Source organism: Rhinolophus sinicus, linkage group LG02 (genome assembly GCF_036562045.2).
Source record: "Rhinolophus sinicus isolate RSC01 linkage group LG02, ASM3656204v1, whole genome shotgun sequence".
NCBI classification, from domain to species: Eukaryota; Metazoa; Chordata; class Mammalia; order Chiroptera; family Rhinolophidae; genus Rhinolophus; species Rhinolophus sinicus.
In genome coordinates, this window is record NC_133752.1 from 33,932,429 (window position 1) to 33,988,831 (window position 56,403).

At 36.3% G+C, this 56,403-nt stretch overlaps 1 protein-coding gene across 8 annotated transcripts; it reads left to right on the forward strand.

Moving 5' to 3' along the window:
• Positions 1-17,697: 17,697 nt before the first annotated feature.
• UBE2D3 (ubiquitin conjugating enzyme E2 D3) lies at positions 17,698-47,394 on the forward strand. 8 transcript variants are annotated; one of them, XM_019738913.2, is made up of 9 exons: positions 17,698-17,827; positions 19,099-19,253; positions 33,297-33,360; positions 33,445-33,476; positions 40,226-40,303; positions 41,485-41,590; positions 43,824-43,917; positions 44,349-44,398; positions 45,918-47,394. In XM_019738913.2, exons 2-8 carry the CDS (start codon positions 19,230-19,232, stop codon positions 44,395-44,397), a joined length of 447 nt encoding a protein of 148 aa, XP_019594472.1. In that variant the 5' UTR covers positions 17,698-17,827; positions 19,099-19,229; the 3' UTR covers position 44,398; positions 45,918-47,394. The 8 variants fall into 8 exon arrangements, with proteins under 8 accessions (XP_019594472.1, XP_019594475.1, XP_019594474.1 ...); XM_074322966.1 differs by lacking the exon at positions 17,698-17,827 and adding an exon at positions 17,932-18,174; XM_019738911.2 differs by lacking the exon at positions 17,698-17,827 and adding an exon at positions 18,182-18,340.
• The last annotated feature ends 9,009 nt before the right edge of the window (positions 47,395-56,403 follow it).

Here is a 56,403-nt window from a genome sequence, read left to right on the forward strand (position 1 = left end):
TTTCTGATCCATTTTCAGTTCACTCTGATTCCTAGGGTATAGCCCTTCAGGATCTCAGCTGAAAGACTGAGGTGTTTATCTCTATTTTTTTTTTTTTTTTTAATCTCTTCCTTGATGAGCCCTAAGCTCCAGTTTCTCTCCCTTCCCACCCCCACCTAGGCCTGTGAGCTTGCAGAAAGCTCTTCACCTCAGTTGCTTTTGGAAGAGACGACGCCTCCAGCAGAAACGGGGCCCCAAAGGCTGTGAGCATTACTTCAGCCTGTCTCTTCTCTCCTAGCCTTGGCCCTGCAGTCCTCACCGATTTAGTAGTTTTCCAGTGGCTTTAAAGAGATGTGTTTTGCTTAGGTCCAGATTTTCTAGTTGTTCTCAGCAGAAGCATGATCAAAACCACCTACTTCTTCATTATGAGAAGCATAACTGCAGAGGACTCATTTTTAATGTCAAAAAATTTACTAGAGGGGCCGGCCCGGTGGCTCAGGTGGTTAGAGCTCCATGCTCCTAACTCTGAAGGCTGCCAGTTCGATTCCCACATGGGCCAGTGGGCTCTCAACCACAAGGTTGCGGGTTTGACTCCTGCAACTAGCAGCGGCAACTGGACCTGGAGCTGAGCGGCGCCCTCCACAACTAAGACTGAAAGGACAACTTGACTTGGAAATAAGTCCTGGAAGTACACATTGTTCCCCAATAAAGCCCCGTTCCCCTTCCCCAATAAAAATCTAGAAAAAAAATTTTTTTTTTAATTTACTAGATGCTCCCTGCATCCTCTCCATCAAAACACATAAGGTAACAGTTGTACATATGTTTAGTCTGTAGATAAACTATAAATAAATATATAACATATGTATATGTTTTATATACATTATTTCTATATAATATGTAGTAAGTGTCCAGGTCCCCTGCAATAACTCCTCAGGGATTTGTAACTCAAAGAAGGGAAATACAGCTGAAAGCAAAAGAATAGTCTCAGGAAAGTTAGAAGTATGTTTGAAGGAACATGAGCCCAGTTTCATTAGAGATTTCATGTATAAAAGCAGAGATAAAGTTCTGATTTTTATTTTTATACAATAGGAAACCACTGAAAACTTCTTGTTGTGGTACCTTTTAATAAAAGCTGTGTTTTGTCTGATAGTGATATGTAAGGTAGGCCAGAGAAGTAAGAGTAGCTACAAAGAGTAGCTACTAGGAATCTACAGTAATGGACCAAGTATGAGTTGATGAGAAGCCTCATAGTGTAATGAAAAGAATGCTGACATTAAGAATCACAGGACTTGTAGTCACTGGTCCTGTCAATTTGGCAAGTAATTTAACCTGTCTGATTCTGCTTCCTATTCGCATGCCAGTCACCATGTAGGCCTTCAATAGAATGATGAAATGTTAATAAGTTTTGCTTAACTCACAGAGTGGTTATGCAAATGTAATGATGACTATCTTTTAATGCACGTTATAAAACTTAAGGTGTAATATGTATTTGAAGGCTCAAAGAAGTAAAAATGGAGACTGATAAGAGAAGAGTGAAAGAAAAGATTACTCCAATATATTGAATCTTGGTGACTAGAAAATATATTCGCCTAATTAGGTCAGTCAGAAGAGGAACTGATTTTGTAAATCAGGACAAGGTGAGGGAGAAAATAGTGATTTATTTAATTTTAATTGTGGAAATGTTCAGCAGGAAATTCTCTGTTACATTTATTAGTTTCATGTATACCTAGATATTTTTCATGTGAGATTATTCAATCTCCTTCATAAAATTTTAAGTCCCTAGAGAGAGGAAGAAGTTAACTCCTTGGGAATTTGTATTCCTTTATTTTTAATTTTTAATAAAAGCCTGTACCTGCTAACTGATGAATTTTATAAAGTTCCATCTACTTTTTCCAATTTATTGGGAAAGTGATTATATAGGGCATTGATTAAAGATTGTTTGGTCCCTTAAACTTAATACCAAACTGCTATTCTTTATGTACATCACTCTAAATAGTTGTCACTACTAGTACTTTAAGGTACTAGTACCTTACTATAATCCAGGCAAACATTTTCTTTACCTTCTGTTTGAATTCCATGTAAGACATAACAGATGTCTTACTGAATGTCCCGTGTATGTTTCTTTTATATTTTAAATATATATGCCTTTCATTTAGACCTTGAAATTTAAGATGGTTTCTAGTCCTTTGAAATCCTTAGTTTCTCCCAGTACTTTTAAAAGTTACATTGTAAGGGACATTCAACCATAGCAGTAGCTCTGTTTTTTTGCACTAAGAATTTGTCCCCCCCAGTTTGATTATCTCTGGACTGCTATATAGTATGTTACTGAATCTGTAACGTTAAATTCCCAATAACACCCAATGTCTTTTGTAAATTTGGATTTCAAAAGTCTTTCATCCACCTTTTAAAAAGCTGATTGGGTGTTTAGAATAAACTTTCCTCTTGTATCATTGTTTGCTCCCTCTCATTTTAGTCTAGTTTGCTCCTATCTTATGTGAATAGAAATTTGGTTATACAGAGCTGTTTGCCTTTCCTATATTTTCGTCCATTACAATTTTTTGTATTTAACAGCCCTTCTAGTTCTATTTGAAATAAAATATTTTACGTATTTTGTACTTGGAACCACAAAAATAATGTGCCAGCATCCTCCTTTATCCATTAGACTTTGGCATTCTCAACCTGAGGGAACTTAGAAGTAAGAAAAAAAACTGAGCAGCAAGGAAAATAGGTGTTGTAAGCTTTATTCTGTAGCAAAAATATTGATCTGTTCTTGAGGAATTAAATGTTTCACAAAGGTGAATTCTCCATGTAAGTCAGTGCAGTTTGAATGGCACTGTCATTTCTGGTATGCTGGTAAATGTCTTCAACTAATTCTCCATGGGAAAAAAAAGCTCTGATTGTGGTCTTTGCAAATTTCTCTGGGGTAAATACTCCCTTTGTGCCCCATATCAAGCAACCACAGGACATCACTGAATGTAGAATTGCAAAGAGGTGTATACTATCTAACTATAATACTCCCACCCTGTGGATACAATAGACATAACCATAAAAACACAGATAATAGTAAAATGTTATACAATGATTAGGAAGTGAATTTTGAGTATTTATTATTAGGTCTTACATATTGGATTTTAATATAATTGTAAGATTATACAATTATTTTTTAATAATGGTTGTTTTAAGCAGTCAGCCTGCAAACTTCCTAAAAAATTTAAAATCGGCACTCATAAGTCAGCATAAGCCAGCTCTAGAATATTACTGCCTATACTCTTAGTTTTGGAAGTGACATAGGGACTAGCCAGTATGAATTGATGTGGTTGTGCTAGCTAATTATAGAAAAACAAACTTAATACTCAGATTTATAAAGTCAACCCTTCAATGCTACCATCTCACAAAGTCCTTCATGCCTTTTTCATGTTCCTCTATGTATATGTTACCTTGTTATGACTTTATTACTTTTTTAAATCTTTTAAGGCTCCTGTGAATATTTAATATGTGTTGCCTGTAAATAAGTATTGACAAAATAAACCCAATAAACAATGGGCAAAAAATATAGAGAAAGAGATTTCTTCAAAAAGGTATACGGACAGCAAAGCAGCGCATGAAAAGATGCTCAACATCATTAGTCACTAAGGAAATGCAAACTGAAATGACAACGAGCTACCACTACATACCTATTAGAATGGCTAAGACTCAAAAGACTGATCATAACAAGTCAGGAGGAATTGGAACTCTCTTACACAGCTGGTGGGAATGTAAATTGATACAACCACTTGGGAAAATAGTTTGGCACTGTCTTAAAAAAAATAAACATATACCTACCATATGATCCAGCCATTCCACTCCTAGCCATTTATCCAAAAGAAATTAAAGCATATGTCCATACAAACACTTATACAAGAATATTTACAGAAGCTGTATTTGTTATAGACAAAAGCTGGACACAACCCAAATGTCCACTGACAGGTGAATGGATAAATAAATAGTGGCATATCCATACAAGGAATACTACTTAGCAATAAAAAAAAATGAACTATTGAGACACACGACATTGATAAATCTCAAAATAATTATACTAAGTGAAAAAAGCCAGGCAAGAAAAGAGGGCTTACTGTATGATTCTATTTAAATAAAATTCTAGAAATGCAAACTAATCTATAGTGACAGAAAACAGATCAGTGATTTCCGGTGGATGAGGGGAATGAAGGGTGGGAAGAACAAGAAACGGTTTACAAAGGAGCACAGGGACATTTGTGGTTATGCATATGTTCATTATTCTGATTTTGGTGATAGTTTCATGGGTGTGTATACATGTCAGCTTACCAAGGACTGACTATATAAATCTGAGTACATTTTAAGTATGTGCAATTTATTGTATGTCAATTATATTTCTATAAAGCTGTTAAAAAAAACACATAATCACCATGGTCTGCCCAGTGAGATAAGGAAAAGGCAACTGCTTTGTTCTGGATAGCACGTTTCCACCTTTCAGGATAAAACCGTATTTAGAGGTTCTTCAGGCAGCCCTAAGCACATTTCTGGTTTATACTGAGATGTCAGGCAACTGAAATTCTCATGTCTTTATCCCATTTCTGCTGTTTACCAGATTCTCTGCCTCCCTTTACATTTGTCTCTAATATATTTCATATTATTTGTTTTACACATGACTATTATTTATAATGAGGCTTCAGTATTGACAATCACTAGACCGTTTTTTAGACTGTTTTGTGAACACTGGACAGCCACCGAACCACCTGAGGCATCCTGAGTGGGCATGGGGACTGGAGATGGAGGCAAAGTGATAAAGAACCTGAGAAGGCAAGGCTTCTGCCTCCAACCCAAGCAGCTTCTGAGTTTTTCAGACTTAAGGGCTCCTCAGGGAAAAAACAAAGTATGAAAATCATCCAAGCCAAGCTCAGAGCCTGATGCATAGTAGGTGCTCGATAAATATCTGCTGAGTGAATCTTGACTAAATTCAAAATGCCTCTCTCATTTCTTTCTGCACTCCCTCTATAACTGGCATATAAACTTTTATTCTGTCATTTGAATTTCTTGAGATGGAAACATTAATTTTTGAGAAGGGTTGTTGATTTTACATTTAAAAAAGCACCAATAAATATAATGTAGTAAAGTGTACCATTTTCAAAAAGCACTGATTTTCAAATATTAACACATTGATTAGCAATGCAAGCCCCTATTAACAGATCATATGGGTATTAAACACACACACATGCACACACACGGGTTCTAAAAGCCGAGGGGGGAAAAAATCATACAACCACATGGAAAATTGCCCCTACAAATTCATGATATCCTACCTTAGGCCCTTAACAAGGCCTTTTATCTTTTCTTTAGTTAGTTCTTCAGTTTTCCTCCTCAGAGATTCCAAACTTACCTACTTTTCTCATGCCCAGCTCATTGCGATTACATAGCCTTCCTTCCTCTTTTACTAAGTTGAGAACACTAAGTAATAATGGTCAACTTCCTGCCTCCTCCCACCTAAAATTTATCTTCATTTTTACCCATTCTAATCTTATTCCCTCTAGTGTCAGATAGGTTTACCTTGTTCAAAGTCAAATACAGTTGACCCTTGAATAACAGATTTGAACTGTGCAGGCCCACTTACATGCATTCTTTTTAAAAAAAATAAATACCTGTATTGTTTTCTATCTGCTGTTGGGATCTGCAGGCCAGATGTACTCACTGATCTATGCCATTTTTTATAGAGGACTTGAATATCTGGATTTTGGTATTCATGGGGTCCTGGAACCTGTCCCCTGAAGATACCAAGGAACAACTAAGTTTGGGGGGAGTCAAAAGTTCTTTGTGTATTTTCAACAGTGTGTGGGGGGCTCAGCACCCCAACCCCCATGTTGTTCAGTGTCTATTGTACTCTATTTTTTTACCTACAGTCACATAAAGAAACTGGCTCCATCCATTAATTTCTCTGTTCTTTATCTCATCTCTCTCGATTCGTTTAGATTATAAATATACTCAAATCTCTCCCATTTAAAAAAAAAAAAAAATCCTCCTTTGACCCTGAGTTCCTTTAAGCTAATACCCTATCTTGTAGCTTCCTATCGTGGCCAGGCTCTCCAGTTTTTCACTTTCTAACCTACTTAAAATATGTCAACATGACCCCACTAAAATTCTGGGTCATCTGTGACAAAATTTGACAAATTCCTAATCCTTAGTATATCTGAATTTTCTGTACCATTTGTCATTTGGTATTTGGAATAGGTAGTCAAATATTTTTTGGGTGAATAAAGTGGGAATCAATGGAGGGAAGAAGTTGCTCTTAAACTCAAGGGTACCCAATGAGTTATAAATAGCTGTAATAGCCAGAATGATGTAACCCCTCCCCGATCCCCAACAAAAATGGCCACATTCCAGTCTCTGGAACCTGTAAATTTGTTACATAGCACGGGTGAATTAAGGTTGTGGATGGAATTAAAGCTGCTAATCACCTGGCCTTCAAGTGAGGAGATTATCCCAGAATAGTCATGTAGGCCCGATAGAATCACAAAGGTCCTCATAAATGAAAGGAGGCAGAAGAGTGTGCCCGAGTGATATGATGTGAGGAAGACAAGCCATGGTTGGCTTGGCAGATGGAAGGGGGTCATGAGCCAAGGAATGTTGGTGGCCTCGAAAAGCTGGAACGGGCAATAAAACAGATTCTGCCCTACAACCTTCAGAAAGGAATTAACCCTGTTTATATCTTGAGTTTAGACCAGTGAGACCCATTTCAGACTTTTGAGCTCCAAATCTGTAACTGTGCTGTTTTAAGCCAACTTTTATTAGTGTGTTACATCAAGGAAACTATAACAATAACCATTCCTAACTTTCCTTTAAAATATAATTGAATGTTATGATTTTTTTCTATTGAGTCTAATTTATTTAGTGGGCACTTGGGGGTGGTGATAGAAAGGAAACCAGGATCAAATGAAAGTTCTTTAACTCTTCATCACTTATGCTACTCTCTTACTAACCTTCATACTCTCAACTGCTTACTCATAATCATATATAAGTACTAAAGTCCTATTACCATAAATAAAAACCTTTATGAAAACTTAGGGTGCTTTAAGAACAAAAGTATAAGGAAAAAAGAATCCTGTGAGATTGTACTTTTCCATACTGAGCAGGATAGAAAGAAAACTTGCTAGTTCCTGTCAGGAAGCAATTGATAATGGCAGTTGAGAGGAATGTGGATGAACCAATTGGCATTGAAAAAGAAGGGGGTCGCAGAGCCAATCTAAACCACACGGTGACACCTAAGGTTAAATGTAGATTCCTTGGCCACCAATCTCCAACTTTCTAAAGCTTTCATCCTACAACTCAGTATGACTTTACTGTAAATCCAATCCTTCCTGCTTTGCTTGAGTACTTGCCCTAAGGCACAGTAAGTCATTACTGTTGCTTGAAGCTAGAATTTCTCACTAACAAAATAGAAAGGTAAGATACCTCATTCTGATGGGCAGAGGGGTAAATCCATTCCTGCTGTATCAGTTTGAAACTGTGGAGCATTTTCTCATAGGAACATAACACAGAGAGTGGTTGGCCTGGAGACATAACTACTTTTCTATTAGAAATTATGTTCTGAGTTCCAGAACAGGAATGAACCTTAAAATGTTATCTAAGCCTTTCCTTTCTTTACTTTCACTTTATAATCCCGTTTATTTATCTGTCCTCCCTGCCTAGGATTTCTTGAGCTTGACTCTTCTCAAGAGTCATCAGATCAGACAACAAATTTGACTTTAGGTATGTGACAAAAGGATTTTTATAACCTCTACATCAGTGTTTCTCAAACTAGAATCTTTGAATTCTTTACCCAATTTTTTCCATTTTGTAATTTATTTCATTAATCTATATAAGCATAGTCCAGATCACCTTGATCCCCGCTTATAACTAAGTACTGCCGTGTGATTCCAGAACCTGTGTTGTGTTTAGATATTATGATCTTGTTGGCACCATGTAATAGTACTCTGTCTTAGGCAAATGAGAACAGAAATAGATAATAAATGCTTCATTCTGGCAATGTGGAAGCCAAATGACATCAATAAAGAATGAACAAAAGTCTTCTAAAGGTTCTAGTAGAGAAAACTGGTCATATATAGAACACAGCATAGTACAGACATGCCGAATTAAAAAACCTAAATTATGGCAGCTAGTTTTTTGTTTCCACAGGCAATTTAATTTGTAAAAAATAAAATACTGGGGCTGGCCCAGTGGCTCAGGCGGTTAGAGCTCCATGCTCCTAACTCCGAAGGCTGCCGGTTCGATTCCCACATGGGCCAGTGGGCTCTCAACCACAAGGTTGCCGGTTCAACTCCTCGACTCTCGCAAGGGATGGTGGGCAGCGCCCCCTACAACTAGCAACGGCAACTGGACCTGGAGCTGAGCTGTGCCCTCCACAACTAAGACTGAAAGAACAACAACTTGAAGCTGAACGGCACCCTCCACAACTAAATATTGAAAGGACAACAACTTGACTTGGAAAAAAGTCCTGGAAGTACACACTGTTCCCCAATAAAGTCCCGTTCCCCTTCCCCAATCAAATCTTTTAAAATAAATCAAAATCAAGTAGCAGATACTAATTTTATTACATTTTTCCACATTAACATATAAACATTAGTTTTAATTTAAATTTAAATTACCTCCTGTACCATTACTGCAACTGTTTTAGGTCTTTCTCACAATCACACCTCATCTGGATTGTTTCAGTGGCGTCCCAACTGGTGTCTTTGCCTCTAGCCTCCACACCAACAATATTTTCATTACATCTTCCACATTGCTATCACAGTTATTTTTGTGATTAAAATCTGATTAAAAAAACACTTTTTTATGCTAAAAATTCAATACCCCATCCCATACCCTTCAGAATGAAATCTGAACTCATTAACATGGCAAGTCAAGGCCCTAAGGATATCGAGCCTTGTCTTTCAACTGTTGTCTCATTTCATTTCATTCTTTCCGCCACTAACACCCCCTAACCCCTATATAGCCCCCTCTCTCTCTTTCTGTCTCTCTCTCACACACACACACAACACACACACACACACACACACACACACACACACACACACATTGAGGCCAAAGTACTTTGGAAACTTACCAGGTCAAGTTCTCTGTCACTTTACCGTTGTTCCCTCTGCCTAGGAGCCTTCCTCCCTTTTCTTTTTCCAGCTATACCTCTTTTTTCTTCATTTGTTTCAAGACAGTTCTTTTCCACAGTGAAGCTTTCCCTTACCACCCCCAGCTGAATTAGGCACGTTGATATTACTCTATGCATGCATTTGTCATCAAACACACTCTGTGGTAATCATCTGGTCCCTAACGGTCTCCCCAATTACAAATCTTTCTGAAAGGTGACATCTGGGTCTTTATGTATCTTCAGCATCTAGCTTAGTGTCTGGCACATAACAGGCATTCTAATTTTTTTTTTAATGAACATTTAGGAGGATGGGAGTGATTCTGTCAATAAATCTCTATTACCTTAACATTCTTCAGCCTAAACCTGAAAGACCTCCTCTTACCCTAGTCAGACCTAAAGATTGCTGATTGACACACTGTATGAATCTCTTGGTCTTGCCTCAACCTGCATCAAAAGCAGACCCATATTATAAATGGATGTTTTTTAAAACTCTTTGTAAATAAGGCAGCTTTTTGGAAGGCAGAATGTACTATTGTATGTGAACAATGTTATGATGACTAGATATCAAGCCGGCAAGTACAAAAAAAGCAATTAAGTTACATAAAATGGAACCATCACAATGGTGGTAGCGTGAATTCTGTTTTCTAGGGTGGGAAACCTTGTAGTGCTTGAGCAAAGAGGAGGAAGAAGCAAACAAGGTTTTCTCATTCCCAGTTCCCCCAAGAACAGTTTGTTTGCCTTTGACATTTTCCTTCACACTTCTTTCTGAACACTTCTCCATGAAGTCTCCAATTCCCTTACCTTGCCTTCTGTCCCTAATTATAGCTCTAGCCAAGCCCGGGTAGGATAGCCCTATCCTAAAATGCTAGTTATTTTCCCCTTCACTCCATTAGTGAGAATAGGAAAGAAAACAAGGAAAGCTAAATTCACACAAATCTGTGAATACTAATTATATCTTAACTTGCCTGGTCTTTGTGTGTGTCTAAATTAGTCTTGGAGTTAAATTTTAATCATTGTAGCACCCAACGTTTTTTTTTTCGTTCTTTTTTTTGGGGGTATGGGTCTTTTTGTAAGACGGGGAATCTGTATCATTACTGTTCTCTTACCAAGTATATATTGTAAAACCCAATCTCATTATTTAATCATTAACTTGGAGATTTACTATGTTTTGATGATGGGGTATCTGAAATTGTCACACTTCTTCAATACAAAATGAGCCAAATTCTTTAAGTTTTGGGGTTTTTTTTTCAGATGTAGTGGAATGTTTCTTAGTAAGTTTCATTCTTTTAGTGTTATATGCAAAGAAAAAAATCAAGTACTAAATAGGATGTATTAAAAACTAAAAGCCTCACAGTGGCTCCATTAAATCACTTAGATACTATGTAGATCTGATCCTTCAGAACCACTATGTACAACATTCCTATTCACTAACTTAAAATCTTTAATAGAATTTTAAATGTATCATTACTGCCTTTCTAAAGAATTCTCATATATATTTAAACAATCAAATCCAATATTGGTAAAAAATGATCATTTCTGGTCTAAATCACACCCTATCTGTGTACTTTAGATTTTTTGTATTGTTATTGAAGCAAGGTTATAATTAATGTTGGGAAATAATTTTAATTTTAATTCCCTATTTTTAGTTAAGTACTAATAAAGTTAATTCATATATTGGGACCCACAATAAGGCCATCCCAGTGGCCTGACCTGTCATAAATTTAAACCTAAGTCAGCCTGCACTTAAGGAAACATTTGTCAGGAAAACCTAACCTACACCAATCACAATCCTCCAACTCAGGTATATAGATAGCTCACCTTACCCTAGGAAATAGGACCTGCTAGCTTACCGGGAAAGCCCCAACCTCCTAGCCCACCATGCCATTTCCTGCCGTGCTGCTGCTTCTAATGCTCTGTAAAACTCAGCTCCTGCCCCAAACCCCTCAGGAGCAGTGCTCCTTGTGAGGCACTGCGCTCCTCTAGTCCACGGATTGTTTTCCTTCAGTAAAGGGTATCAAACTCGTTACTAAACTTTTTGTGTTTTCTCATTTGACAAGTACCTCTCCCTCAAAATCCTTATCTAGATTTGCCCAATTTTTCAACCTACTTAATTTTGTTTGACATTTTAAAAGAAATTTTTCTATATTTAAGAGTATGCTAAAAGTGGTGTAGTCTCCTATTTCTGACCATAATTATGAACTTTTCAATGAAATATAATGCTATTTACAATTAATTTTTAATCAGTTTTATTAAGCCAGTAGTATTGATGAAAATATCTCCAAATTTATAACTGAGAGCAAATGCTTATTAAAACCAAATCTAAATTGCATTGTTGGTTTGTACTGAAGGGGAAAACCTCTTGCTTGCTGTAAATTTTTCACATTTTACAAAGATGCTGTATCTCATTTATCATCAGTAACCTGAATAGTATTATGAGATATTGAAAATATTTAGTAACAAGTTTCCATGCCAGTTTCACATTTTAGTTCTAATTAATATTTTTAACGTACATTGAGATAATTCACATACTATAGCATTCACTTTTAAAGTGTATTAACACAATTCAGTGGGTTTCAGTATATTGATATACTAAACCATTACGATTATCTAATTTTAGAACATTTCATCACCTCCACCAAAAAGACCCTATACTCATTAGCAGTCATTCCCCATTTCCCCTACCCCTAGTCCCTGGCAATCAATAGTCTATTTTCTGCCTCTATGGGTTTCCCTATTCCAGTCATGTCATATATAAATTGAATCATACAATATGTGGCCTTTTGTGTCTAGCTTTTTCACTCTGCAGAGTATTTTCAAGCTTTAAGATACATGTTATAGCATGTATAGTATTGTGTTCCTTCCTATTAACGAATACGATTCCATTATATGGATATACCACATTTTATCCATTTATCAGCTGATATTTGGTTACTTCTACTTTTTTGGCTATTATGAATAATGCTACTCTGAACATTCATGTATACAAGTTTTTATGTTGAAAATATTCAACTTTATTTTTAGCTCATTTTTGCATGTTTATTATATGCCAAAACCCATCTTAATTTAAGGTTAATTGATGTGCTTAGCATGAAAGTTTCCCAAAACTACATTACCTTGTATTGATCATAAAAATGAGATTATGAACTGGTAAGATAGAAACTCATTTGATTTTTATGCAAACCATATGAAATAACCTTTCATTGACTTGGGCTCTAATTTACCTATTCCAAGCAGAATATGTCAACCTGCATTCTGGATATAAAATCTGGACCATAGCATTTACAATGTAACCAATAAAATGGCATACACTGTGTTAGAGACAGTGTCCTTAGCAAGTTATAAAATTCTGAGAAAGTTACAAAGATCTGAAAACATAGCTACATTAAATATTACTAATCTATATTAACTATATTCACAAATATATCTTTATTAACCCTTGTACTCAAGTTATTATAATAATGTGGCTACACGGATGCGTTCACATATTAAGACTTTGGCACACCTTCATTATTTGGATTAGTTTTATCATTGCCACTTTTATATTAATTTTCTTGATCCTTTATATGTTTCTCAAGTTTTATGCCAATTCATGTAAGATAATCTGATCTACCATAATTAAGAAGTTTTGAGATTTCAATATAATATTCATTAAGGATGAAATTGTTTTTAGGGCATCTTTTCAACATTTTATACCTGCATTAATTTTTAAATGTAATTGTTTATTTCAATACATAAAACCATAATCTTTTTAGTACATTGCAAACTGCAATTTTTTTATTTTTTTTTTAAAGATTTTATCCAGGAAGGGCGGAACAGGACTTTATTGGGGAACAGTGTGTACTTCCAGGATTTTTTCCAAGTCGTCGTCCTTTCAATCGTAGTTGTGGAGGGCACAGTTCAGCTCCAGGTCCAGTTGCCGCTGTTAGTTGCAGGGGGCGCAGCCCACCATCCCTTGCAGGCATCGAACCAGCAACCTTGTGGTTGAGAGCCCACTGGCCCACGTGGGAATTGAACCGGCAGCCTTTGGCATTAGGAGCACTGAGCTCCAACCGCCTGAGCCACCAGTTTGCCCACGAACTGCAATATTTTTAAAAATGGTTATTCTCCTTTCCTTTTTCAGATGGAAACATTTCAGTACCAGTATTAGTCAAATAAGTCAAGTGAATAAAGTCAGCTTTATTTGAAATTAAAAGTGGGCTCTCTCTAACACTACAAATGCAAATAGTATTTTAAGATTTGAGCGAATACTAGACTACCTCAAGCATCAAAATGCTTTCAAGCCATGTTTAGTTTTAACCTTAGCAAAACTGAGTAGAAACGTTAAGTTTGCTAGTATAAATACAAACAAACGGCATAATCAACCAATGAATTTATTTCAGTGCCAAATAAATTTGGGATTACACAATGGATAATCTAGAACTTCATATATTAGGATTTATTCATGTCATCATTTGTTGTGTGAGATCTTGATAGTGGTCAATATAAAAAAAACATAGTGGCACCATCATAAAACAAAGAATTAATTTCAGATGCATGCTTATAGGGTAGGGAAGGGCATAAGTGGATATCTTCATCTTCTAAGCAAAACTCCATTACAACAAAACTTCCTGTGGAACAATTTTCGAGCCCCAACTGGTAGCCCACTTATTTAAAGGTGGTGTTGAAGATAAGCAGTAACTCTGCAAAGGGAGAATTTAGAACATTCCTTTTAGTCACTGGATGGAATTTGACTTGGAATACTAAGAAATGCATAAATTTATGAGGTTGCTAATATGTATTTGTTGTACTAGTGGGCAAATTAATGTTGGCTAATAGTCGAAAGGCTAAAAAATAATCAAACAGCTTAGTGGTTAAGAGTGTGAATCTTGGGGCCGGCCTGGTGGCTCAGGCGGTTAGAGCTCCATGCTACTAACTCCGAAGGCTGCTGGTTCAATTCCCACATGGGCCAGTGGGCTCTCAACCACAAGGTTACCAGTTCAATTCCTCGACTCCCGCAAGGGATGGTGGGCTGCGCCCCCTACAACTAGAAAACGGCAACTGGACCTGGAGCTGAGCTGCGCCCTCCACAACTAATACTGAAAAGGACCACAACTTGAAGCTGAACGGCACCCTCCACAACTAAGATTGAAAGGACAACAACTTGACTTGGAAAAAAGGCCTGGAAGTACACACTGTTCCCCCAATAAAGTCCTGTTCCCCTTCCCCAATAAAATCTTAAAAAAAAAAAAAAAAAGTGTGAATCTTGAGGTCACGCTGCCTAGATTTAAATCCTGGCTCTACTTAATAATTATATGACGCTTGAATATTTCATCTGTATAATGGGGATTTGATGAGATGATGAATTAAAGGACTCAGCATATAGTACTTCAAATAATAATCATTAACAGTTATTTTTAAGACTTTTTTAATATATAGTATTTTAATTTGTTTCATCCTTGGTTATTTTCATTTTGCAATTCTTCCACCACATCTTATTTGTAAAGATGAGTAATAAATAAGAGTGATATAGTAAAACCTAAGTTATCCAGAATGCATAGAAAATGAATCATTCTGGATAGTAAATTTTTCACAGGGTAACTTCATAGGCATCAAAAAAACAAAAAATCAACAAAGAGGATAAAACTATTTCCTAAACTATTACACACTTCCGTGCCTTCTTAAAGAGAGTATATGGTGGTAAACTTTTTCTTGATGAATCACGATTGCTATGAATATCAATTACAATTCTATGTTAAAATTTCACAATCCTTTCGAGGCTTTCCAACAGGAATAAGCCTTAGGATTGACTCTACCTAAGGTTTTTTAAATATGTAGTTCATTGATAGAAATCAGGGTGTGAACTTGGATGTGAAAAAATAAATTAAATTTTTCAGTTTTACTAATGTCTAAAAATTAGCATTTCCTTCCATTTTGAATGTAAGCAACAAACAGTTGTACCTATGTCTCTGTCACCAACAGAACTCATAGATACTTTATATCACAACTTTTTCAAACTCTAGAAATGTTTATGTTCATCACTATTTCAAAAATTTGGTCTTTACTAGACCCATCATTTGATCTTACTGTGTTAATAAATCACATATATTCCTGTATCAAAAATTTGTTTTTCTTTAATATTTTGAGACTCTATTTCCAAATGTTTTCTTTTATAATGGGTATGAATTTTACATTATACATTTAAAAACATTATTTTGAGAAGAGTCCATGGCTCTACCAGACTGCCAAAGTAGTTTATGGCACCAAAAAAATTAAGAATTCTCACTTAAAATCTGTCCCAGTCTGCTATGCTCTTAATTCAGTGCCTTAACACGTACCATTAAACTTTCATACTGAAGCTTATTTAAATTAGGGTAATACGAATTGGCTTCTCCAGGACTTTCATGGGCCTCTCAGATATTGTGAGTTCCCTTTGGGTAGGTAGGAATGTTTCCTACCACCCTTGAACCTTGGCTTCTGAAAGAACAAAACTCTTACAAAGGGAGAAATTAGTCAAAATTAGATTAAGATGGCATTGAAAGTAGAAACATAAAACATCCTACTTTCTAAATTAAGAGACAATATGAAACTCCATTCAATACATACTCTGAAGTTAATTACTTGGTTTCAAATTCTACTTCTGCCATTTATTAGCTGTGTGGCCTTGGGACAGTAACTTAATCTCACCATGCATCAATTTCTTTATTTGTAAAGGGGGTTAACAAGCACAGTACCTGGTACATGACAAGTGTTCCATAAATATTACCTATATTAATATCCTTACAGATTTGTTTCACAGTATGGCCAGTTAACGTCTGACTGATTAGTTTAATAACTTACATTTATACAGCACTTTATTCTACAGTGCCCTTTCACATACATTATGACATCTGAACCACATAATAACCCTGTGAGAAAGGACAGCTATTATTATGCTTTAGTGTTGAAGAAACTAAGAAGTACCATATCACACAGCTGGGAATTGAGCTAGAAGTCAAACCTGGATTTCTCTCTCCACTCCAGTCACCTAACCTGTGTTGCTACTATATTAGACCAGTTAAAAGAACAAAGCAAAGATGGTGGGGTGGGGGGCAGTGGGCAGCGGTGTCCTGTACACCATGAAGTGAGCACTTTAGTGCTTTGCTACTCTCACACAGGTCTTCTGTATAATCTGTATCACCTGGGAGTTTATTAGAAATGTTTATTAGAGTCTCAGGCTCTACCCCAGACTACTAAATCAAAATCCACATTTTGAACAAAATCCCTAGGTGATTCGTAGATACTAGTTTGAGAAGCACTGTTTTAGTAATTGCTCTAGTGACACTAGTATGGTAGAACCATATACAGGGGGTACCAAAAAAATGTATGCAAATAGACTTCGGTCAATGATGCTCAAGCAGTAGTTCGCTGTAACCAGAAGTGTCTGCTCACTGATGGTAACCATTTTGAGCACCTCTTGTAATTGCAGAAGTCAAATGTGACTTGTATTCATCTTTTGTAATCGGTATATATTGAGTATTACAATTTTAATAGTTTTCCTTTCTTTAAATGCGTTTACATTTTTTTGGTACCCTCTGTATATTAGCTCATTTATCACAACCTATGATGTTTTAATTAGGTAATATTTCTTGTAACAGGAAATAACTTGCTGCTTTTCTATTTTAAAGTGTGTTTTTAAAAGAAGTTTGTATTTCATTTAATTCTTAGAGATCTCCACTTCGGTAAGTAGGGTCATTAAGTAATATTAGAAAACTTTAAGCAGGCCAGTGCTTACCTTTAACTTCCTTTTAAAAATTAATGTCTTGCTAACCTTTGCCCGAAGAAAACTCTAGAGAGCAAAACCATCCTCTCCCATACTTCACACCAGGCAGATCAAAAAAGGCCAATCCTATCCTTGTATTTCTTCCCCTGGATGTTTTCAGAATTAAGTTTTTCTGACCCAAAACTTTGATTTATTGTTTGAGTTTCGCAATGTTGTGGCTCTAGGAATGGAAACATATCAACAGGAAGAAAAAGGTATTAAGTTTATTCCCATATTTAAATCATGGCGGATGGTGGAGTTGATTACAGGGACCAGTGAACAGCCCGCCCCTATCTCCCTCTCCTCCATTCTAATCAATTTAGTTGATCTGGATTCCTAAACTGCTCTAATTCTGGGAACCGGTCTATGGGCCCGCTCTTCTCAGCATTTATCCTGTAGGGGCAACAATACACTAGATTCGGCAGGTAGGGACGCTGATCAGCTGTCCGCTAGATTCGATATTAAATTACTGTTCCCATTTTGAGGGGCGTCCCCCCCCCCCCTCTGGTTAACCAGCACAGACCAGTAAGCGAGTAAAAGTCGCTCACCTGCTCCACCGGAAACTTCAAAAGCCCGGGTCAACCCGGACTAAAGGTATCTAGTAATTAATCCATGGTACCTCCCACCGCACATTCCTGATTGGGTGCGTGAGAGAGGGATGTGTCGGCGCGCGCTCTTACCAGTCCGGGGAATTCCATTTCCTCTCCCTCCCACCAGCATAAGCATTCAGGGGCGGTGCTTCCCCGGCGACCGACCGCCCCAGCCCCAGCCGGTGCCTCATTGCATCTCGCGAGAACTTGTGGTTTGGGGGCGGGCCCCCATCAGGAAAAGCGCACAAAACTGTCCTTAAATCATTGCAGACCTACAGCTCCTGTGAGCCAGCCAGGAGGTTCTCGCGAGATCCGCCTCCTCAATACCAAGTGAGGAAATTGGGGGATGCTGCTGGGAGGGGCGTGGGGTCGACCGCGCAGCTGCCGTTTCCATTACCTTCCTCCCATGGTCTCCTTCCGGTTCTCGATGCTTCTCTGAGTCTAAGGGTTTCCGCCGCTCGTCTACCCTTCCCCCAGCCTATGACCCGCCTCCGGCCCCCGCCCTCCCTGTCCAACCTCCGATCTGTTTAGTAAGAAGGTGCTGTTCTGAAAAGAAGAAAAAGGGGGTAGCACACACTCAGTTCTGGACTTCGGAAGTAAACCGTCCCCCTGCATCCTTAGATTCGTCCTGTGCTCGCGACGGCGGCGTTGGCGGACTGATACGCGGCGGTGAAGAGGCAGGAGGAGGGGGGAGGGGCGGAGCGTGGCAGCTGGCAGTAGTTCCGTCAGAGCGGACATCTTGTGGCTGTGTCGTGCGCGTGAGCCCCGTAGGGCCGGGGAGGCACCAGCTGCCGCGCGGGGAGGAGGCCGAGGCCGCAGCTTGAGGGAGGCCCCGGCCCCTCAGTACGCGTGGGTGTGGAAGGGAAGGGTGGCTGGCCCAGTGGCCGGCCGGGTAAGAGGGGAAACACAGGCCCTGGGTGGCTTGAGTGACCAGCCTGTTGGGTGGGGTAGGGTGGGAAGGCTGGAGAAGCCGGGGCCTCTTTTGCTTAAGGGGGAGGGGGAATGGGCGCGTCCTCGCGCCTAAGTCGGAGCCTCAGGGGCTGCCGCACGGGCGCGTGGTGGCGGTGGCTGGGCGGGCGCGCGCGGGAGCGCGCTGGAAGGCGGAGTGTACAGTGGCGTCAGGGGCGACACAGAATAGCTTTAGCTGCGGGGACAGCGACAAACATCCAGCTTCTCTTTATTTCCTTTCCCTCCCTGGCCGCACCTTTGAGTAGAAACCGAAAGAAGCCTGGCGTCAGTCCGGAGCCTCCTGCTTCCCCCTCCCCCTAGCCTTTCTTTGCCCTAGTGACGCGGGCATAGCGCCGACTAGGCCCCGGCTCCTCCTCTGCTGGGCTCCGGACCCTGCCCCGCACCCACCCCTTTCTCCTACGCCTCTTCCTCTCCCACCCGGGTCTCTTCCTTTCGAGAGGCCGGGAAGTCAAACTTGTAGCCACCCCTCCGCTCTTCCTGTCACTCGCCCCCTCTTCGGGCCGAAGCTCGGCATAGAGGCTGTTGCCACGCCACCCCACCCACCCCGGATCGCGGCCGTTTTAAGGGACCTGGATTCATCGGGGTCTCTCCGGGGCCTGTTCGAGTGCTGATCTGCTCCGTTTTTGCAAAAGGCGCCTGTGTCTGGCAGAGCCGGTGTGAGACGAAGAGACAATCCTTCCCTCCCGCCGGGATAATCAAGAGTTTTGGCCGGACCTTTGAGCACACACCGAGATAGTGAGGAGCCAGACGCAAAGCACAGACTATGGCGCTGAAACGGATTAATAAGGTAACCTATGGAGCTGGAGGGGACGGGGTCGTGGGAGGAAAGCAAGGCTCAGGCCCGGAGGAAGCATGAGGTGGAGGAAGTATAATTATGAAAATATTCTTCCTTGCGTCGTTTCTTCCATTGGGGGATGGGGAACGGGGTTATAGTTTATGAAGGTTTATGAGGTTTAAAGGTAGGGAACAGAACAGTCGTGGCAAGTGGGGTGTTATCTTCAGTATGTTTCAGCGGAATCGGCAAATTCGGGATTGGGGAGAGTGAGTTCAGGCGCTTGGATTCTGCTTCTAAAGGAAGAGTTAGTCCTCTGTTGGGGGGTCAGAATTGAGGAGAGACGCACCAGCAGATGTCATGGCGTTTCCTATTCTCGGTACCTGAAAACTTATTTTAGTTGTAAGATCAAGGCTCTAGGCCTTGTAGGGGGAATAAAGTAGGAAGCTCCGCGGAGAAAAAGGATCAGAAATCCAGCGGGTCCCCAACTTGATTAGGGGTTGGGGTAGAAGTCTTTTGCCAGCGGAAGAGTAGTGAATGAGTCTAATTAGAAACTCTTTATCACTCTGCGCGGGTTACACAAGAATAAGTGTGGTTGGGAGGAGATGGGCTGACACAATGTTACTACTTCCTACGGGTCAGGCTTTTCACCCGAAACTATTAGAAGCACACCGGGAACTGATGTAAAAAGCTTTCTGGAAGCTCCCTTTCTCTTTTGGCTTGTGGGGGGTGGGGGGAGGGTGCGATGGCAGTAAGCTGTGGCTAGGTGTACCTATTTATGCCTCAGCCCATTTAATAACACCCTCCGGGAAGATTGTTTCACTACTTAAAACGTGGTTTGATGCTAAACTATCGATCTAAGTTGGGGGGAGAGGAGGATTTTTCGAGTAGGGGTGAGCGGAACCTCCACCTCCGGTGGTTTAGTCTCATTTTCTTGCTCTTAACTTCTATCCCGCATTTTAAGATGGCGGCTGCTTTAACTGGTTCAGGCTCTTTCCGGCATCTCCTTCCGTAATAATGAAATAATATTCTTTGTTAAATGTTAACTTTTACATTAGGTCATACACTGCTCTAAGACCTTCTGCTCAAGACTTAACTATATTCAAACTCTCAGACCATATTTCCCCTTTTTTGTAACTTGTGTATGTGTGGTGTGTTCGGTTCTTGCACAATCGAGGAGGGTGGAGTATTTACAGCTAACTTGAAAAAAATGTCATGGAATAAATTCGGCCTTACTAAAACTAGGAGACGGGAGGTTGTGGGTTAGAATCTTTCGTTTTGAGAGGTTACTTTTTTAAAGAGTTCTGCATCGAAGGAATGGCAAGGACTTGGCTTTACTAAAATAGATCTGATGGCTTAATTTTCTATTTAATACGTGTGACTTTGGTGTTTATTTGGCAAAACTGGTCTTTTATGAAAGATGAATGTTTAGATCTTTACTCAATGTATTGATGCTGAAATCTTAGATTTTTGTTTTAGACCATCATTGCATTGTCATTGTGAGTTTATGTGAAATACAAATTTAAATCTTTGTACATTTGAGGAGATGGAAAAGGAGGGGAAGTTAAACTTTTTAGGAGTTAAGACTTAAAGGAAAAGGATTATTTATAAACACCCCGTTTCTTTGACCACTTTGAAGGCCAGAAACACATTGGAGAAGCATAGTTATGTTTCACAGCATAGGTAATACAAAGAAAGTAATATTTAGTACAAATCAAAACCTTTTTATGGGAATTTAGGCCACTAAGGTGTGGAATAATTTCAAGTCCTTAGTTTTTATGCATGTGGAGCAGAACACTTTAAAGGGAAGTCTCACTGATTTTTTTTCTTTTACAGGTGATAACCAGCTGCTGTGACACCACTTTAATGATTTAAAAGCTCTAAAAGGGCAATATAATGGTTAAGAGTGTGAACTTTAGAGTAAAAATGTTCCAGTTAGAATTCTTGGACTGGGCAAGCTATCTGTGTGCTTCTATAAAATGAATATTTGTTTTATCTGAACAGTAAATAGTTGAATGCCTAGTATATACCGGTCGCTATTTTAGACACTAGGGATGCAGCAGTGAGCAAAACAAATTTTAGATTTTTTTTTATTTTAAGGGTTAAATTGGTTAAAATGTGGCTTTGAACAGGTCTCTGGCACACAGATTATTATTACTAAATGCCACTTTCTAATTTTCAAAAACTTACTAAAGAACTTTTTTAGTCTAGTGTTCTTTGTTAATACTGGATTACTTTCTGCTGTAAATATTTTGAAGATTTGTATAATAAGAATCTTAACATAATGACTTTCCAACATTAGGACTTTATTGATTTAACCTATAGAAAAGTTTTGGCATGCATGTAGTTTGGTTTTAAACAGTTACTGTCATAATCACAGTGAAACTTTAAAAAAAAAAAAAAAAAAATCCCAGATCCAAACAATTTTAGCAAGTGGACAACTGATGAGAGATGCTCTTTATTTTAGGCACCTCTGTTCTAGAAATATGAGGTCGAGTAGGCATTGATGTTAGTATGGTATTTCTTGTGTCATGTACCGGTTTATTTTAATTCTCACCTGAAGTCCTCAAATTCCAACTATTAAGATGTATCTGTATTTCTCACTTAATGAAATGCTTATTGTTGGGATATCTAACCATTGGTAGTTCATTTGATCAAGCCTTTGAATTTGCCTTTTTCCAAAGCTTAAGTTCTTATTTCTTGTTTGTTTGAATATTTCTTAGACCAAGCAACCTTATCAAACAACCTTATTTTTTGTTTTTTTTTGCTGTATTCTTTATTTGGGACAAGCTGTACTATGGTCTTATAGGGCTATTTATTAAACAACTATAATCAAAAAGGGGAACTCCAAGTTGATTGGTGGTGTTTGGGAGTCAGACAGTTTTACTACTCGCATTAAAATAACTACAGTGCATGTGTTTTGGGGAAGTTTAAAGAGAACTTTACATAAAATATAATGTGAACCAAGCCTAAAAGGATAACAGCTCATGCTTTGAGTGTTTGCAATGTGTCAGAAATGTTTGAAACACTTGCATTAAGTCATTTAATCTTAACCCAAGGAAGTAGATACAGTTTATTGTCCTCATTTTGAGATTAGAAACTTTGAGACAGAAGTTAAAACCACCCAGCATCGTACTCTGGCAGAGTTGGGATTAGAACCTAGGCAGTCTGGCTCCACAGTGTGTGCTCTTAACCACTACCCTGTCATATCATGCTTAGGTTTTTGGTATTCAGAAAAGGTTTTTTTCCACGTATCATTTTGCTATTAATAATAGCTACGCCTTAGCATCTATTATGTCCTAAACACTGCTTCTGAACTCTTCGAGTATAAACTCCATTCCCACAACAATCTTGGGATAGATGCTCTTACCATTACATTGTATGCAAGAGGAAACACACAAGGAGATTAAGTTACTTGTCTATAATCACAGAGCTAATAAAGGACTGGGATTCAAATGAGATAGTCTACCTCAAGAACTCAAGCTTTTAAACTCCATGCTGTACTGCTATTTTGAACCATTTAAATTCTTATTTTCTAGTTAGATGAATGAGTGTCATATTACTCTTGGCTACCTGAAGTAAGCGCTCCTCTCCCACTTCACATGTAAATGGGATTTAACTTTACTTTTAGGTTATAGCTAATTTGTGAATTAAGATTTTAGCTGACGTAAGTTTTGAAAGTAGGAGTGAATTTTTCTTTGGGTTGCCTCTTCGAGGACTATGAGAGCTATCATGTGCCAACTGATCGCTAGGGGTATCTTAAACTTGTCCCCAGTGAGCCTGTAGGCTGGATACACTCTGTCTTACGTGTGTTTCTTTTAAGATCCTCAAGACTTGTCTATAGCCAGCTAACTTAATTTGTAGGACAATTTGTGTGACAGGGATGCTGATCATACAATGACCTCAATATTTAATTTGAATAAGGATGACTTACTGTGACACCGTGTGCTTTGGTTTCATCATACTTATCTGCATTGTTAAATCTAATTTTTGTTATTTGTACAAATGTACAGGTGAATTACCTCCTAGCCCCTGGGGGTGAGGGGGTCTGCTTATTAGATATGCCTGACACTAGATTATATGCTAATTCATGGATTCAGTTGCTACTAGTTATTCAAGATACAGTTAGTTAATTCTTAAGAATTTTCTAAAGCATTTCACTGAATGATGCCTTTCTATTAAGACAGTAGGTTCCTAGTACTGAGATAAAAATACTTCAGATTAAATTCTCAAATTCTAGACTGGCTTCTGCATCTGTTATATATGTTACTGTGTGGGGGGGTTTTGATATGAATTACACGTATGTATCAGAATGTTTAGCAGAGTTTTTAAAGAGTATAGGTACATGGGATCTTACAAGATTTACTGGGTTATTTTCTCTGGGAATAGGCATAATTTTGAAATGTCCCCAAGGGACATTTCTAAAGCCTCCCTCTGGTTAAGAACCACAGACATAGGGGATAATCATTTAATCAATACTTACTGAGGTTTTGCTCTGTTTGGCACAGTAGTCTAGTTCCAGGGGATAAAAAAAACAAGGAAGGCTGTCATTACCCATGAGAATCTCTGCTTTGAGTGGAGGAAACAAGCATGTAAACACATGAATAAGTGTTTGTGCCTTATATAGCTTACCTTTCAAGAATATTATAAACCAAGTAGGGGAAACATTTATTTAAAAGAAATTAAGGGAAAAAAAAAAGAAATTAAGGGCACTCTATTGACATACCCGATATACCCATAAAGATGTTAGGTTTATCTAAATACCTTTCCTGCACTACATTTTGTCATCGTTATAGTGTGGTTTTACATTTATAACTATACTTTGCTAAAACAGACCAGCATTTTTGAAAGCAAAATTAAATGTCACTATTTTACTGGAAGTTCTGTGTTCTTGATTTGGTTTTGCCACCAGAGCATGATCTTATTTCAAAATTTAACAGTGTGATTAAGAATGGATGTATTTAGGGAGTCTCTTATTAGCTATTTTGGCTTGTTAGATAAGATTTGTTCTCAAAACTGTGTCCTTGACTTGTCCGGGGAGGACAGAAATTCAATGAAGTACTTTACCCTTTCCCAAAACGTCTGATTTTTATCTTCAACTATACTTTCAACAAAATCTGGTATCATTCAGAGCCCTCCAACCAACTTTTCGTAGTAGAATTTGTTGTATTTCACCTTTTAGGTCTTAGCTGTGATTCACTGCTTCTTGGTCACTTGTTCATTTTCAGGATGGAATACTTGTTCACATTATTCCTAGCCTTGTTATAATTTCATGGTTAATGTATAATTGGATATTTTCAACCACTGGACTGCTCTTAGATTTTATTTATACATATCTATGAAATGCCTTATTTGTGTTCATGGATCAAAGCTTAGAACCTAAATTTGGCTTTCTATCTTTGCTCATTTAAATAATGCTTACAAAAGAACAGCTTTGAATAATCTTAAATGACTTATCTTTAATGGCGATCGAAAGAAAGAAAATGGCAGTATTATTCAAGCCATTCTTTGTATCTTGTCTAATGAAGAAGCAGACTCGTCTGACCTATAATTACAACTAAACAGGAAGTTAATGTCTTGTTAGTGATGTAATGAGAGATGTTGTGCAGCACCTCTTAATCCTTAAGATAAACTTTCAGGGTTTCTCACAAATTACAAATTACAAAGTAAAATGGTTTTAAGGGAATTACTCCTTCCCATTCTTAAGTCTACAGCTTTATGAAATTGTTCAGATCCTGGATCATTTTGCCAAGCTTCCTTCTTTTGAAATACATTTCTGAGATGTTTCTTCCTTGCCATTTGTTTCTACATATGGTATATAGAAATTTCACAACATGAAAGTTAATAAAAATTTTTGTTTACTTCGTAGTAAACCTGATCTTCATAAGAATAGAGTGTAGTTGCCTGATTGGACAATTAATTATACTACCGTGTTTCCCCAAATAGGACCTAGCCGGACAGTCAGCTCTAATGTGTCATTTGGAGCAAAACTTAATATAAGACCCGGTCTTATTTTAGTATAAGACCGGGTATAATATAATATTCGGATCGTACTTTTTGCTCCAAAGGATGCATTAGAGCTGATTGTCCAGATAGGTCTTATTTTCGGGGAAATGGTACATTTTGGCCTGTCATTGGTTTGAAACTATACCTTTATGTTACTAGGTTGTAAAGGGCCCTGGAGAGTGACTCTTACCTTAAAATTTCTTACAAAGGCATTTCTCTTGGCTTCGCACCTCATGCCCTCATCTCATTCACTCGAGTAGTATTTTATGTTGTTCAGTATAGGTTTAAGAGGCAAGGGTTGTCTATAGTCATACAAATCTTGTCTTTAAATCAAGTAGAAGTTTGGAGGGGAGTGGACTCTTGAATAAAATATAAGAAATTGCCTTTCACTAACGGCATGAGCTTTACATTTTCCAAAAGCGATGGTAGGGAATGTATCTATTGTACTGCTATCATGGCCTTTGTGTGAGGATGTGCAAGATGGGTGGCAGAGATTGGGGTAAGAAATGATTTTGGAACACAGTGGTGATAATTATTGTACTTAAGGATGGAATCCATAAACTTGGCCTTACTACAGTGATCAGCTAAGGTAAACTTTGACAATTCTTTGGAAGAATGCTGTAACTTGGACAAGCTAGAATGTTATTTATGGAGTTATACTTTAATTGCAGCATCAAAACTGGACACTTTGTTTTCAGAATGCTGACTTTGGTTGGTTGTTGATCTAATATATAAGTAGTGGCAGTGGTACGAAAGTTTACCAAAATGCTTAAATGTTATTGGAGGCATTAAATTTTACAAGAGGCTGATGTAACATGGGTGCTCTACAGCTTTATTATTCATGAATAGTTCTTGTATTTTCCGATTTATAAGCTCTTTGGAGGCAAGGAATGGTCCTTGCTTATACTTCCCTATTCCTTTAGGCCTTTAATGTGTTCAATACTTTGGCTTCCTGTTCTTTGTAGTCTTTGGTTAGTCACTTCATCTCATTGAGGAAGATGTAGAGAATAGAGAAGCAAAAAACTATTTAGCAGTGTGTTTAGACTTCTAGACCAGTGTCTCAGTCTTTTCATGTTTTACCTCCAACAATCAACTGCCAAAGAAGACCATTTCCCATAAAGCAAATGTTTTCCTCAAAATAAGCTATAGGTTTTCTCTTAGGAGACCCCATTCCAAAAGGAATGGTCAGACTCATTACTGTTTATTCATGTATCTCCACATGAGAACTCACTGGCTTAAGCTTTATCTCTGTTGGTTGCCTTTTAGAGAGATTTACTTGACTCCTTTTTCCTGTGTGTCTTTAAGCTTTTTCTCCCCTTTTTTTAAAGGGAAAGGGGAAGCATACTTCACAGCATGGGAAGGCCTAGAGTCTCACTAGCCAGGTATGCAGGAGATTTAGGAGAAGCAATTCAGAGGAAGGTGATCCCAAAAGAAGAAAATTTCCCCCAAAACACACCATGGCAAGGAAACGTCTAACTTCAGTGGTTTTTTGTTTTAGTGGGCAGTATAGTGTTTAGCATTGCTCTCTTAATTGTATGTCCTTGATCCATCTTAGTGTCCTGTCAAGGTGAGTGGAGCCTATAACAGTTACTAAAAAAATGTGTGCCAATCTCCCCTGCCAACTATTTTCCTATTTCTTAATAGTTGACCAAGAGCTCGTCTGAGTAATGCTGTTCTCAGAGGAGGAATGGTCAACAGAGTATGAAGACTTTACAGGTCTTATATATGTGCTGTTCTTTCAGATCCTTGCCACTGCTCCTCTCTACTGGGAAGCCAAAGAATTACTTTTCAGTTCTTCATACAATTTTATAAATTGTTTTTTTTTCCCCAAAGCCTATGAAACTTGTAGGTTCTAAAGTCATAAGGCAAAAACCAAAGACAAAATTACTTTTGTAAAATTATTTGAGTAGGTGCCTCACTGGAAATTGATTTCGAGTCCAGTAAATACAGTTTCCTTTTGTAGCGGAACAGATAATTGTTTTCTCATTTGGCTTTCATTTAAAGGCCACGCAACTTGAAAAATAGGTAACACTAGACTTGCACTGAGTGTGGTGAGATGCAAACTAACAGTGAATAGTTATGGAGGAACTGATCCTAAGAAAACATCGGTTTTCCGTATCTTGTTCAATCTGGGGCATTTATTTCTTCAGTAGAATGGAAAGTTGGGTTGGTGCAATTGAACTTTTTTTCTCCAGTTTGCCAAATGCCATATCAAATTATTTAAATACATCTTTGATGCAAGGACACCCTTTTGACAAAGAAGCCTTTTTTGTAACCTATCCCTAGACCTATTTTTCAAGTTGTCTGGTAGATAACACTGCTTTGCTCTTCTACCTATCCTGAAGCTTTGTATGTCTTACACTTGAACTCAGTCTTTCCCTTCTACTAAGAGGCTCTAATGGAAAGTGGCAATGAGGCCTATTTCCATAAGGTGGTCTAAGGGGGAAATGCTTGGTGTTTCGGATTATTTTTCATCCCCAGTGACTTAGTTCGTGTTCTTCTCAACTGAATTACTGCTATAGCTTCTAAATGTGATTACTCATCTGTAGGGATTCCTACAACATGGAGGTGAAGGGAGGGTCTGATACCCCACAAATTAAAGTTTTGTGTGGGCTTATGTGTATTTTAGGAGATAGAGGGTCAACAGCTCATCAGATTCCTAGAAGTCCTTGTCACAAATAGCGTTAATAGCAAATGTGCTGAAAGATAATGTAGTTTTGTATTATTTAAAATTTTAAAACCTGCAAAACAATGCTATATAGTCTTTAAGAGAGATACACATCTAATAGTGTATGAAAAGGTAGAGAAATGGAAGAAACCAAATTTGGAATTAGTCTGTTACCTCTTGGGAAAAGGGAAGAGAACCTGGGAAGTACATGAGAGATCTTCTATTATTTGCAACATTTCTTAAACCTGAAGGAGGTTTAATAAAAATGTTCAGTTTTACTTAACAAACTGGATATAAAGATAAATGGGTACTTTTAGGATATGACTTAATGTTAAAAAATTAAAAGAATCACTTTTGCTGTACTATGGCTAGTACATTAAAAACCAAACTCTGACTTGTCTTATTCTTGCTTAAAAAATATCAGTGACTTCTTGTTGCCTTTCAGATAATCTTTGGCATAATATTCAAGGCTCTCGAAAGATCAAGTCCTGATTAATTGTTCTGGCCACATCCGTTACTCCCTTACCTGTACCCTGTTGTGTCTCTGGTAAACCAAACTACAAGCACATCTTTACAACTTGTGTTCTTTCACACCCCTAACTTTGAATGAATTTGTCTATTTAAAATGCTTATCCCTCTATCAAGACCCAGCTCAAATGTCACTGTCTTAAACCCAAGCAAGGTTCATGGTTACCTTTTCAGGATTCACAAAGCATTTGAATACCTTTATTTTAAGCACTTAGGTTGTTAAAATGTAATTTTTTATTTTTGAACTGTGCCTACATTTTATTAGCTCAGTCTGTTGGAGGAGACATTTCATGTTTTATCTTCGTATTTTCAGAACTAACATCCTTGACACCAAAAAGGCAGTCTAAAACTAGTCGATAGCTGCTGATACTACACTTTTCATTTTAGAAATGGATTTATTCCAGTGGAAGTAACCTCTAGTTTCTGTGATTAGATGGAAAGTTAACTCTTTACTAGATACATGATTTCTCCCGGCTCCCTCTACTTTAATTTTGAGACTTCACTTAGTTTTCCTACATGTTTTTCAGCCAGAGTTGAACATTACATTGTGTTTTAGTGAGATAAAAATCTGTATAATTGGTCATGGGTCCCAGTAGCACTCTGCTTAAAATAAGTCTCCTGTTTTTATTTTTTTGCTGTTTTCTTTCTCTTGGATTTATTAGAAGGAAACTGGAGTAGTTAACGATTAAGGGAATGGAATAGTTATAGGAACCAGAGCAAACTGCAACCTCAGGGACTGAAATTGCATATCTATATGCCAAGTCAGCTCTTTGCTATCTCTGCCACCCAGTGTGATTTCTTTTTTTTCCTTTGTTTTCAGCATGTAATTTCAGGGCACATGCCTCCCTAAAGCTCTGGGTCACATATTTACAGCTCCTAATTAGAGAAAGAAGTGTCCCTTCCAGCTTCATTTTGAAAAATCTTGGGCAGACATGAATGGACAGACCAATAAGTTCAAGTCCTGTCACAGGTTACTTTCAAACTCTTTGAGCTAATCACGGAGAATGAAAGAAAAAGATTCTGTGATTATCCCTGACTAATTGGGTTTTTTGGGGGGCTGACACTACAATCACATGTTTGGGTTGGAAGTATTTCTATGAAAGTAGGGTATGATGGTTTGTTGAGTAGACAAAATCTCTGCTACATAGAAGAGAGATATCTAAGATGACTCCTTACTATGCTTTTTCTGGTATTTTTTGACTTGCAAAGATATTCTTACATCTCCCATTTGGTTATGCTATGAGCACAATAGTGTCATGACAATTATTTGGTATCTTAGAGGAAAATGCTGGTACCTGATCTAAAAAGACGTGTTTTGATTCTTAAAGTTACTTAGGTCCTTTTTCAATGCTAAATTTAGGTTTTAGTACATAAGTTAATTGGCCTGGTTTGAAATCATTATTTCAGAGGTGTCTTGGTCATGGAGAATTGGAAAATTAGGCATTTAGAAATTACCTGAGAGATATAAGTCCTGTAGTTATGGAGTAAAGAGCTAAAATTCAGTGCTAACTTCCTGAAATTATACCTTTACTCTAAAAGAGTGATAATGCCAACATAATCTTGGTGATTTATAAATATCATTGTGCAGAAAAATTTATTCCATAAGAAATAATTTATTGCATTCTTCATTATTTAAAAAATGTAACGTTAAGAAAGGATGATATATTCTAGGTCAACTATAGATTCCTGAACTTTTATTTGTAATGTAGTTGTTTCACTATATTGGGTGTTTTGTAAGACCAACTATCATTAAATTGGTTTATATTTAAAAATAACTGCTAGTTTTCAGGCATTTTAACAAATATATTCAAAACAATATTCAGTACATAATTTGGGGTAGATCAATGTACAAAACTTATTCTGGTAATACTTGAATTCAAATGCTTACCATTTTTATGTATAACCACATGAAATTGCAGTTTTTATAGTTCAAAAATGGCCAAATATTAGTAATTTCATATGACTCAAACTAATAATATGAGTTCTTTAAAACTCCACAAATATTTTTTGAATTGCTGGCCTTGGGTTATTAATGTATAACATGTTATGGTAGAATAATTGCTAGATGTCTATGTGATAGACAGCTAAGCATAAAGATTCATCAGATTGGCAAAAGATTTAAATGGGATGAGGCTATAATATGTAGTCTATTTATGAAGCAGTTTTGCTTTTGTTTAATAAATGATTTGAGTGCCTACCGAGGAAATCTTCCTGCCTTCAGGATGGATGGTCTACGTGGTCAGCTTGTTGAGTACCTAGTACGTTATGTGCCAGGTTCTATGTCAAAGTGCTTTAACTCTCATTCATCTCCTCAAAACTTCCATACAAATAGACATTGCAGTTTTAGAGATGAGGAAATAAGCCTAGGAAATAATGGGTCCTAAGTTGGATTAAAAGTGAAACTCCGAAATGAAACAATACCAACGGAGATACATACTCAAGGTCTTTATTTCATGGTGCTATGTTTGAGCATTTGACTTGCATATGTAAGTTTATATTTGGATTTTAATAGCATTTGTGAAAATCCAGATCTTGATCATTTGTGGGAAAGGAAAGGAGGTGGTTTTGAAATAGACTTTTTGGATCCTTACCTTCCTTAAAGAAAGGGACTTAGCCTAAGTTAGCTTCTGGTTTCTTCTGGTGGGCCAGTTACACAATAGAACTTCTTGTATAAGTTTTGGAATGTGAGAAAATTCTCTGTTCTTATTAGACTGCTTGATTCTTACCTACAATAAAGTATTTACACCTTGAGATGGTATTATGTAGATTGCCATTATAATAAATAAAAGTGGCTGATTATGGAATACAAATAATTGCTGTAGGAGATTTTATCTAGCCTATGAAAAATTCATTTGCTCAGTAATGGATAGTTCATTAAGTTGCTGATGTATTTCTTTTTTTACTCAAAAAACTTAGTTTTTAAATAATTGTTTTAGAATTGATTTTTTGGTAAGGTTTTGTTTGTTTGTTTTTTAAGCTAAAACCATAGTTTCTTTTAACCAATTGTGTAACTCTGAGATAAGAGTTCCTGTAATTTCTACTGATCAGAATCAAAAATATTTGGAATGAATTTTCTCCAATTCTTAAATATGTTGAACATATGAGGGCAGATATACATAGGCAAGCATGAAGATCTCATCGAATTTTACATTATCCTAACATTGTAAATCCTGGGATCTCTTGCTGTCTTGATAACCTTATAAACAGTTGTGATCATTTCAGAAGCAAATTGGCAATGTATCAGGACAATTTTTTCCCCAGTTTTATTGAGATATACTTGACATACTAGTTTTAAATATACAAATAATTTTATGTATGTATTGCAAAATGATTACCACAAGAACGGTTCTTCACTAATATTTTTTAAATGGAGTGTGTCTAGACTGATCATTCTTGAACAATCGGCCATTTTCTGAAATGTATTTTCACCATATGATGGCGGTAAATACTTGCTCTAGTTGTCTTCTTAAAGACATGTATATTCCCTGCATTTTCTTAGAATCCCATTATCTCATGGGTCTATAAATTTCTACAGGCATGTATGAGGTGTGATCGAAAAATACGATGTTTAAATAAAAAAATTTATTACAGTAAAAGACATGTTGCCATTAATCCCCCTCGGTTCGAACACATCCCATCCTTGCCACTGTCTGAAGCAGTTCTGGAAGTCCTCTTTCCTGAGTGTCTTTACTTCATCCTCCATCATGACAACGTTCTATGTCACACATTGCTTCTGATACAGCAAATTCTAGCAAATAAAAACATTCCAGTGTGTCCTCATTTACCGTATTCACCGGATTTGGCACCATGCAACTTCTGGCTCTTACAGAAGTCAAAATGACCATGAAAGGAAAACGTTTTGAATCAATTCAGGATATCAAGGCAGCCACGACAGTATAACTAAAGACACTCAAGAAAGGACTTTCAGAACTGCTTCAGAAAGTGACAAGAACGATGGGATAAGGGTGTTCGAAGCGAGAGGAGTATTTTGAGGAGGATTAATAGCAGTGTGTCTTTTACTGTAATGTTTTTTTAATTTAGATCACTATTTTTTATCATACCTCATATACATAGTATATATAGATATAACTACATCACAAATTTTTTAAAAACTAGTAAAGAAACGACTTTATTTTCTTATTAGACTATCCAGATTTGTTATTCACAAGTCATGGCAGGTCTGAGTACATATTTGTTGTAAATATAAGGTCAGGTGGAATTGTAGAAACTGCATGTTTTGCTAGGAGCAGACTTCTTTTCTACCATGTGAGAACCTACTCTCTGAGTTGTAATTTTAGTCAGTATTGAGTAAAGGTTAAATGGAGGGAATAAGGAGATCAAACCAAAAAGGGTAACTACCTAGCCCCATGAGAGATTTTTCAAGTGGAAAACAAGGTCAGTGGGTAGTTTGGTTCAGAACGAGGATTTAAGACAGTAAAAACAAGAGCCTCTGAGATGGTCTGAAAGTTCAGCAAGTAACATGAATGTTTGAGAGCTTCATTAGCTAGGTTCTTCAGCTATGACATTATCTGGTAACTTTTTTAGTTTGTAAGAGGACAGCTGTTCATGTAGTTAAAAATTTCATATTGATGTACATGTACATATACACTTTTGTGAGCCCTAGCCAAGGTGATTGTTTTGGGTGTGTCCATTAAAGAACTACGCCTACCATGCCCCAAGGAACCGTGCTAGGGTTACTTACATTTTCCCTGTTCTAATAGAGTTATTTTTAATGTAAATGGTGGTTGTATGTCCCTTAAAGAATGGGGTGAAAATAAAACGAAGCAGTTGAATCTCTTTGCTTAGTTATTTTTTCTATTATGGTTATATGACCCATCATTTCTCTCTTGATATAGGAACTTAGTGATTTGGCCCGTGACCCTCCAGCACAATGTTCTGCAGGTCCAGTTGGGGATGATAGTAAGTAACTTTTAAGTTGATTTGTATAATTAATTTCAAAACTTGTTTACTTTTAGATAATAAGGTTTTATTTTTTTTCCCTAGTGTTTCATTGGCAAGCCACAATTATGGGACCTGTAAGTATTAAGAATTTAAAATTTTTTGCTTTTAATTGAAACTCTGCATTGATCTAGTTGTAATTTTTACCTTAAGCTTTAGACTTCTTTTTATTACATTTTAATTCTGTTTTGGATATTCCATACTTAACTTTTGAAAAAAAAATTTAAGTAGTCGTTTGTTACGTATACTATATGTGTCTGTTCCTGTGTTCAGGTTCTAGAGTATAGCATCTCTGACCTATCAAATATCCACCTCAATCTAGTTTTCCTTCGTAGCAATATAAAGCGTTGTCATAGAGCTTCCTGTTATTTGTGGAGCTAATTAATTTACTGTTTCTACCGTGGTGTTACTAAAAGTCTTACCTGCCCAAATGGAGTAAATCTAGCTTTAATTGTATTACTTTGATATTTGATTCTTTATAGAACTTTAGTTTTATACAAAATTTGAATATTTTTAGGTAGAAAGTGATATTTTGAATACAGCAAAATTCCTTTCTATCCTGGGTAGATAAGAAACTGTATATGCTGGATAATTGAATATTCAGAATTATGGATACCATCTAAGAATTTCACAGAATTAGAGCGCAGTAAAACATCTTGGGGTAAGACTATATCTTGCACAATACTTAACATTTTTTTTGACTTGGAAGGTACTTTAGGATTTCTCTTCTGAGTTATATGTGTGTCTTACTGAATTTGCTGCTTTCTTTCCCTTTTTGATGTTTTAATCTCAACATAAATGGCAGTAATGTACTAGGTAAGGTAATGGCCAATAAGTAGATATTTATAAGCTTTAAAGAAGAAGTGCCCTTGGAACAGTTAGCCAGCAGATGGATTGGATTAGCATGTGTTTGTTTAGCAGTTCTGATTTTCATAACTTCAATGTTTTTTCTGTCTATGAGCCCCTACTGTGTGCCAGTCATTAAGGATACAAGTGAACATAATAGACATGATCCCTCTCCATCTTTAGGGAGCTTACAATCTCCTGGGAGAAACAGGCAATTAAAACAAGTGTGATAAGATGGCACATAAGAGATAGGTGAATTAAGTGTGCTTACTAGTAGAAATTTGAAGGAAATCATAGCAAGGATGATTGAGTGAAATGTTATGACCTAGAGGTAGGGACATTGTGAATCAAATTAAGTCAAACTTGGGGGAGAGGATGGTGTATTTACTTTAATCATTTGAAATATATCTGGATAATCCTAATAAAATCTACAGTCAGAATTATTTATTTCCAGTTATCTTAAGGACTATTTTTACTGCTTTAAATTTCATTTTGCTTTAAAAGTGCTTGCTTTTGTCTAATTTTACAACAAAATGGTGATTTTTTTTTTTTTTTTTTTTTTTAATACACATAGGTAACCTAGTGGTTTACCCAGTTTGGTCCACAAAGTTTTTTAAAAGTTTGCAATCTTTGCATAAAAATCCTCTGATTAGGCCCTCATTCCCACAAGCAGTAATGGCTTCAGAGACAGTAGCAGCTGCCTCCCTTTTAGATGCAATTTGTGTCTGCCACAGTTCCTACCACGATCACTTTATTTTGCCTACCTAGATTGTGTAGGCAGGTGAAATTGCAACTGGAAGACTTTTCCCATTGTAGATCACCAATTTTCAAAGCTAAGAATCAAATGCTTTACCATATCTGTACAAAATAAAGCTCATACTTGATGCAGAGGGTACTTGAAGGTAGTCTCATTCTAAAAATTAGTTGTCAGTACTAAATTAGGCATGAAAGAGTTGGTAATCAAGACTTCTGATTGGACAATGTGCATAATAAACCAACTCTTAAAACCAGTGTTATATTTCTGTGCTTGACTTTTGAGACTTCACTTTTTTATTGAAAAAATATTTTTTTCCTTTCCTGTTCTTTTCCAAAAGATAAGGAAATACCTATCATAAAATCAAAGTGAAACATAAATGAGTAGTTTATGCTAGTAATTTTGTAGATAATAGAAGGTAGACGATTGCTTATCCTGACAAATTTCTTAGCTGTTTAATTTGCTTTTATTTTCAGAAAATATTTTTCATTTATTTTATATATATTTCATATTATGGCTCTTCCTTGCTAAATTTTTTTCAGTAACCTTTTATTACATATTAATGACTAGCAGTTTCCTGCTTTTAAGAGCAGAAATACTCGATTTTTAGAACTATTTAAATATTTCCTGATTAACAAAAGCAAAAAATATATTTATACCACAGCTGCAGTTTTGCTTTGGTTAAGCATTATTCCCTGAAATATACTTGTTTTCTAGGAAGGTTAATTCTCACTATTTAGATAATTTCAGGAAGGAGTTAAAAGGTTATAAAAACTCACCCAAAATACAGATCTTATTGTGCTCTTCATAAGTAAGCATCTAAGCTTAGATCCCAGCTTGTAAATAGTTAATGATTATCCTCACTATGTAGTCATTAATAACTCATGTAATTTTGGCTTTTGATTGCATCTTTGTGCCAAAACATCACCATTTCATTAGATAAAATACTACCTTATTTTGTTAGTATGCCTGTTCTGTGAGATGCAAATGTGACCCACAACAGGGTCAATGGTGACATAACCCATAATTGCAGATTTGCTAGAAGAGCAAATGGTAACAAAATTACTTTTGCTTTGGATTACTTCTTAGGTCAGTTAAAGTAATGGCAATGCCGCAGAATTAAAGATTCCTGACTTTCTAAGGAATGGAGCATCTAATTTAAGTTTCAGTACAGAGTAACTTGAATTTTAGTGGCTTGTAGTAGCTTGATCATTCAAGTTACGAGGCAGAAATGCTTGGTTCAAATAATCGTGTGTGCTGGCTTATTTCTGAATTTGAGATAACTTTGGATGCACAAATACTCAAAAACTAAACCTTTGAAAGAACTGACATTGCTAGTTTTGTGGTTTTTAAACTTGGGTTGTTTTTTCTCTACTACATTAAGGGCAATTCCCATTAAGAGTTAATGCATTGAGGAGAAATTCATTGAGGAGAAATTAACTTCCTTACCTATTGTTTCTGATGTTTACATGCTTGATTTTTCTTTAATTGGAAATGGAGCTGGTAGAAAGATACTTTGAAATTATTTGGAGAACGACTCTAACTCCCACCTAATCTGTGATATAGCCATAGAAAAAGTACAGGCGTACCTTGGAGATATTACGGATTCAGTTCCATATCACAGCAGTAAAGCGAGTATCACAATAGAGCGAGTTATAATCTTTTTGCTGGTGGGGGGTCTTGGCTTCAATTTATTTAAGAAAGAAAATGCAACATCTGTGAGATGCAGTAAAACTAGGTGTGCCTGTACCATAACTGAATAATGTAACCTTTGGCAGCCTAGGCAGAATCAGCTACAAAGACCATGTGAAATAAAATAATTGGTTCATTGGTATTTTATTGGGCCATAAGGGTTATTTCTTCTATTTATGTTAAGTGTGTGTGTCATTTCCTGCAAAGTCTAATGATGCATAAAATCTCTTTCCTTCTGTACCTTACTCTTTAGGAAGCTTTGTAGTTTAGTGGAAGAGGGAAATATAAGTAAATAAGTTGTAAGTATGTTGGGTAATAGTAATTGTACAGAAGGAGGTAGTAATAAAAGAAGAGCAGCCAGCAGATTGGACTAAAAGGAAAGCTGTATTTAGATACAGTCCTGCAGATAAGGAGGAATGTTTCAAGTAGGGGAAAGAAATATAGTAGGAAAAATGTGAAACAACATATTTTATAGGCAGTAAAGAGAGCGTATTATGGTGGGAGATGAGATTAACTAGATTGGTGGGAACCAGATCATAAAGCACCTTGTGTGCTTAGGAATTTGAACTCTTCTTGAAAACTGTGCTAGATTTCAAGCAGGGCAGTGACCTTTATCTTCCGCAACAGGGTGAGGGATAAATTGGAGGTAAAAGCCAGAGTGAAGGCAGGCATACCAGTAGTAAGCCATTGCCAAAACAGAGAAAAGGTACCAGTAGTCCACCCTTATCCTTAAGGGATGCCTGAAGCTATGGATAGTACTGAATCTGTGTGTGTGTGTGTGTATATATGTATATATATAATGTTTTTTTCCTCTACATACATACCTATGATAAAGTTTGATTTATAAACTAGGCACAGTAAGAGATTAACAATAATAGAACAATTATAACAGCATACTGTAATAAAAGATACATGAATGTGGGCTGTCTGAAAATCATATTGTACTCACCTTTTCACTTAAAAGAAAGTACTTCATGGCTTCGCTTTGGCTTATCTCATTTGCCAGCATCACTACTTTTGCCCTTTGGGGTCATTATTAAGTAAAATAAGGGTACTTGAAGATAAGCACTACAATACTGTGACAGTATCTGATAATCAAAATGGCTACTAAGTGACTAACAGGGAGCTTATACAGCCTGGGTATGCTGGACGATTCACATCCCAGGTGGCATGGCATGCTACTCAGAACGGCATTCAATTTTAAACTTATAAATTGGTTCTTTCTTGAATTTTCCATTTAATATTTTCTGACTGCAGGTAACTGAAACTGAAAAGTGAAACCACAAATAAGGGGCAGACTACTGTATTAAGATCTTGAGCTAAGGTAGTGGCAGTGGACATAAAGGAGACCAGGCTAGTTCAGGGATTTCTACGATTTGAGTCAATGATCAAAGTATTCCTTCTTATTCTTTTTCTTGTATTTTCTGTTCACTGTCAATCTATGGTAAATTTGATAGCCTCGATTTTTTAGCTGGCATAGTTTGTTACCTCTAGATCTGTGGTTTTTCCAGTTTTTCCTCTTTGACTTGGAATTTTAGTACTAAATTGTAACATCGAAATATTTTTATTTCAAGCTTTTTTTTGAACAAGTGAAATGCATTGAAATTTGGCTTTGTCTAAATCTCATCAATTGATTGCCTTTGTTCAAAAGCAGTCAGATCAACACTTGACTATGAAACTTGAAATGAAAGCTTAAACAGAACTTTTTTGGAATTGGGTTTTATAAAAATATTTTAGGATTACTTTTAACTTGTTGATTGTATGCAGTATAAACATATTTCCAGTATTAGCTTATTTTATAAAAGTGTATGCTATTTGAAGGATCTATTGCTAATTAACGTAGCCGTATTACTTAACAAAGATATGTTAATCTGATAAATTCACTTCACATTCTGGTGCTTTGCCTTGACTTGTTTTTTTCTACATTTCTCAGGTGCTGCTTTGCAGTCTTAGTTTTTTTTAATTAAAATTTTGTAGACTGAAAAATAGGGAGTTCAGAATAGGAAGGACTCAAATTGTATCTCTTCCATTTCCTAGTTGTGTGTTTCTTTTAACTTAATTCATCAATAAATTGACCTTTCTCCTTTAAACCCCAGGTACACCCTGTTTGTTTTCCATAATATCTGTTAATATTTCATTGCATGTCTCTACCAGACCGTAAGTCACCAAGATAAAAAATTGTTCTATATATCCCTTATACATCTAGCGTATATATAGAAGGGAGTTAGATTAATTCAACTAGTCTTTATTTTATAGAGGGCTGGGGATTAAATTGGCTATATTAAAGTGTCAGACCTGTAAAAATTTTTACTTGCCTGATAGCCACAATGGGCATAACGAAAGGCTTGTTTTGGTGCTATATGCATACTGTAATGGAGTGGGATGGATGTTGGTAATAATAGCTCAATTACTGTACATTTTTAAATATCTTGGTTCTTTCCCTGTCCGGGGACAGTTAAGCAATCTCATATTTTTTTAACTAGGTCACTAACTTTTTTCATTGATTATTAGTCTGATTGGTGTTAATCTGTGGTTTTTTATATGATCTGTGTTTGAATGGTGGTTCAGTTGTACACCATTTGTACGCTTGACTAAGTTACTTCTTTAAGTTAAAATGGGAACAATATCTTTTACCTGGTATTGGTTAAATTAAATGTAAAATCCTAGTAAGTAGTTTTCACCCAAATGTCGCTTCATGCTAGCGTTGTATAATATTTAGTTGCTATAAGGGAGTTCTTCATACTCAAATTATAATGAGGAAAACAGCAAAGAAGAAACAGTACTGCTGTAGCTTGAAATGTATGTTTTCTGTCGAAATGGAAAAACAAATATTCCACATTGTTTACTAGATTACAAATCTAGTAATCCTGTATATTGATTTGTTGTGGAGAATTCAGTATGCTTTTGAAGAAAAAACTTGCAAGGTTGTAAATGAGAATTTTGAGGAGCCAGTTGAGAATTAAACAGTCTTTAAAAACCTATGTTGTCTCTGTTCGGCTTCTTTTGAAAATAGTTGTATGTTACTTACAAAAGCTAACATTTTGGTTTCACAGTGGCCAGAATGACTTGTTGAAAGGTACAAAGTCAGTTGTGTATAATATATATACATACACAAACATATATATGTATATTATATATATATATATATATATATATGGCTGTCATTTTACAAAGGTAAAAATTTACTTTCAAATTACAGTTTGATAGATAATACTGTATGTAGACTTTATTGCTCAGTATGCTTTTCCTTTGTGAGAATCAGGATCTAGAATACTTTTGTTTCTGGATAATTTTTTAAGGTCTTCGGTGACTTAATATAAAATGGTATCTAAGTAAATTTTCATTATTCTGTAGTAAATTCTGATTGTTTTTCCCATTAATAACTGAATTTTGGAATAATTTAGGCTCTTGATTGCAGTGCAAATAGTAGGTAATTTTGGTTCATATTAGAGAAATGTTTCGAAAATAGAAGTGTTATAGATTGTTTAGCAATAATATTTTAAGTATTAGTCAAGCATATTTTTCTTTTCACAGAATGACAGCCCATATCAAGGCGGTGTATTCTTTTTGACAATTCATTTTCCTACAGACTACCCCTTCAAACCACCTAAGGCAAGTATTTTCTCCCATAATCTGTTGTATAGATTTATACTTTATTTCAGAGGAATATTGCGTTCTTAGAGATTAGGCTTCTGCATAATGAAAATTAAATTGGTGTGTGTGTAATGAATAATAATAACTGAGGCTGATTATATATATTTGAGTCACTGATAATAGAATGCTGACTCTTAACCTTTAGTTAGAAGAGCAGCTAGACCTGGATTTGAACTTTGTAAATGGAGATAAGAATTACCTTTTCCTTAATGTTGCAAGACTGAAATACACTATGTGAAATCCCCCCCCCCATTACTGTGTTTATACAGACTTGGATTATTAACCCTAGTGTTCTGTAATAGGCTTCAAATGTTCAATTTGAGTATGCGTTTGCACATATTACTGCAACTTAATATTTGTGTTGTGATTTAGACTAATCATTTTGGGAGTTGACTTTGCATACATAACTGAATAAATCTATCAAAACTTAGAATTGCTTAATGCACTGAGGTAAACTGGTTTACAAGTATTAAGAGCTGTGTGTGTGTGTGTGTGTGTCTATGTATGTATATATTTTTTTTCCCTTGAAGTTTCAGAGCTGTTTACAAAAATTCAACTTATAGAATAACTATGGAAGATAATACACATAGAACATTGCTGCTTCACTATAACCTTCATCATCATGTTATGGGTGTGATATGAGTTACTTTAGATGAAACACCTTTGTGATACTCAAATTTATATTCTATTTACAGTGGAAATGCAGGCTCAAATACATAGCTTTGTAACGTAATAACCTTAAATGAGCTGGTCTATAAATTTTGGTTTACATTCAGCAGTTTCTTAGCTTTTAGTGAATGTTAAAATAAAAATACCCTTCATATTGCTCTTTGATACTTCTGATATCATAGGGCCAAAGTTATCCTTAAGAACATCCCACCATATCGATGAGAATAACATTTTGCCCCAGAGTTGTATTTTCCATTTTAATTAAGAAGTGGGAGCACCTAGGAGCTCTTTGGTCAGAATGTAAAAACTGGTTTCTGTAATTTATTCTTTTATGTATATAAGTTAAGATTGTAGCCATTTGATTTTTTAAAAATTGTGACATTTTAAGCCTTGCTAGAAGTCTTCTACTTGCCTTTAAGATGCTTGTTTCTATTTGGGAAAAATATCTAAAGGTTTTTTATTTATTTTAGGTTGCATTTACAACAAGAATTTATCATCCAAATATTAACAGTAATGGCAGCATTTGTCTCGATATTCTAAGGTCACAATGGTCTCCTGCTTTAACTATTTCTAAAGGTAAAATACTTTTAGAAAACTAGCTACTCTGATTTTCTAATAGTTAAAGGAGTTTCATTTTGGGGCCTGCTTATCTGAGTCTTCCTTACGTTAACTTTTTGGGTAAGAGGTGGGGAAGGAATAAAGTTATATCATCTTTGCTCTTTTAGCAGTATTGATTAAATATTTTGTGGGAAGAAGTTAAAATTCAAATTAGGGTATTGGGGCATTACTTGAAAATATCAAATAATAAAAGCAAAGTTTATTGATTTCTGTAGTATTTTTCGATTCCTAAAGTTAAAAGAGCTTTTAAATCTTGAGGTTTCCATTGAAGGAAATTTTGATTTTTGCTTTTTTGTGTTTATTATTTTTTAAATAAAAAACTTTAAAAAAAGGAATTTTTTAGTTAGGTGTTATGTGAACATTCTAATAGTAGTCTAAAATTAGAGTCTTGGGAATGTCTCTAGAATGGTTCTACTCTTCTCCTTTTAATAGGAATCCATTATGTGACATCTCTAATAGGTCGTCCAGTTTCCTCCACATAAATATCCAGATGGAGATAGAGTATCTCTCCATCTCTCCCTCCTTTGTGAATGATTGGTGGCTTTTATGACACGTTTACCCCACAAATAAAATCACCTACCACAAAACTACTTAAAGAGGAGGTCTGCCTTCAAGTAATTTTTGGTATTGGCTTGGCATTCCTTAGGTACACAAAATTGGTTTTTTACTGTTGCTAGTTATGACAATGTTTCAGATATTTGAGAATATCAGCAAACTTTAGCATCCTCACATTGTTTCTTGGAATAGTTAATGGTATAACATTTTACAAAAAAACTTCTATGATTTTTATGAGTATGGTAAATGTAAAGTGATAATGGGATTTAAGGCAGGATTTCATAAATCCTTTCATATGGTTACACAGTGCATTTGAATCTCACTTAAGGGGCAATGTAGCATTTCCCAAACTTTTGTTTAACTGGAGTCACTTTTTAGGGGGAGAAAAACAATTTGGTTTAATGCTGCCATGATTTTTTTCAAGTGTAATATAATTTTAGACCTGTTTTTCACCCTCTTGGGTATATTTCAGTTTCCTTTCAAATCAGGCTCTCTTAACACATTCTCTTTAAGAATACTTGACTACTAGGTTCCATTTTTTTTTTCACCATTCCTGGGAATGCACTATAATAATGAAACACCATATTTCTGTATTTGCAGATTGAGTTTTATATCTGTCCCCTTGCACTTGGAATTAAAATTTGATTTACTGTTACATTAATGTCTCTTTATGGTATTTTTTTTTTGTCTTCATCTCAAGATTATCATACCCATTTCATGCTTTTATATCTTAAAATGTTATAACACCTTGCACAATGTCTGGCACGCAACAGGCACTCAAAATTAGATATGTGCTCCGTTAGAATTAGATGCTTGGCATCTTCTATGTTGAACCAGGTTAGGGGAAGAGACAGTTGAAGGCTCACTTGGTAATATATCTTGACATTGCTTCACTTAGTCACTACTCTTGAGAATGTGGCCTCTACCTTATAAATTCAAACAGACAAAACATGCAGTCAGTGGAGCATTTGGAAGTTTTTGTGAAAACTGAGAAAAGGGCAGAAAAAGTACCATGAAACTTTCCATACCAAGAAACTCCACTTAATTATTTTTTTAAAAAGCGATAAACTATGACATTACTTGACAATGTCAGAACTGCTGAGTTGGGCAGTATTTTTACAGCAAGTCAGTACTAAACTTGATCCCAACAAAGCTCTATTTGCAGCATTTCTTATTTACCAGGAGCTTGTCTCCAAACAAACAAAAATCTCTGCAAAGCTTTGTCTCATTGAGATTAAAATACAAACTAATAAAAATCTTTCGATAATTGAGGTTTATAAATATGTTTTTAATTGATTTCTAGTTTCATACTGTTGTATTTAGAAGAGCTGCCTGATAAAATTTTAGTCTTGAATTTATTGAGATTTGTTTTGTGGGCCTAAAGTGTAATCTATCTTGGAGAATGTTCCATATGCACTTGAAAAGAATGTGTATTCTGTAGTTTTTGGATGAAATGTTATGTAAATACCAAGTTCATCTGGTTTAATGTGATATTTCAGGCCATTGTTTCCTTATTGATTTTTTTCTGTCTGTATGATCTATCCATTGATGAAAGTGGGTATAATATGTGTTGTTAAATACACTTTTCTTTATCCAAATTCCCGATGCTGGGTAATAGATGTTTGTTTTCTTGCAGTTCTTTTATCCATTTGTTCACTGCTATGTGATCCAAACCCAGATGACCCCCTAGTGCCAGAGATTGCACGGATCTATAAAACAGACAGAGATAAGTAAGTATAGTAATTTAAGGAAATAATATTAAAAAGTCGTTTTTCTCAATGAGTTAGGCTTATACTCTGCTGCAAGTGGTGGTAATGCCAAGAAGATTTGATGCTTATTTCTGGTAAGATAATAGTTGAAGTAATGAAGAAACCTAGTTATTCAAAAGGGATTATTTTAAAAAATTACTGGGTTTTAGTTTATGTGACGGTGAATAATCCCTCTAAAATGTGTTATATTTCTAACACTTTGTCACTTTAATTATTAAGTTTTGGAGAAGGAAGCAAATTATTCACCCCAATTATGTTTTTGAAAAAAATATTGGTACTGTTGTAAAAATTCGTTCTAAATTTCTCGAATATTTGAATTACCTTTGTGTACAGTTTCACCATTATAACTTTTGTATTCTTATAATTAATGCTAAGTGTACTTGTTCAATTAGGTACAATAGGTTAGCAAGAGAGTGGACAGAGAAATACGCTATGTTGTAGGGTAAGAGGATCTGCACTCTGGTGCGCTTATTCATGGTCCTGCCAGCACTTGAGTGCTGCATGCTGTAAGGCACTGTTTTCACTAACAAGGTAACTGATGTGGCAGTTTTCTGAAAACTGTACATTTAACTGCTTGATCTTTGTTTAGCGTGAAAGTATACCCAGTAGTCATTATTGCTTGAAGAGTATTTTTGCATGACAAAGCAGTTATATAGCACTGGTAGAAATAGAAATTTAAGTATTATCTTTTAAATCACCAGTATTTAAATTTAAATTGGTATGTTTTAGACTTTATACCAATACTATGGTGGAATGTGGTGATTTAGTTCAAATTTTGCTGAGAGACGTAAGGGAAAAACACTTTCAATTAAGCCTAAGCATCTAACCTAAATGTTCATTACTGACATGCATGCACTATTGTCAGCTCTAATTTGTGGCTCCCTGTATGCTAAACGAAGCCTTTGTTTTAAAGTGCTGGCTTTTTGAGAGGTATCCTTAAATGAGGTAACCATGAATTGGTAGAAAGAACTTCTCTGTATTCAAGTTTAGAAAAGTGCTTGAACCATGTTTAGTTTTTGGTTTGAAATGAAGCTAGTTAATATTTTATAAAGTTCAAACTGTAAATAAATATCTAAAAGTTTTCCTGTGCCCTTTGATGTATATTCATTTCTTAAGGTTATCAACTATATTTTTTGTTGGTAAGTAGACCAAGGCATGGGTGTAACAGGGAAAAGTTGATAGCATTTATTGTTAGTGTTCTTCCTCAGTAATAAATAACCTCGCTTGTATGTGAATTACCTGTTGATCTTTTTAGCAAGATGCCACCAGTTGTACTAGAGATTCCCATTTATCAGGCCTCAAGTGGGACTTGTTTAGTTCCACTCACCACACTATTTAAAAATAACATATGTGGTTCTAATTAACACATACCACTCACACTCACCTCCTCTAGAAAACTGCTCTTTTATCATCCTCCCCAATATCTTAATCATCTGCTTGTGCCTAAGTCTCAAAGGCGTTTTCTCTTCTGGTATTACCCAGGGTCATGTAACTTCTCAAAGTCTAGGATTCAGATAAAATTGTTTAGTTAACTATTTGGTTCTGGCTTTGATGGAAATTTTTGTAGCTGTACAGAATGTGTGTGCTGTTCTGACATAAGTCCATGATGAACTGTAAAATAATTTTTTAAATGTTAAAATTTGTTGGAACAGATACTAATTGTAGATTTTCTAATAGAACATTATTAGCTCAGTGGTAGGGGAGAGAAGAGGTCTTTGATTTTTGTTACACCCCAATCTCAATGCCACTTTATTATGTTTATTAAAATACTACTTTCAGTGTTTTAGAAGCATAAGGTTCTTGTTTTCCCACATTGCTTTGAGTACCATTATTGGCTTTATTCTCATCATAGCCATTAGATGACTCCGTGATGAGTCTGCAGGTAAAATAGAAGTCTTTTCTTACCTTTTTAAGTATTAAGAATTCTATAACTTTTTCAATAACACGCTCTTTATTTACAGGTACAACAGAATATCTCGGGAATGGACTCAGAAGTATGCCATGTGATGCTACCTTAAAGTCAGAATAACCTGCATTATAGCTGGAATAAACTTTAAATTACTGTTCCTTTTTTGATTTTCTTATCCGGCTGCTCCCCTATCAGACCTCATCTTTTTTAATTTTATTTTTTGTTTACCTCCCTCCATTCATTCACATGCTCATCTGAGAAGACTTAAGTTCTTCCAGCTTTGGACAATAACTGCTTTTAGAAACTGTAAAGTAGTTACAAGAGAACAGTTGCCCAAGATTCAGAATTTTTAAAAAAATGGAGCATGTGTATTATGTGGCCAATGTCTTCACTCTGACTTGGTTATGAGACTAAAACCATTCCTCACTGCTCTAACATGCTGAAGAAATCACCAGAGGGGGAGGGAGATGGATGCTCAGTTGTCACATCAAAGGAAGCCGCATTATTCAAACAGCATCCATTCTTGTTTAAGCCTTCCACTGTTAGAGATCTGAGGTTACATGATATACTTTATGCTCATAACTGATGTGGCTGGAGAATTGGTATTGAATTTATAGCATCAGCAGAACAGAAAATGTGATGTATTTTATGCATGTCAATAAAGGAATGACCTGTTCTTGTTCTACAGAGAATGGAAATTGGAAGTCAAACACCCTTTGTATTCCAAAATAGGGTCTCAAACATTTTGTAATTTTCATTTAAATTGTTAGGAGGCTTGGAGCTATTAGTTAATCTATCTTCCAATACACTGTTTAATATAGCACTGAATAAATGATGCAAGTTGTCAATGGATGAGTGATCAACTAATAGCTCTGCTAGTATTTGATTTATTTTTCTTCAATAAAGTTGCATAAACCAATGAGTTAGCTGCCTGGATTAATCAGTATGGGAAACAATCTTTTGTAAATGCAAAGCTGTTTGTAAATACTGTTGGGATTTGCTTCATTGTTTGACATCAAATGATGATGTAAAGTTCAAAAGAGTGAATATTTTGCCATGTTCAGTAAAAGTGCACAGTCTGTTACAGGTTGACACATTGATTGACCTGATTTATGCAGAGTTAATAAGCTATTCGGATAGTGTAGCTTTAGTATGCTGCACGTGATAACTGGCAGCCCTGGAGTTCCTAGATGGACTTGGGACCCAGCAGTTTTGAACATGTATATGGAGTTTAAGAAATTTTATTTTCCAGGTGCAACCCCCATCTAACTAAATTTTTTCTTCACCTTGTACACTTGACAGCTGGAAAAACCATAACATGGGAGTAATAATGGATTAAAATTTACAAAATAAAGTACTGTTTTGGTGTGGGAGTTGTCATGAGGCTGTGTTGAAGTGACTTAACTATGTGGGATATTGAGTATCCATTGAATGGATTTGTTCAGCCATTTACATTAATGAGCATTTAAATGCAACAAATATCATTTCAGGTGACTTAACATGAATGAATAAAAGTCAATGCTATTGGATTTTTTGTTTGACAAGTGCTATGTGTGCCACTAATTTAACTTATGTAGTAACAAGGGCATTATCATTCTTCACCCTTCCTATTTCTAACCGTATAGTTTTACTCTTTTTTACCTAGTTATTTTGATTTGTTCATTGCTTTCTTACGATCTTGTATTCGATTTCTAGCACATCTGTGACTTCTCCACTTTCACATTTTTGCACTGCTTACACTTAATGTGCAATCTTACTCCTTGTCTGCACACAGATGTGGAAAGCTAGATAATAAAATAAATGTTAAAGCTTGATTTTTATAAACATTTTAATATGTAGTTTGGACATGATTTATTGACTTAAGGTTCTTTAAACTGGAAGTGAAATGCATGCCTTCCAAAAATGTTCTGGCTTTGTTAAGTCTGTAATAAGCATTTCATTGAGAAATATCAAACCAACTATACAGTTTTCCAATGAGTGATTTTTTTTTCATTTTTTGCTTAAAAAATGACTCCTTAAGGTAGATGTCATACTGTTGAAACTATTTTGTATTCATATTACAAATGAGAAATTAATACCACTGTACAAGATAAGAAATATTAGTACCGTTCTATGGCTGTTTTCAAAATAATTCTGAGAAACTTATACTCTCAAAATAACAGATTTAGTAGACATACCATTTCTTGAAAGCCGATCATGAATAAAACACTTCTGAGAGCTTCTGAATCCCTAACTGGCTTTCAAATTGACCTTTTTACTCATAGATAACCCTTAAGTATTTATAGAGATGACTTCCTTAAACCATTGATTAAGTCATTAGTAGATGTGTCCAGCTCTCTATCTTTGACTTGATGCTTTCTATATTTCTTAATGTCACTTCTGAGGGAATAAGCCATAAAGGCTTCTCCAGGTTTAAGAGAATAGTAAGGTACCTGGAAAACCAACATTTTTGAATGTATGGACACTGGATTTGAGCTCTTCTGCAATGAAATCTTCAAAAGAATCCAAGAATTTGCCCTATTTCCCCCATGTATATTACTAGTGCCATGGTAGACTTTAGTGAATGTTAGCAGATTAAAAACTGATTTGGGTTCTATATATTTCCTATATCTTTTAATGCATAAACTCATTTTAAATACTTAAGTTTCTCTTAACCTGCGAGAATTATAGTCCAGTTGACTTGTCAATGTTAAATTACATTTTAAGTGGCTCATTTTTGTTCCTGGGCAAGTTTGCAATGTGATAATCAGATTTAAAGAAAAAAACTTAGTTTGCTTTCTTGTGTGGGTGTGCTCACAATTTTTTAAAGTATGAACCACAGTTAAACTAGTGGTCTCAGGGGTAGTGAACACTCACTTTTTTTTTTTTTTTAATGGCTTAGTTGAAATATGCTTCAGATACTGATAATGCTGTGTTAGTGATTTTGGGGGTAACTCAAATTAGCCATGTTTTGTGTTGGCATAACAATTGTTTAATGATTGTTGATTACACTTTTAAGTGAATTTGTCTTATGAGGAACCCAGTGCAAGTCACTAAATATTGTCTAATAGTTACATCAGCATAACACTTGTAATAGCTAAGGTTAACTGAGCTTAAAGGAATTGTTACCATTAAAGTCTGTTTAAAGACACTTCGGTCTTACTCAGTAATTCTACCTAACGTGAAATCCACACTTAATACTGTGTGTAAGTTCTGTTTTGAACTTCTTAAAATAGGAATTAAAACTACCGTCTAAAAAGAATTTAGCACAGTGGTTCTCAAAGCCTGGTCCCAAGACCAGCAATATCAGTATCAGTTGGGAAATTCTTTGCAATGGAAATTAACAGACCCCACTCCAGACCTACTGATTCATAAATGGGTGGCACCCAATCACTTGTTACAAGCCATCCAGGTAATTCCGAAGTCTGTTCCTACTCTCCCTTTAACAGACTACAGCAGTAATCCTGAGACACTAGTTTTTTTTATGTCTTGCTGTTTCATGGCTGTAAGAACTTGTTTTATTGTATGCCCAAGTACTGAATTTTGTCTGACAAACTTGTACTTTGAATTATAAGTAATTAGGTTGATGTACACATTTAAGATAACATCCTACAACTTTAGTAACACTATAATGTTCAAATTTATAACTGAGAACTAACTCGGGGAATATGTAATTCAAGCAATGGCCAGGTAGTATTTTAAAAGTAAGCAGATACAAAAGTCTGCTAAATGTTAGCTAAACAAGGATTTGAACCCTAGTCTCATCCCATGGCCTTATATAAAGGAACATTTTTTCTTTTTCGAGTGAAAAATTCAGGTGTCTTGTTGGGGATATTTGCAATGGTACTGAATTTAACATTATAGCTTAAGGTAGCTATTTAAACCTCCCAGTGTAATGGGGAAAGTAAATGATAAAGTATTTGGAAATAGAGTTTTAAAATGATAGCCCCCTGTCTCCCCAACCAAAAAAAAAGTTGAACTATGTTGAAAGATCACAAGTTTTCTAGAAAGGCGAGGAAGATTGAAGTTAGCTGAACATTTAAAGTCCCCTGAAGTTACCACTATTTTGCACTTTCCTGCTACCCTGTAACTACTTGCTCCTTTCTTGGCCTCATTTTGTAGAATTTTTTATAATCTGGTACACAGTGATTTTGATAATTATCTCCAACTTGTACACTATCTCCAAGTTGTGCACTATGAAGTTTTATTTTTTTAAGCGCCCTCTTAATTTTTTCCTGTATTGTATAAAATGGATTTATAAAAGAACTAATTTTCGTTTTTACATCCTATTGTCTGAGCTTCTATAACTTCGGTTCCTTGTTTACTGTTATCAAATTCAATAGGGTGAAGTAAGGCCAAACAATGGGAGTCCATACTCTAGTTCCTTAAGGACACAGTTAACCACTGTCATCTGCTGACCTACCAGCCATCTCTTGAACTTACTACTCACCTAACGGGTGATTTTAACATGTCTAAAACTGACTTGATTTTTACACACGGATGCACACCCCCCCCTCCCTGTTCCTGGCATCTGTAAATGTAAATAAACATCCAGTGGCAGTGGCCCAAAACCTAGGCAGCAACCTTGATTTCTCACACTCCACTTGAACATCAAACAGCAATCCTGTCAGTTCTACTTTGAAATTTTATTCAGCTCTTCAGCATAACACACTGCTGCCACAATGGTCTAAAGCCCCATCATCTCTTAACTTGGATTATGACAGTAGCTTCCTGAGTGGTCTCCCTGCTGTTTTCTTTGCTGCACTCTATTCCCCACACAACACCCAGCATAATCCTTTTAAATTCATGTCAGATCATCTCATCACTTTGCTCCAAACCTAATGGTTTCCCATCTCAGAGTAAAAACCAAAAGGACTAAAAGCCAATTTATAGGCTGCATTGATTTCCCACCACCTCTGCGTCTTTAATCACTTACTTGCCTCCTCAACTTCTTCAGCTCTGTCACAATTCCTGCTGAGACTTGAACACAAGGCTTTCTATTGCTCTAAGATGTTCGCCCTTGTTCTTCCCTTGCCTAGAATTATCTTACCTCAGATATATGGCTCCCACTTTCCTAATTGTTAGGTTTCTGTTCAAATATCATATTACCAAAGTGGCTTTTCTCAACTATATAAAATAGCACCACCATTACAGAGTGCACCATGGCGCATTCAAGTATTAGCTACCTTACATACAGTATTTAGTGTTTAGTCTTAAATCCCACCCCAGAACATAAGCCTTATAAGAACAGGGATTTTCTGCTAATACTCCTCATGTCTAGATGACTGCTTGGTACATTGTTAGGTGGTCAAATATTTAATAACTATAAGCTAAGTTGCAGACTGCAAAAAGTTTTTCTTTTAACTCCAAAAGTACACCCCCTGCCCACCAAATTGCAATATACAATAGAAAAATAATAAATGGAACATTCTTTGACTACAAGTAAAATACCACCATGGCGAGTAGATGGACATTTCCGTTTCTATCAGTATGGATGATGACCCTGACCAACTCTCCTGTGAAAATGCAACTAAATGCTGGGAAAATAACTTTCCTTTAAAAATGTGTCAATAGATTTCCAGTCAAGATGGTGGAGTAGGTAAACACTGTGCTTACCTCCTCGTGACCACATCAAAATTACAAGTAAATTACAGAACAACCATCATTGACAACCACCTGAAGTCTAGCTGAACCGAAGTCCTACAGCTAAGGACACACAGAAAAGGCCACCTTGAGACATAGGAGGGGTGGGGATGTGAAACAAGCTGGTACCACACCCACATGTGGCGGTTAAAAATTAGGAGGGATATCTTGGTTGTGGAGGTCCCCCCAGAGGAGCAAGGGGTCCCAGGCAATACAACCCAGGTATCCAGTGCCAGGGAGAGAAGTCTACAACATCTGCCTGTGAAAACCAGCAGAAATTGTGGCTGAATGAGACGGAGGGCTGCTGGAGTCCCAAGTGTTGCTCTCCAAGGGCCTGTCACAGACTTCATCGCTGATAGACATACTCTTTCTGAGCTCCAGCGCTGGGACAGCAGCTCGAACGGTGCCAGCAACATACAGGGAGGCACTTGGCTTCAGCAGCAGCTTCCTCCGACAGAAGTGCTGGTAGAATCCATTATTTCTTTGTTGAGCCCTTCCCCTTCCTGGTGAGCAGATGCAAACAGGAGGCATATCTGAGTCTCCATCAATCTGGCTAACACTTTGCCCTGCCCTGGTGATTCCCTGAGACACCCCCCCCCCCAAACACCCTCTAAACTTGAGGGCCCACCCAAGCCTCTTCCATTGGTTTTTCCATACAAACGGCCTGACTTGGCTCATGCTGCGTACTTTCCTAAAATCTCTCAAAGGTTCACAAAACCCAAAACAACAGCATGTGACCTTGGCAAGCCTCTTACCTCTTGCTGAGCAGTGCCAAGCCTGGCACTATTGGCAGCCAGCATTGATTAATGGTGTGTACCCTCCCAGGCACTTCCAAGCCCAGTGCAGGTGGCTGCCATCTGCTGATTGCTTTGTGGCTCATGCCCGCTGGCCCTGGACAGGGCACAGGCTTTAGCTGAATTTGGCCCATGGTGGCGCCTCTCATAGGAGGCCCCAGGACCAGCATGTCTGGTGGCTGGTTTTGGACCAAGCCAGAGCACCATTCTGCTGTCTCCACAGGTGACACACAAAGGGCAGACTTGACAGACACCAGAGCCCTGCTAAAGCAAATCCTGCTCCATAGGGTCAGACCCTGCACCACAGCTCCTCTGCTGTAATCACAGCCTGTCCTCACAACCAATCAGCCAGAGGGTCAATTCCTCCCATTGATGTGCAAACAGCAACCACGGCTCAACTACAAGAGGAGGGTAACACAACCCACACAAGGGACACCTGGAGCACCTGGCTGAAGTGACCAGGGAGACTGCAATACTGGGCCCCACAGGACACCTACTATATAAAGCCACTCTACTACTGGGCGGAAAAAAGCAGCCCTACCTAATACATAGAAACAAATACAGGAAGGCAGCCAAAACGGGGGGACAAATAAACATATCCCAAATGAAAGAAGAGAACAAAACTCCAGAAAAAAATGAAACAAAATGGAAGTAAGCAATCTAACAGATGCAGAGTTCAAAACACTGGTTATAAGGATGCTCAGTGAACTTAGGGGAAGAGTAGATGAAGATAGTGAGAACTTTAACAAAAAAATAGGAAACATAAAAATGGAGATAGAAAACATTAAAAGAAACAGAAATGAAGAATACAATAATTGAAATGAAGACTACATTGGAGGGATTCAATAGCATATTAGATGAGGCAGAGGTTGAATCAGAAATTTGGAAGACATGGGTAGCACAAAACACCCAATTGGAACAGAAAAAAAAAAATTAAAAATGAGGATAGTTTAAGGGACCTCTGGGACAACATCAAGTGTATAAACATTCACATCATAGGGGCACCAGAAGGGGAAGAGAGAATATGGAAATGAAAACCTATTTAAAGAAATAATGACTGAAAACTTCCCTAAACTGGCAAAGAAATTCCAGGAAGTGCAGAGTCCCAAATAAGATGAACCCAAAGATGCCAACACCAAGACACATCATAATTAAAATCCAAAGGATAAAGAGAGAGAATCTTAAAGCAGCAAGAGAAAAGCAGTTAGTTACATACAAGGGAGCTCCAGTTAGACTGTCAGCTGATTTCTTAATGCAAACTTTGCCAGCAAGAAGGGATTGGCATGAAATATTCAAAGTGATGAAAAGCAAGGACCCAAAACCAAGAGTATTCTACCCAACAAAGCTGTGATTTAGAATTGAAGAAGAGAGAACGATCTTCCCAGATAAGAAAAAGCTAAAGGAGTTTATCACCACCAAACCAGTATTACAAGAAATGTTGAGGGAACTTCTTGAAAAAGAAGAAGTAGAGGGAGGAGGAGGAGGAGAAGGAAAAAATATAAAAAACATGAATAATAAAATGGCCATAACAACCGACCTATCAATAATTATTTTAAATGCAAATGGATTAAATGCTCCAATCAAAAGACATTTGGTGGCTGAATGGATAAGAAAACAAGACCCATACATAAGCTGCCCACAAGGGACTCACTTCATATCGAAAGACACACACACACAAAAACAGAAAATAAAGGGATGGAAAAAGATATTTCACGCAAATGGAAACAAAACCTAAAAACTGGTGTAGCAATACTTACACCAGACAAAATAGACTTTAAAACAAAGCTGTAACAAGAGACGATGAAGGACATTATATAATGATAAAGAGATCAGTCTAACAGGAGGATATAATCCTTTTAATCATTTATGTACCCTCTGTAGGAGCACCTAAATATATAAAGCAAATATTGATGGACAGAAAGGGAGGGATCAACAGTAATAACAGTCAAAGTAGGGGACCCTAATATCCCACTGACATCAATGGATAGATCATCCAGACAGAAAATCAACCAGGAAACAGTGGCCTTAAATGACACATTAGACCAAACAGATTTAATTGATATTTTTAGAACATTTCACTTCTAAGTATCAAAATATACATTTTTTCAAGCACACATGGAACATTTTCCAGAATAGACCACATAATAGGCCACAAAATAAGTCTCAAGAAATTTAAGAAAGAAGATTGTAATCATACCAAGCATCTTCTTCGATCTCAATCATATTAATTTTAAACTAGAAATTAATTACATGAGAAAACTAAAAAACACACAAGAATATGGCAGCTAAATAACATACTAATAAACAATGAATGGGTTAACAATGAGATCAAGGAAGAAATCAAAAGATAACTTGAGACAAATTATAATGAAAACACAACAAGCCCACATTGAAGGGAAACAGCCAAAACAGTTCTAAGAGGGAAATGCATAGCAATACAAACCTATCTTAAGAAAAACAAGAAAAATCTCAAACTATTTAACTTTACACATAAATGAACAAGAAAAAGAACAAACAAAAATCAAAGTGAGTAGAAGGAAGGAGACAATAAATATCAGAGTAGAAATAAATGAAACAGAGTAAAAAAACAATACTAAAGATCAATGAAACCAAGAACTGGTTCTTTGATAAGATAAGCAAAATTGATAAACCTTTAACCAGAGTCATCATGAAAAAAAGAGAGAGGACATAAATAAATGAAATCAGAAATGTAAGAGAAGTGACAACTGACACCATAGAAATGCAAAGGATTATAAGAAAATACTATGAATAATAATATGCCAAAAAAGTTGGAAAACCTGGAAGAAATGGATAAATTCCCAGAAACATAATATTCCAAGACTAAATCAAGAAGAAACAGAAGATCTTAAATCAATTACTACTACTGTGTCTCCCTGAAAATAAGACCTAGCCAAACAATCAGCTCGAATGTGTCTTTTGGAGCAAAAATTAATGTAATACCTGGTCTATTTTAATATAAGGTCGGGTCTTTGATATAATATAATACCCAGCCTTATATTAATTTTTGCTCCAAAAGACACATTTGAGCTGATGGTCCGGCAAGGTCATATTTTCAGGGAAACACGGTACATATAGAGAACTCTAAAGAGTACACCAAAGAAACCACTAGAACTGATAAATGAATTCAGTGATGTAGCAGAATACAAAATTAATATTCAGAAATTAGTTGCATTTTTATATACCAGTAATAAACAGAAGGATAAATTAAGACAATAATCCCATTTACAATTGCATAAAAAAATACCTAGGAATAAATTTAACCAAGGAAGTAAAAGACCTGTACTCAGAAAATTATAAGACATTGAAGAAAGAAATTGAAAAAGATACAAATGTATGGAAGCATATACTGTGTTCATGGATAAGAAGAATTAACACTGTTAAAATATTCGTACTAGTCAGAGCAATCTATAGATTCAATGCAATTCCTATCAAAATATCAATGGCATTTTTTTTTCCACAGAACTAGAATAAATAGTCCTAAAATTGATATAGAACCACAAAAGATCTCAAATAGCCAAAGTAATCTTGAGAAAGAAGAACAAAGTTGGAGGTATCATGCTACCTGAGATCAAACTATAGTACAAGGTTATAGTAATCAAAATAGCATGGTACTGGCATAAAACATGACATATAGATCAATGGAACTGAATAAAGAGCCCAGAAGTAAACCCATGCTTATATGATCAATTAATCTATGACAATGGAGGCAAAAATATACAATGGGGTAAAGACAGTTTAGTCAATAAATGATGTGGGAAAACTGGTCATATACATGCAATAAAAATGAAACTAGTCCACCTTCTTACACCATATACAAGAAGAAACTCAAAATGGATTAAAGACTTAAATGTAAGACCTGAAACTATACAACCCCTAGAAGAAACCATAAGCAGTAAACTCAGACATTACCCTTAATAATATTTTTACTGATTTATCACCTCAGGCAAGGGAAACAAAGAAAAAATAAACACATGGGATTACACCAAACTAAAAAGTTTTTGCACAGTAAAGGAAACCATCAACAAAACAAAAAGACAATTTACTCAATAGAAGATACTTGCTAATATATCTGATAGGAAGTTAATATGAAAAATATATAAA

Excerpts from the sequence above, each read along its gene's own strand:
- UBE2D3 (XM_019738913.2), top strand. The coding sequence starts at position 19,230 with ATGGCGCTGAAACGGATTAATAAG. Across the intron at positions 40,304-41,484 it reads ACCCCTTCAAACCACCTAAG|GTTGCATTTACAACAAGAAT; the intron begins GCAAGTATTTTC and ends TATTTATTTTAG. Across the intron at positions 41,591-43,823 it reads TGCTTTAACTATTTCTAAAG|TTCTTTTATCCATTTGTTCA; the intron begins GTAAAATACTTT and ends GTTTTCTTGCAG.